Source organism: Onychomys torridus, chromosome 7 (genome assembly GCF_903995425.1).
Source record: "Onychomys torridus chromosome 7, mOncTor1.1, whole genome shotgun sequence".
Taxonomy (NCBI): domain Eukaryota; kingdom Metazoa; phylum Chordata; class Mammalia; order Rodentia; family Cricetidae; genus Onychomys; species Onychomys torridus.
The window spans coordinates 71,153,639-71,225,727 of record NC_050449.1 but is presented as its reverse complement, the minus strand read 5'-3'; the positions used below and the strand labels follow the sequence as shown (position 1 = coordinate 71,225,727).

At 43.6% G+C, this 72,089-nt stretch overlaps 1 protein-coding gene across 1 annotated transcript; it reads right to left on the bottom strand.

The window, feature by feature from the left end:
- Positions 1-13,883: 13,883 nt before the first annotated feature.
- On the bottom strand, positions 13,884-53,597 carry Gclc (glutamate-cysteine ligase catalytic subunit). The gene is made up of 16 exons (XM_036192881.1): positions 53,159-53,597; positions 33,774-33,886; positions 33,072-33,254; positions 29,545-29,658; positions 27,907-27,965; positions 27,675-27,808; positions 23,934-24,008; positions 23,472-23,588; positions 22,477-22,615; positions 21,939-22,051; positions 21,418-21,510; positions 21,034-21,138; positions 16,460-16,541; positions 16,275-16,378; positions 16,083-16,203; positions 13,884-15,220 (listed from the first exon to the last, which is right to left on the bottom strand). Exons 1-16 carry the CDS (start codon positions 53,306-53,308, stop codon positions 15,009-15,011), a joined length of 1,914 nt encoding a protein of 637 aa, XP_036048774.1. The 5' UTR covers positions 53,309-53,597; the 3' UTR covers positions 13,884-15,008.
- Between the last annotated feature and the right edge of the window lie 18,492 nt (positions 53,598-72,089).

Genomic DNA, 72,089 nt, shown 5'->3' with positions numbered 1-72,089 from the left:
CTATTCCATGTACTAACATTACACCAACAATTTTCTCATGCCATTAAAAGTTGTTTGGAAGTATAGTTCCTAACAGCTGCAGAATGGCCCACATGAAGTACATTCTATCAGGTAACACCTGCAACCATTTATTTATTACTAAGCTTTGGGTTTTCCAGTTTTCTTTATTATAAATAACAGTGGGAGCTGGGCAGTGGAGGCACATGCCTTTACTTCTAGCACTAGGGAGGCAGAGGCAGGTGGATCTCTGTGAGTATGAGGCCAGCCTGGTCTACAGAGTGAGTTCCAAGACAGCCAAAGCTGTAACACGGAAAAACCCTATCTTGAAAAAAAAAAAACAAAAAAACAAAACAAAACAAAAAAACCCAAAAAACAAAACCAAAAACCAAACAAACAAAAACCAAAACCAGTGGGAAGATCTTTGGACAGATATAAATACACAGGTAGAAGACCCTGCATTTCTAATCACCTTTTCCAGACAGATTCCACAGCAGATGGTAAGAGCAAAGATATGGGTATTATAAATTGATTTTATTTATTTATTAAGGGTTTTTTTTTTGTTTTTAATATGCATTGATGTCTCCCTTGCCTGTGTGAGGGTGTCAGATCCCTTGGAACTAGAGCTACACACAGTTGTAAGCTGCCATGTGGTTTCTGGGAATTGAACCTGGGTCCTGCCTGGAACAGCAGCCAGTGCTCTTAACCACCAACTATCTCTCTGGATACTTTTTTTAAAAGATGTATTTATTACATATACAGTGTCCTGTCTGCATGTGTCCCTGCAGGCCAGTAGGGGGCACCAGATCTCAATACAGATGGTTGTGAGCCACCATGTGGTTGCTGGGAATTGAACTCAGGATCTCTGGAAGAACAGCCAGTGCTCCTAACCTCTGAGCCATCTCTCCAGCTCCTGACATGGGTATTTTAAAGCAATTGGTGTAGTGCTTTAAAGTGGGGACTTTGCCTTCTGCTTTATTCATTCCAGCATTGGCTGTTGTACTGGCAAACAGATTTGCTGTGAAAATTAATCCTGTTTGAGCCTTTGCTTTGCATTGTGTGTGTTCATATTGTTCCATATGTCCGTTAGTGCTCCTTTCTTTAAAAAAAAAATTTTTTTTTTTTTTATTTTTCAAGACAGGGTTTCTCTGTGTAGCTTTGCACCATTCCTGGATCTTGCTCTGTAGACCAGGCTGGCCTTGAACTCACAAAGATCTGCCTGCCTCTGCCTCCTGAGTGCTGGGATTAAAGGCGTGCACCACCGCCGCCACTGCCATCACCACCACCACCACCACCACCTGGCTCTTTAAAATATTTTAATTACAGATTTTTATCTTTAACTGGCTAAGTACTTACATAACATAAGTTTACCACTCCAACCATTTTACATCTTCACTGACAATGCCTAAGTGCACAGTTTTGTAGTGGAGTGCATTCATAATTTTGTTCAACCAATTTCCATACCCTAGATTCATTAAACAACAACTCCCCATTCTTTCTTCCTACAGTTCCTGGCAACTACCATTCACTTTGTCTCTATGAATTTGACTGCTCTTGTTACTTTATATAAGTAGGACAATACAGTATTTGTTCTTTTGCATCTGCTTTTGTAACAGTATAACGTCTTCAAGATTCATTCAGGTTGTAGAACCTATGGGAATTTCCGTCTTTTTAAAAGTTACCGAATCTCCACTGTATGTAATATTGCATCTTTTCTTTGCCCATTGGTCTGTTGCTGGACATTTGTAGTACCCCTGCCTCTGGCTGGTGTGAATGATGTTGCTCTGTATAAATACATCTTGAGATCACACTTCCAGTTCTTTAGGATGTGTATGTGCAGAATTACAATTGTTGGACCATATGATAATCTTTCTTTTAATTTTTTTTAACAAATTCAGTGCCACACTGTTCTGAAGATCTTTGAGCAGACAGCTCTTCTACATTCTCCATAGATCTTGGACACAACTTCGGGACAGCTAGACCATGGGAAAGTCTGTTATGGGTTCTATATGACAGCTCCAGGGAAGTAACATTTCCCCTCCCTTCCCAAACGACCCATCTAATAAATCCTGGAGTGCTGGCCAGAGCAGAGCTTCTACATAGCCTCGTGGCATTTCAGCTACCCCTCCAGCCAGCCTGCAAACATGGTTCCCGGGACCCCTACATGAGCACAAGGCCCAGGGCTGCTGCAGCCACTGCCGAAACTACCCTCCTCAGGTAGACTTGCTCTTCTGCACTGAGGTGCTGGCGCAGCAGGAACTTCCCGGGATAGTCTCCCAGTCTGTGCTGTTAGCAGGGCAGCTGCCCTCAAGTCAGCATCCTGCCCAGGATTGATAGAACACGATCTTCCTTCCTTCCTTCCTTCCTTCCTTCCTTCCTTCCTTCCTTCCTCCCTCCCTCCCTCCCTCCCTCCCTTTCTTCCTTCCCAGTCTATATCTGTTCCTGGAGGCGCCGATGCGCTTCATCTCTAGGCACACTGGCAGCATGGCAGCACCCACCCCTCTGAATGATGAAACAGGGAGCTAGCAATGTCACGTGACCAGGAGATGATGATTCTCCTTGTAGACTCCACAGAAACCCACATAGGCCATGAGGAGGAAGCACAAGCTCCCCACAGGTAAGAGGGAGCCAGGAATGCCTCCTGGGATCCACCTGGAGTTTCCCCAGGGGGTCTGAAACTATGTGACCAGAGGTTTTCTGTTGGCCGTCCTCACTGACTTCATAGAAAATGCCTAGTGAGGGGTACACACATCAGTCTCCCGTGTCTTCGAGATAACGAGTGGATGAGGAGAGCATTTTCTTGGACAGCAGTAGCAGAGGGGCTGTGGCTTAGTTAGGAAGGTTATACTTGCTTTGTACATCTGCTCTCCAACAGTGGTCCCAAGCCCCCTGGGATTGTCTCTGTAGCTGTAACCGTCTTCTTAAATAAGAAACACAGAGCCAAAGGCAGAGTCAAAAGCTCAAGAGGTCAGAACAGTAGCTAAGAGCTGATACTAAAAACCCTTTCTTACCCTTCACTCCCGCTGCCATAATTCCTCTGAGAAAAAGGCCTACTTCCTGTGTGTCTGTCTTTTTATTGACTATTCTATTCTGCCTTCTTATTGATTGTAAGCCCAACCACATGACCTCCTAGTCACTGCCTATCTATACAGATCCCTAGGTCTCTATGGTTGGTATTGAGATTAAAGGCGTGTGTCTCCATGCTGGTGGTGTCCTTGAACACAGAGATCTGCCTGTCATGTGATCGGGATTAAGGGCATGTGCTACCACTGCCAGACTTCTGCTATGGCTTGCTATCAGCTCTGACCTCCAGGTAATTTTATTTAACATACAAATAAAATCACATTTCAGTACAAATAAAATATCACCGTATGTCTCATCTGTACCACTGGCTTCAAACATGTGAGGAACATTTCTTCTCTGCAGAGAGAGACCTTGGCCTCACAGTTCTTGTACCTCTCGCTCAGAAGTAGACCCCATTGCTTGCTGCCACCCCCAAAGGGAGACCCTTTGCCTGGCTGTTTTTATGTATGGGATGACGAAGGCAGAGCTCGGCCTCATTTTAATTGGGCATCTTGTGCTGGGCACCTGGCCAGATGAGTACTTCCTGCTTGAATGACTTCATCAGGCAGATGTTATCATTTGTGTGTGTGTGTGTGTGTGTGTGTGTGTGTGTGTGTGTGTGTGTGTTTATGGAGAACAAGGAAAAAAAATAAAATTTGGCATCACAAAGCAGGATTGAATTCCAGAGAATCTGTTCATTTCAATAGCAAAGAAGATTCTGTGGGACCAAATCATAATTTGTTTTATACCCCATTGAACTTTGAGCAGAAAGATGGTATCTTTGGCAGGAGATGCATGTAGCAGAAACTCACTTGAAATAAGTTTACATTAAGTTACAAATTTATGGGGTAGGGTATTTGTGGGCCCTTCAGAATAGCAGGAAAGTTGGACAAGCAAGGCCTCAGCACCATGGGTCTTTGGACTTTGTCTCTAGAGTCTATCCACTGCTGAAAGCATTAGCTTGTGCCTGTGTTTTAATTGACATCCTCAAAGGGCAGACCTCCGTGACTCTCAGGTACCTTCTCCTGTATCAGGCATTTGCCTCTAGTCCAATCAACATGACCAAGAGTCATGGAGTGAAAAGCAAGACCTGTGGGGGCTAATTCTGTTATCCACAGATGGTTCAGGTCGCTAAAGGACCAAACCGAACAATGACACCTGCAGAGACCCAATCTCATTCTAGCTGTCTATCAAACTTGGCCATAAGTCAGTGAATGCTTCTGGCCTGGTGTGTTTGGGAGGGTGCGTATATTTATTACTCTCCACAAAGCACTTTGAGAACCTTGACTGAATCACTTTTTTCCAATGTTAGTGTAATTCCCAGGCAGGGGTTCATACAGGCTTCATGAAGCCAAGAAAAATATATGACATTTCTATAGGCCAGTTGTCCCCTTGTTTACAACAGAGGAGCCAACCAGGAAAGAAGAACTGAACTATTTATTCTCAAATACTCGCTTTCAGGGGGACAGAGGAAATAGGAAAAACATTTGTAGACAGGCCATTGTTTGCTGTTGGCTGCTGTCCAAGACTTATGCAAAGGCTGCTCTCACAGAGTAGAGCTTTGTTTTCCCCCTAAGAAATTGTTTTCTCTGTCTGGGAAATGTGTCACATTTCTTTTGTTTCTAAGGTTAACAACCTGGATGTTTGAGGAGGAATGTTATCTCCCTTCAGAGCAACCTGATTTTGCATTTCACACAATTCCGGAGTTTAGACGTCGCCTGCTGGTGGGTGAGTTCACGGTCCCAGAGGCGGCGGGCATCCTAACTAGTCTTATACTGCCATCATGGGGGCACTGCTGGAATTTCAAGGTACTTTAGTCTCGAAACTTTAGTCTCAAAAGTCAATTTTCAGAAGTGAAAGTGAGCAAGTTAATTTTACATTATATTATTTAAGTAATATGATTAGATTTAAACTTAGAATTTATCAAAAACCATAAGGAAGGCTTTGCCATCTGGAAGGCTTTGAAGGGGGTAGAGAGCTTTGGCATGTGTACCTGAATTACTTTAAATATGGAAAGATTCTCCAAAGATCCCTATGGTGAAAGCTTGACTCTCAAGTATTGTAATGTTCAAAAGTGGGGCTTAGAAAGGTAATCGGGTCAGGAAGTGTACTAAACCCATCTACTGACTAGTGGATCAGTCTATTGGTGAGTTCATAGTTGAATGGGTTACTAGCATATGGGGCCCAGCTAGAGGATGTAGGTTACAGGAAGAGAGCCTTTGAAGCCTATGTCTCCCCCTCCCTGCTCATGTCCTCTGCCCTCTGCCTGACACAAGGTGAGGTCAGGGAATCATAAAAATGCATACTGCATCCCCCATCCCCCATGGAGCAACCAACTAAGTATTTAAGTCACTTTCAAGTTAAAATGTGAATCACTGGAAATGTGACTGGGGCCTAAGATTTTTCATAAATCATCTATCGTTCTTTATGTGGCATCAAAATATCACTAAAGATTACCAAATCAAGATCTTCTCAGATTGGACAAGTTACTAAGTTACTTCATCTGACCATGTGTTATTCCCTTTACCAGCAATGGCGAGAGTGATGTCCTGTTGCAGAAGGCTGTAGTGGAGATCAATGAGATGCTGCGTGTCAAGCGTGTAGAACCACACCATCACTTGTTACCAGTGTGAATGCCAGCAGAGATAATTATGGACTAATACACAATTATAGGAAGTAATACTAAAACAAAACAAAACAAACAAAAACCCCCATGCACCCTTGGTGGTCATACATGTCTCCAATGTATGTGGCTGTCCAGGATGTCCAGTGTCATCAGTTGTAGACTTGCCTACTTTTACCTCTACTGTTCTTCGTGTGTTATCATCGTACACAGTTCTGTCACTTTTGTAGGCTTGTGTATTCACAATCCTAATGAAGACGCTGAGGAGTTCCACCACCCACAGCATCTCTTGCTCTGGTCTACCTATTCTACCCATGCCAGTTCATCTCCTGTATCCTCATTGCCTGTCCTGAAGCTCTCTCTAGCGGCCTAAGTGACTTAGGGCTTTGTTTACTTAGCGTGATTCACCGGAGATCCATGCAGACCACTGCTTCGTCAATAGTTCATCCCGTTTGTTACCGCCTGATCTTAGATGGTAGAGATGTACCACTGTTTGCTGAACAGCCCTTGAAGGATAGCTGGGTTGCTTCTTGTGTCATAAAGAATAAAGCTACTATCAACAGGCCTTTGTGCACACAGGACTTTCCATTTCTCTGGGATAAATGCCCTGGAGTACAACATCTGGGCCAAATGATAATTACATGCTTAGTATCAGAAGCTCTCACACTGTTTCCCAGAGTGGCTGTTACCATTGTCCCAACCAGCAATGTAGTTACACTATTTTGTGTCTCAGTGTTTCTAGTAAGTGTGTGCTAACATTCACTGGGCCACATCCTTTGCCTTCCCTGAGCAGCTAGTAATGTTGAGCAGCTTTTCCAGTGTTCATGTACCAGTTGTTTCAACCCTTTCCTAACTAGTCCTTCAGATCTTTCTCCTGTTTTATAACAGCATTGCAGGTCACTAATGAGTTGTGAGCTATCACTATTGATTTTTTTTTTACGTATATTAAAGACAAAGACTTTGGATGGTTAATTTTTAGTATAAAGTATATTGGATTGTGAGCAACACGACCACTTCAGTAAAATATACAGCAACCACCATCCAAAGAATGGTGACCAAAGAGTATCCCTATGTATGTATGATCCTTAGATTACACTTGAACTGTGACAGTGTGGATCCATGCTTAGCTGTGTTAAGAACATGCATTATGTTCACTGAGACAATGTTAGAAATATGCATCATGTCTATTGAGAAATATGCGGAGATGAACCTTTAAAAGAAGCCACTGTGTCTGACATAACTGAGTTAATAGAGATGAGACGATTACAGACCTAAAACTAGGAAGAAATGTCGGTTAAAAGACTAGGAAACAGCACAAATGGAAATAAATAAGGAATATTTTCCATGAAAGGGCAAATGTTGAGCTATTAAAAAGTTTTTAAAAATGTAAATTACTAGAGCAATTCAAAATATTTTGTGAACAAAGAAATTATGCTAGATATAAAGATAATAAAAAGATATCTAGACAAATGTGTATGCAGGCTAGTGCACACAAAATGAAAAAAAAATACAGCATAACAAAACAACAGACCCCTGCAGCAGTAGTGAAAGCCCATGACTTACCAGCTTATGTTAGGTTGAAAGGTCATTTATATTTAACTGTAAGAGCAGATTTAAAGTACATCTCAATATGGAGTTTCCCAGTCCCAGGGGATCAAAGTTCCCTCTTCTGGCTTCTGGGGTCAGTCACCAGGCATGAATGTGATGTACAGACATACATGCAAAACAACACTCCCATACACATAAAAATAAAAACTCAGTGTGGAGTTTCACTTTACAACAAGCTGTTCAGAACAGGGCAATGAATTGGGGAGTATTTGTAAACTAAAACAGACCAGACCAAAACTCGGAAGGAGACTGCATAAAAAGTACCAGCTGAATAGATGGCACTAACCCCTGGCTTTTCATGGAGAACGTATGTTGGCCCTGGAGTAAACCCCAGAGAGTAGTGAGATCTTAGACATTTTGAAAAGAAGAGAATCGAGGTTTAGAGGGAGCGAATGACAAGCCTGGGAAGACTCAGACCAAGGGCTGGCTTTGGGAATCTTCGCTAGTCACTCAGAGCGGCTTGTGCCGTGGACTCGGAGCCCATGAGAACACCCGGAGTCGCTGGAGCTGCTGTGGTAAGGTGGAACTGTAGTCTGAGAAAGCACAGGCCAGCTGTGGCCGTCTAGGACTTGAGGACACAGTGTCACATCTTGGATATTTTACTATTCAAGCAGACAGGTTGTTTTGTTTTGAATTCCAAGCTATTAGGTACCAGGCTTTTCTGCCACCTACACCCAACTGCTCTAACCACGCCCAGCACCTCCACCTCCTCAGAAGTCTGAGAGCATTGGAAACACATAATTCTATTTTGTCACAAAGCAAATCCAATCCCAAACCCAAAAGGACTCTAGGAAACCCACTAGGCCCCTGTTGGAGAGCTGACTAAAAAGAGAAAGCTCTTGCATCGACCTCTCATTCCCCAGGAATCTCAGCCTTAGCTTTCAGCATGGCCAGGTTTTTTGTTTTGTTTTTTCTCTTGTTCTAATTTCTCATTGCATCGCTGGAAATGTTTCCCATTTCAAAGAAGCTCTTAAGAAGATGCATTAGGCTGTTTAGAGTCCCCCCCCCCCCCCCCCCCCCCCCGTGTGTGTGTGTGTGTGTGTGTGTGTGTGTGTGTGTGTGTGTGCCATCTATAACAGAGGCACATTCTCTGAGAGGGTAACAGTGGGGTAAGGCTCCACAGAAGAAAGCTATGTTTCATTTTTATTTCCCACCCGTGAGACTCTTAAAAACAAAGATGTTAGATTTCTTATTTATTTTCTCATCAAGCTAGTATATGAAAATATTAGGGTCTTGTTAGTAACATAGTCGAAACCATTTTTTGTGTAAATTAAAAACACCATTTTGTGTGACTTGGCACAATGTGATGTCTGAGCATGTCACCAGGCAGCCCCGATAAGTCCTAGGCAGGCCAGGCACAGCTCAGATACAGTCTAGCCCAGGACTTGCCTTGATATGCTAATGAGCTAACTCCAGGGTGGTGTAGATGTGCTAGTGAACAAGGAGCCCCAAGCTGAAAGACTGGAGAGTGCAAAATACCCATGATGAAATAATACAAAACCTGAACTTGGGAAATGGTCTCCAGGATTGCACTGTCATGCTTCTGGGACCCAGCTTCCCCAGCCTCCGCCTTGATACCCATCCGCAAGAGAGCTTGAGACACTGTGTGTGGCCCTGGTTTTCGTGACCCTTGACTTCCAGCAGTGTCAATGGGTCCTGTCAGTGCTCTTGAGGACCTCCTGGGACATCCACCAGGCCATTCTCCCAGCCTGTCACAGCTGGACTTTAAGATGAACGTGGGTGGAGCCTGTGCGTCCCCAAGGGTGGGCCAGAATGCCAACACCCTGTACTTTTCAGCACACCGACTCATCACCCAGATTAGGGTAGAAACCCTGCCTACCATGGCAGTTGATGGCTGGGTTCCAGTCAGTGTTCACTGTGGAGTCACTCCTAGGAATCCTTTATGTATTGAGTTACAAGCGGAGCCCACACAGGGCACGTCGTATCTGGCTTCTCTCCCTTGGGACAGCCTGTGCTACGACAGTGTAGTCCTCTTCCCCACTGCACTGTTCTTTCTCAGTGCCTCTTCCATACTTCCCCACAATTCGTTCCAGTGATGTTAAGGGTGAAAAGGGATTCAGACTGTTTTGGCTTCTCCTTATCAGGCAGTTCAAGGATGCCCCTTTCCCAGCAGAGGCTGGATCAAGGTCTCACTCCCAGTCCTGGCTTCCCAACTTCCTTTCTGTTGCAGACCCAGTGTCTCAAATACCTACTTCCCAATGGGATTTACAGGTGGGACCTTAGGGAAGTAGGTTCAGATGGTGGTGGCAGCTCATGTCAACGGGATCAATGCCCTTAGCAGAGGAGACCCATGCATCAGAACGGTACTAAGTTCATCTGCAAGCCAGGAGGAGCCCTCACCAGGAGCCCTGCCTGCTAATGCTTGAGCCTGGACTTGCAGTCTCCAAAACTGAGAATGATGTCTAGCCACTAAGTCTGTGGTGTTGGTCTGGCGTCTGCACCAAGATGCCTTTCACCCTCTCTATCATTTGGTGTGAACTCCAAAAGTGTTCATGGACAAGGTGGAATGCTTACCCAATGGGCTTAGTGGAAGGGGAGAGCAAATGGTAGATCTCAGGCACTTGTCTTCGGGGAAAGATGATGACCTTGAGGGGAGCTCATGATGAGGACCTCTGAGAGCCCTGTGACCAGGCGGCTTCCTGGAAGCTGAGAAGGCCCCTAAGCTAAACTTTGAAAGACTCAGTCATCAGAGGCTCACCACCATCTTCCTTGCCCATTAACCCTGAGGGAATACTTCACCTGTCCTCTGCAAGTTCCTAATACACTTCCTAGCACCCCAAGACTTGGGCCTGACCTTGCCAAACCGCAGATGCCTGTGACAGCTAATTTTTCAATTAGGCATTGGTTTAAGAGGGTAAGATATGCTCCATCCCTTGAGACAAAAGAGGCATCTTAGAAATAAGGAGAATCTGCTCACCACAAGGGATAGGCCCCTGTGACCAGCAGGTAAAAAAGGCTGTGTCTAAATAAGAGAACAGAGTCCAGGCTTGACCATGGTTTAGGGTTTTTTAATGTTAATTTTTATTTGAAAATTATGTATAGAATATATCTTGATCATAACCACCCTTCCCTCCAGCTCTCCCCAGAGCCCTTCATCACATCTCCCTCCCAACTTCATAATTTACAATTATGTGTTTATTTTTAACTCAAGTAATGCTGTCCGTATGTGCATGGCCGTGGGGTCATCCACCAGGGCATGGGGAACCTACCAGTGGCCACACTCCCCCAAAACAGTAACTCGCCCTCCCCCAGCAACCATCAACTACTACAAATAGTCCCTCTGCCAGCGGTGGGGTCCAAAAGACGCTCCCTTCCTCTTCCTGGAATTTTTTTTTTTTTAAGATTTATTTATTTATTTATTATGTGCTGTGTTCTGTCCGCACATATCCCTGCAGGCCAGAAGAGGGCACCAGATCTCACTACGGATGGTTGTGAGCCACCATGTGGTTGCTGGGAATTGAACTCAGGACTTCTGGAAGAACAACAGTAGTGTTCTTTAACCGCTGAGCCATCTCTCCAGCCCTCTTCCTGGAATTTTTAAGTGTCTTGACTTGTGCAGGTAATGGACAGCCGCTGTGAGTCTATGGGTGCAACAGCCATGTTATGTCCAGGACAGACTTCTACCCATCCTCCAGCTTTTCTATTGCTTCTGGCCGTCTTCCGTGGACTCCTGAGCCTTAGGCAGGCATGTGGATGTAACTGTCCCATCTGCAGCCGAGCACTCAGTGGCTTATTCCCAGCACTCTGAACAGCGAAGCATCTCTGCACTAACCACTGCGGGCACAAAGCTACAGGTAGAGCTATAATCTAGAAGGCATTCTGATGTGGTAATTTAGAATAACAGCAACAGGTTCTCCCCCAGGCTCATTAACTTCTCTAGCCATGGGTTTTGAGCATGTTTACAGCACAGGCATTGATTTCCTCCTGTGGAGCAGAACTCCAATCCAAGCAAGTCTCCCCATTATTGCTTCAGTGGGCCCATCTTGCCTGGCAGGGGTTCGTAGAAGATGGAGTCTAGTCTACCATTGGGTAAGATAATATCTCTTCTCCCCTAGCAGCCTACATAGGGAGAGAACTTCCTGGTCAGTTCTCTGTGTTCTGCAATTAAGGCATGTGGATCTTCAACAACAGGGTCTTACCACATTGCTGGGTAACCAAGAGTGATGGCAATTATCTGCACTGTTTTGGGTACCACTGGGCCTCTCTAACCATACAGAGAATCCCATGCCTGGCACTGAGATTTTCACTTAATAACTTGTCTTCTCAGCATTGTTCACTAGTGTGGGGTACTTCCATCCAAACTCCTTCCTTATTTTTAATTAGCTTACAAACCAGTGGGGGTTCAGAAGTCTTCATGTATTTTTACCAAAGACAACACATCATTCATTCTTGTGTTTATAATTTGGTTCACAACCCTGAATTGTTTGAATGGTACAGCTCATAAGCTGTGGGTCATACTTGCTCTGTCAGGAGTGGAGAGGAAGAGCATATATGACAGGCTGAAGTTTGCCTGGTTTAAAATTTAGCAAGAGAACAGTCTAGGCATATCCTGAAGTCCTGTTGATGCTTTAAGTCGATGTATCTGTAACTTGTGTGTTAAGTGGTAATAACTAGTTATTCATATGATCAGCATAGATCAGCATTACATAGGAGCTTGTTAGCAATGTAGAAATGTGGACACCACTCCAGGTGATGTAGAACACAGCACTAAATGCTGGCAAGGAAGTCACAGCCTTAAGTGTATTTATTGCCCAGAGGAAGGGGAGCAAGGGAAAGCCCTTCAGGGCACACACTCCTTCACTAACACATGTACCTTTTATATGTGTTGACCTTTATTTGCAGCTGAAATTCTGATGGAAACCTAGCACATCACATCAATAGGTATTCTCTCCCATTTCTGCCTTTTAAACCTGTGAAGCATGATCTCGAACTAAGCATTCCCATTTTCCTTCTTATCACCTTAAATTGAGCATGCTTGGGAATGTCCCCAAAGTACTTTTCAGAATGAAGTCCCTGAACAAAATAAAATCCCTTTTTGTGCATAATTGCCTGATGATTTGGAAAAAACCCTCCTGCTATACATAACGTCTCTCCTTTATGTCTGCGCTGCATCATCTTAGTTTTGTGGGCCAATAAAAACCTATTACCTGAGCTTAGTCTATGTGGGGGATGTGATGTGGACTCAGGCTAAAAATAGCTCTGCAGGGCTTGTTAATTCCTCAGTCTAAGTGTCTCCAACATAGACTACACTTTCCAGGTCATCACTGGTCCAGCAGCATGAGGGTGGCTGAGAGCAAAAGAAAATTCTCTTCCTGAGGCAAAGCAGCATATAAGCCACAGTTCAAGGTCTCTGTCACCCTGCAGGGGGTAGGTGTAAGGTAGGTGTGGGTGAAAGCTAGCTACTGAGGGAGATCCACCTGTGCTGTGGGATGTTCTGTGTGCTGTGAATGTGTTGCTCTGATTGGTTGATAAATAAAAAGCTGATTGACCAGTAGCCAGGCAGGAAGTATATGTGGGATAAACAGATAAGGAGAATGCTGGGGGAGAAGAAGGCTGAGTCAGGACGCCAGCCCGCCGTCCAGGGAGCAGCATGTAATGGCACACAGGTAAAGCCATGGAACAGGTGGTGACATACAGATTAACAGAAATGGGCTGAGTTTAAGTGTAAGAGCTGGTCAGTAGTTAGCCTGAGCTAATGGCCAAGCAGTTATAATTAATATGAGCCTCTGTGTGTTTATTTGGGTCTGAGCAGCTGCAGGCCTGGTTGGGACTGGAGAAAACTCCAGCTACACACCTATCTTTATTATTGGTTCTCTTAAAGGATTGGAGAGCTGCAATGATGAAATGAGACCACACAATCAGGCCTAATTAAAAATCTCCCCACACCAGGCGGTGGTGGTGCACACCTTTAATCCCAGCACTCAGGAGGCAGAGGCAGGCAGATCTCTGTGAGTTTGAGCCAGCCTGGTCTACAGAGTGAGTTCTAGGACAGCCAAGGCTACACAGAAAAACCCTGTCTCAAAAAACAAAAAACAACAACAAAAATCTTCCCAACCAAGACTAGGCATATTGGCACATGCTTTGAACAGAACTAAGGAGGAAGAGGCAGATAGGTATCTGTGAGTTCAAGGCTAGCTTGATCAACAAAGTGAGTACAAACCAGTAGCCAGGCAACAGAGTTAAAAACAAAACCCAAAATAACAAAAAATGGTCCCAAACCCCAAAATAAAAACCCTTAAAACCACTCATACATGCACAGCTTTTGAATATGAATTGGGTTTTTTGTTTTTGTTTTGTATGAGTGCTGTTTGCATATATACCTGCACACCAGAAGAGGGCATCAGATCCCATTACAGATGGCTGTTGTTGGAAATTGAACTCAGGACCTTTGGAAGAGCAGCCAGTGCTCTTAACTGCTGAGACATCTCTCCAGACCATAAATTCCATCCTTATATTTTCTTATACCACAAACATTTTATCCTTTTTACAACCTGATTTACATAACAAAACTGTAGAGGAAAAAAAGGGCTTTAACTTATCAAAATAGATGAAATATAGTCAAGCCTAGTCCTTAAAGTTTTAAGCTGAAGCAGCTTTATTGTAATCTTTCAAAATTAGCATTACAGTAAATATTTATATTCATAAAGCTTGGCTTAATCTACAGTACAGTTATTTCAGAAGTAGGTAAGTTTAGTTAACAATGAAGAAGATAACATAAAGCTAAAGCAACCTATGAAACAAATTATTTACAATTAAACATTTAGGGTCCTGATTCACAAAAATTAGTGCATTTCATGATTGATCTGTGAGTTTTATAGAGAAAGCAAGCAGAATGCAGAATACTTCCCAGGGAAAATCTGGAATGAATGGCTATTAGAAGACAGCCTGCCAATGTGCTTACTACACACTAGAGAAAGGAACAAAGCCTTGGCAGCTGCATTGATTGACCGCTCACTAGCACAGCGGTCACACAACTGGAGGAAATGGAGGAGCAGACATTTTTTGACAGAGCTCTTGGTGCGTGTAGAAGGGAATGATTTCCCTTTTCAGATGAAACAAAATCACCCCAACATTCTCTATGCATGAACCATGTATCTGTATATTTAGACAAATCCCGAAGGAGTTTCTTTTCTAAGAGCCAGCGGAGTTCAGTTCAGTGGTGAGAGCGTGAGATTGCTCTGGAAAAGAAACATCACGGGTAAGGTGTCTCACCACCACCCCACTCCCGGGCGTCAGTGCAGTCCAGTGATTTCATGTACACAGCAAAGGAGGCAACTCAAAAAACAGTTACAAGAAAGCATTTTTTCAGTAAATTTCAGTGAATCAGGTCCCAGGTAGTATTAAAGGAAGATTTACAGTAAACATTGAAAACTCTGGAATGCAGGTATTATTGTACAATTACATTTACAAAACTGCCTAGACACTAGTTGCTCCAGAGTAAGAATTCAAAAATGTACAAGCCAGTTCACTATGACTTTAGATACAATGTTATTAAAATACATTGTTAATCATAAAAATACTTTAGTATATACATGTACAAACTCAGGTTTGCCTACTGAAGGAAGCTTCTAGTCACTTGCTGGCCACTGGCACAGGAACACTGCAGGCCACGTAGGTGTCACAGCATCCATGTGGGCCAGGAGTCAGTGCTGTGTCTGTCACTAACTGAATAGTGACACACCTTTCTGCTGGATGTCTAGTTTGAAGAGTCACTTTTATCTCCACTATACTTTGCTTTTCTAAATCCTGATCCAAGTAACTCCGGACATTCACATAATTCATTTGCAATTTGGTTACATTTCAAAATGAGGCTATAATTTATCTCATCAGTTATTATACTGTCTTGCTTGTAGTCAGGGTGGTTTGCAATAAACTCTCTCATCCATCTGGCAACTGTCATTAGTTCTCCTGAAAAAAAATTAGGTGCTTTAAGAAGTGGGTATTTAATGACTAGCAAACACATGAGCTGGGAGTGCCATATGGTAAGAGCTGAGGGGACAGCTTTCACCACATTCAAAAGGGTTACTAATAGGGACAAATGGAAGGTTGCTGGACAGCAACCAGCATATACATTCCTAGTTAGATGCCACCCCTAGGCTGACATTATCAGTTTTTAAGGGACGGAGGGTCAGTACTGTTTATAAGAGCTATGTTGTCCTCCTTCATGGCCAGAGGGCTACGTCTATAGATGATGCTATTATGTGACTATTTCAGTGGACTACAGGGTCCACAGCGATGAGTACACAGAATAAAAAGGGAAGCTGTAGATACAACATTCTGGAGGTGATGTGCTCTTACAGATGCCCTTTGCCAAGATGCTGTTAGCATTCACACTGAGGTTTGCATGAGCTGCTCCCCCTGTAAGGACTGGCAAGGCCAATGAGGCATTATAAATGAGCTGCTAGCTCTCAAAACTGCCGAAGAAAGGTCCTTAGGAGGGCCGCTGTACAGGAGCTAAGGGCTGCACACGTGCTGGCGTGCAGGCTTTTGGAGCTGTGGGGATTTAGCCAAAGTTCACCATGACTACAGTCACCATATCTCATCGAAATGCCACATTTAAAAATGCATCACTATTTCATAAGCCAGTAAGGAAGAAAAGGCTTTCTCAATTTAAAACTGATCCCAAGATTTTACAGTGTATGCAACTGTACAATTAGCAAAATGTGGAAAACAATGAGCATGGTTAGAGTGTGCTATACTGTCAAGCAAGTCACAGAACCAAATACTGTAAGGAGTCAGACAAAGGAAAGGAAACAAAAGTCTACTATACCAGATGCTCTCTTCTTAATTAGCTTCAGGTAGTTCAGAATACTGCATCTGGTGTCCACATCTACTTCCATGTTTTCAAGATAGGAGTTCAGAATGGGGATGAGTCCAGGAAACACCCCTTCCTACGAGAAGAACACATTATAAATTCTGCAAGCTGGTGCTCCTAGTGCAAGCCCCGCAGCTCAGGCCGTACCGTCCCGTTGATGATGGTGTCTATGCTCATGAGCGCGTACTCCTCTGCTGCTGGCTCGGAGCTGTTCTGGGCCTTGCTACATCCATCCACCACAGCATTGCCACCTGCCAACCAAGGGGAGCACAGAGGAGCTTCAGCAGCGTGTTCAGCATAAACTGACCCTACTAAACCTGAACACGTGATACCTTTGCAAATGTCTTTCCTGAAATAAAACATCCCCTGCAAGACAGCATCTCGCTTCTGTGCCATTTTCATGTTTTCATCAACCTAACAGAGAAAAGGAATCAGGACGAAGTCAGAACATCTTGGATCAAACAACCAATGCCTTCATCACTCCCCTTAGAAATCTGTTTCCTTCAATTCTTCACACTGGAGAAACAGACTATGTACTCATCACACACTAGTTTGTACAAAATAATGGGAGATTAAGAGAAGTTCACTTTACAAGACAAAATCAAGTAGAAAATGTTCCCTCCTAAGGCTTACCAAGGTCTTGAGACATGGAAGGGCTTAAGATCCTGATCTCAAGTCAGTGTTCTCCTCAGCCTTGCCTCACTCAAGTGAGCAAAGGGGCAGCAGGCCTCGGGCTTGCAGTACCAGACGGCTCACCAAGGGCCTTCCTGGTAACTCAAGCATGCATTCTCAATCTCTCTCAGACTTTTCTTAAAGACTTATGGGAAACCTTTTAAAGTATTTTAGTAGCTGCATTTTCTGCAATATTTTTTTTTCCTCACTTTTTGTGTACGGGGATTTTGTCTGCACGTATGTCTGACCACCATGTACATGCAGTGCTCTTGGACAGTAGAAGAGGGAGGGCATCAGCTCTCATGGGTGCTGGGAATTGAACCTGGGTCCTCTACAATTGAATGATCTCTCCAGTTCTCTGTCATGTTACCTATGTGCAGCCTCAATATATAACACAGACTGGGGGTCAGGGTGGAGGCCAGAGCTGATGCTGGGGTGTCTTCCTCAATCACAGCCTCTCTCTGCACTTGGAACTCTCAGGTTCTCCTAGACTGGCTGACCACTGGGCCTGGGATCCGCTTGTCTCCACACTCAGAGCTGGGGTTACGGTAGTACGTTGCTACACCCTGCTTGTAAGTGGATGGCCAAGATCTGCGCTTTGCCCAGCGAGTCATCTCCCCAGCCTGGCTACAAGGTCTTTTGTGATATTTAGCCTCCTTCCACATTCATTATGGAAAGAGTGCTATGGTTACTCCTTTGATGCTTAAATAGGGCCTTCTGGATATCTGGACACATCTAAGAACACACTCAAGTAATAGGCTAGTAAGATTGTGGGCATCTCTAAGGCTTCAGGTCTTATAATATTTGGTTTTTATTAGTTTTGCTCCATCAACATTCACACCATCAATTTTCCTGCCTGTCATTCATTCAAGTTTTAGCTTACTTCAAGATCTACTAGGAAAGACACTTCCAATAGTCAATTTTTTCTTGAGTATTATTTTTGTTGAATTTTAGTGAGAATGCCTTTCTGATAATGTCTATTTTTGAGAAGTGAAGATTTTTCTTTTTTTGACTTTTATAAATCAAGGCATGTGAACAAAAGATGCTCTTTGACATGACATGTGTGATCTAGCCTATACATCTAAACTTGTTAATACATCATTTAATTGCTTATGGTTCCTCAGCCTGTGATTACACATAAGAGGCTAAGTGGTTTGCCGGTTAGGAAGCTAGACAACCCTATTCTCTATGTGGAAGGAAGCACAGAGGCCATAAGCAGCCTGTCCGGGTTGAAAACCTGGTAAACAGGATAAACAGCTTACAAATTGAGTTTCAGATCTTATGCATCTCCTGCCCACCACACTGAATGCCTCTATGAACATCCTGCCCACCACACTGAATGCCTCTATGAACGTCCTCACTTTGCTGTACGGACAGCCGGGGCTCGAGCACATCCTGGACAAGCGGTCAGCTCTGCTGTCACCAGCCCATGCGACCCTGTCTACCTCACCCTTTATTTTGTATGACACTTGGTCATTCCTGTTAACTTTTCAAAAGGTCAGTGTGTTTCTCTTATTTCCAGCATCTGTCCTTGTTTTGGGAATGTCTTACAAAAGCAAATCACACTGGAATGTTGCAATTTAATGTCACCTGTTTCTTCTCAAAAACACTTTCACACTTATTTATCTTTGTGTGTGTCAGAAGACGGCTTATGTGGAAGTCGAACACCTTCACATGTCCTGCCATCTCTCTCCAGTCCTTTCTTTGCTGTCACTTATCCCTTCTGTGAGCTATGTCTTCTCACTCCCTTCCTAATGCTAAGAACTTTTCTTCCTTCTTTTTCTTGCTCCAGCCAGTCATTTGGAATTAACTTTAGTTTTAAACAAATGCTCTTTTTCATATTGTTTGTTTATTTTTTATGTTTGACACAGGTTCTTGCCTATGGAGGCAAGGTGGCCTTGAACTTGTGATCCTCCTGCCTCAGCTTCCCAAGTGCTTGAGATCTTAGGTGCATTATCATATCCTGCCACTGCGGGCTAATAAATAGCTTTGTATTTTTTTCTTATTCTTTGTGGTGATAAGAATCACTCACATGTTAGTCAAGGGCTCTGTTGGTGAGCTATACTCCCAGATGCTTTATTTTTAATTAAAATTGTTTAGTTATTTAGTGTATGTGAGGGGTGGGGGCAAAACATGTGCCCCATGATGTACATGTGGTAGTCGAGGAGAACTTGCAGGGTCAGTTTTAGTTTTCCACCCTGTGGGTTCTGGGATTTGAACTCAGGCCTCTGGGCCGTGGCATGCACCTTTACTCATGGACCCATCCTGGAGTCCTGTTTCCTATTTTTAAGAGTCATTATTTTTGGGTTTATGTGTACCATGTGTATACAGTGCCCAGAGGCCAGAAGAGGGTGCTGGATCCCCCTACCCCAAATTAGAGTTATAGCTGGTTGTGACCATGTGGGTGCCGGGAACCAAACCTCGGCCCTCTACAAGAGCAGCCAGTGCTAGTAACTGCTTAGTCATCTTCCCAGGCCATTTCTTTGTTTTTAAACAGCAGTGTTGAAAGTCTCCTTCTCTCCATGTCCAGCATCAGAACGCACTGAGTGTCTGTATCACTTCAAAGTCCACTGATCCCCAGTGCGACAGCATTAGGATCTTGGGAGCCTTTGCCCTTCTGAGTGGGAATAACGCCTTTATTCAAGACCTCAGACTACAATGGAGTGCAACTGAGTTGTAGAGTACCTGCTTCCCATGCCTGAAGTCTTAGGTTCCTCTCTACCACTAAAGAAAATCAACAGTGAATGGGGAAACACCATAAACAAAGGGGAGATCTCCCCAAAGCTGGCAAGGCCCCTCTGTCATCTGTGGACACAGGAAAAACTTACCATCTAAGAATGAGAAAGTGGCCCTTGCCACACAGCATCTACTAATTGTTTTTTAGGTCAAGTTGATACAAGGTAGGGTCATCTTGAAGAGGCAGCCTCAGCTGATCAACTGCCTCTGTTAGACTGGCCTGCAGGCAAGACTGGGGTATTTTCTTGATGCTGATTGATATAGGAAAAGGGACAATCCCACCGTAGTGGTGCCACCCCTGGACAGTGATCCTGGGTTATATAAGAAAGCAGGCTGCTAAGCAAGAAACCCTTGAGCACCCACCCTGACTTCCCTGTGATCAGTTAGGACCTAGAATCCTAAGACAAAACAAACCTGTTCTAAGTTGCTCTGGTCATGGTGTTTATCACAGTCATATAAACAAACACACATACACACACTAAGTTATACAAAAGAGAGAAGAAATCACTTGGATGGGAAGGGACCTCGGACATTGCTCTTTCCAGCTCTCTGGCATTAAATTCAGTAGAGAAGTACTACCACTTCCTTTTCTCCCTACAGGCGGCCTCCTTACCATCCCTCCTGTCCAGGACGTTTCTGCTGAGATATCAATTCCTAGATTTGGGTGCTGGAGCTCACTGCTTCACTGAGGGCTGTCCAAGTGAGGCAGCTGGAACCCTCTCTTCGGGATATGTTTTTTAGCCTTCTGTCAGCTTTGGAACATTTACTCATGTTCACAGAGTCCTGGATGAGTAGCCCACATGGCCTCTTCTTTGGGGGATTTGACTTAACCAGCACACACACCCATGGGCAATAAGCCTCTTAATTCCTCCCAGGTTTGCTATGACAAGGCGGCTGTGACTCTTCGGTGGCCTGACTCCTTAGCAACAGAGTCCCTACTCCACCTAACAGTCTTTTCCATCCATTATTATGTCGAGAAGATACTGGCCCAAGAACCCACGGCCTTGACCACCTTAAGGACTGTTCCAGATAATTAGCTTTGTGACCTCTGAGCAAGGACATGCTCAAAAGTTCTGCTGGCCAACTTCTTCCAGGAAATCTCTTCTCTGGTCTTACTGTGGTGGGATTTGTAACTCTTAATTTGGTAATCTAATGCCATCAAATCCTCCACAAACATCCCAAGTTTCGTTACATGAACACCTCTTCCTGAATTCTACAGGTAAGCCTCCAGTCATCCTAATTTTGACATTGTAGACCAAATGGACTGTTAGGGGAATTGCACTAGCTTGTGGGAACACCTCCAGCCATCATCTTTAAACAAAGCCTCTAGAGATAAATTTAGGCTTATGGGGAAAACCAGAGTCAACGTAGAGACGGTTTATCCTAATGGTAAGAAAACGCTATGTAAAGATAGGTTGGAACTGGCCAGTGAATACGGTAAGTAATTAAACACATCTGCACTGTCTGTGTTCATGGCTGTAATCATACCCGTCATTACCTTGGATAGTGGAATGAGGAAATCCAGTTTGTAGGAGAGGATCACCCTGGTGAGCAGAACCACAAACACCACATAGGCAGAGTTCTCAAAGTCTGTCAGCTGCACCTAATGACGATGACCAGAGGGTTAGGGACGGACAGCCTGCTGCAGCTCCCCTCCCCAGCCCTGAGGCTGCAGTATCCCTAGCGCCGCCATCTCCCATTTGAGGCTGACACCCTCTATCCAGGTCCACACTCCGGTATTAGCTCCCAGTGGCTTTGGAGTTGTTAGTCAGAGGCCCATTTGGATTCCTACTGCTTTTGAATAAACTCAGAGCCCTCTGAGAAGAACATCAGGAGGGTGGGGTGGTCAAAGGGAGCTTCTGAGCCGAATCATGTGTCTCACCTCCATGGGTCTGAACTCTACTCTCCATCCAATATCTGAGTTTGGAGGAGGAGGCTTAAATCTCATTGTCTGCCAGTTTGTGGATTGAATGTTCTGTAACAACAAAAAGAAAAAGGATAAAACCAACTTTCTCTATATTTGGAACAGTTAGATGACATGTATTTAGTGAGGGACAAAGACTATTTACTGTCCATCCATACCTAATACTTCCCAACTTACAAATACATGAACATTACAACATCAAAACTCTATTGAGTGTGACCTGTTAGAACACAGTGTAAGTGTTCCCTGAAGTAAGGACACACCTTCAACACTTATTTTGTGCAGCTTATGTTTTAGTATCATAGAACTGAGAAATAACAAGAAAGAATTATACAGAGTACTTTAAATTAGTTTTTAGTTTTCCTTGGCTCTCTATTGCACTAGGTAATGAAGACACATTTCTCATGTCACTGACCCTCACAGGACAGAAACAATGCTGCCTCAGTTTGGGAAGTGAAATGCACTTGAATGGGAGATACCTCAAAATGGTCAGACTCGTTGGCATCATCCAGGTGTATTTTCTCTTCGAATAGGGTGAGTGGGTCTCTAATAAAGAGATGAGCAACGTGCTGTGCCAAAAGATGATCAATGCCTGCAAAGACAGACCGCAGGGGACTAATTGAAAAGGGCAAGGCACCACGTACAATTTCTAAGTCCACAGACTGAAGAAAGGGTGTCTAGACGTAGGAAATGACTGGGTGGTTCAGTGTTCTCACCTTGCCCAGGATTTTATCCTATGGACACTGGGGAAGAGTCGGAGTTTACTCACTCCTCACACAATGCCTGCTGGGCACTGGTGTGGCCCTAGATACAGAGCTCCAAAAAGTTCCTTTTGCTAAAAGTCAAGAAGATCTCACAAGTATTTGGAACTTGAAACTTTAGGAACAAGCAGCCTCATAAGAAAAGTTAGAGACTTCACACTAAAACAGAAACCAGACCAGGAGTCAGCAGAGTTGAAAGCGCTTTGAAGAACAAAAGGTGCACATATGATCGGCTTGGGAGTTGGGGGCTGCTCACCTTCCCGCAAGAGCTGCTCATAGATTTCTTTATCAATGGTCAGGTCGATGTCATTGTATTTCTCACCACACTTAGATAGGTAGCTATCTATTGAGTCATACCGAGATTTACTAATCCTAAATCGGTTGTTCTTCAGAGGCTAAAACAAAAGAAATGATCTGAAATTAACACCCAGGTAATTATATAGAAGCACATTTGCCTGGTGACCTGTGTTCAATCCTTAGAACCCATGGTGGAGAAAACTGACTTATAATGTTGTTCTTTTACTTCTATACAAATGCTGAAGAACATCTGCCCTTCCAACCTTTTTCTTTCACACACAATAATAAAATTGCATGTTTATTTCTATTTATAGAATACATTCAACAATTTGTGGATAATTATGAAAAGACCAGAACAGAAATGCCCTGAGTGGAGACATCCTTCATTGAGGCCTTTAAAAACACTGATGTCCAGCCAGGTCCTTTTCCTGGCGAGTCTCATCTAGGATGAACCTGGGTGGTGCCTGGCTCTCAGTGGCTGATGGTGATGCACACTCTGGAGTGCAGTTAAAAGCACACACTGCTACACAGTTCAGCACCGACAAATGCTAACAGTGCTAACTGGCCCTTGCGGGGCTGAGCCTAAGCCTTCTAATGAGACAACCATCTGACAACAAATTACACTTCCTAACAGAACCACTGGACACACAGCAGCACTCACATAGCGCCCAGTCCTGGTAAATCAGCCGTCAGTGTGACTTCTACAACAGAAAATGGGAACTTTCTCAAAAGAAGCTACAACTAATGGAAATTTCAAGCAAGGATAAAAGGCTGACTCTTCACTTAAACTAACCATCCTTCTCCTCACATAACCACTTAAAACAAAGTAAGTCTTACCACCTGTATTCTCTTCTCTATGTGAACACCCAGAGGGTAAACATCAAAACGCAAGTAGGTACAATATGCGTACATCACTGCCTGACGTAAGTGATTGTTAAGGAGAAAACATCCTACCTCCAGTCCTCTCTCCTCCCGTGTTCTATCATCCACAGACGCAGAAATCACTCCCCAGCGACAATCAATGTCTGACACGTAGCCTCGGTAAAACGGAGATGCAGCACTCAAAGCCATCTAAAAATAAGTGAGCAAATGCAGTCAAAGCCTGCAGACACAGGGAAGCCCCTCCGCCCTTCCCCCCTCTCATCGGTCCAGCGGGCGGCCGCGGTTCTACTCATGTACTGCCTGCTGTGCTTCAGACAGAACGTACAGTCTTTATTCTCACTGAATCACCCTTCCACAACATGAGGACATACTTAGCAGAGGAGAAAGGATGATCATATTCAAACTTAGTAATAGCAAAAAGGAACTATAGCTTGGCTTCTCAGTTCTCCACCTATGTGTTATTAGTTCAATAAATAGCCAGGTGGTCTATTTTCTTCACGGATATATTTAAAGGAAGACATACTTCCTACTTACAACAATTGGGCAGATAGTGGCCAGCTGATCATAAAGGTATCTGGCCTCAGATATGCTGCAGGCTTGGAATGTCACCTGTTTAAGAATAAAAATTATTAAAATAATTATAAGAAGTTCTTATCAGGCCCCATAAGAAGTAAGTCTGAGAAGAAAGATGGTGGGAATAGAAGGGATCACCTCATAGATGAGAAGGCTTTAGGTGTTGAGCTTTGTTTACAAGTTGTCTTGGGACAAGTAGTAGTGGCACACGCCTTTAATCAAAGCACTCAGGAGGCAGAGGCAGCCAGATCTCTATGAGTTTGAGACCAGCCTGGTCTACAGAGGGAGTTTCAGGACAGCTATGGCTGTTACATAGAGAAAGCCTATCTCGAAAAACAAAAATAAACAAAAAAAAAGTTGTCTCTGGTGACCTAACCAGAAAAAAAATGGAACTTAATCACGTCCCACTGCATAGGAAAAAGTTCTAAACATCAACTTAAATGGAAAACACTATCAAGTCTGGAAAATTACAAGAAAAAAAGAAATCACCCAAATCCTCTAAAGTAATTGCCCCAAAGTCTTGTGCTCCTTCATGGGGAAGAGTGTTGGTGATGGTAAAATGATCAAGGAAAACACTTTGTGTAAGAGCACAAGTGTTATAACCACAAATTGGGAGTAATTCTAACTTCCTCCATTTACGGCCATTCAATAATGACAGTTTTGAGTCTGGCCTGATGCAGGAAATCATTTATGTGTTTAATCCTTGAAAAACAGTGGCCGACAAGTGCACTGTTATGAATCTCAGTTTCAATGGTTTTAACTGTCTATCTCAACTATCCCTTATGACATCAAACAAGTTCCATGGGGGGAGGGGGGTTAACACCGACTAAATTACATGGGTAACTGGCTACTGAAACAATTATTTCAGCAGCTCAGTGTCCTGATACTCCTGTAGTTTCCATGCTAATGCTGAGTAACACATTTCAATTATAAATACTGACAACTCACCAGCCACCAGATTAGGACAATGTGGAGCAATGCTGAAGCCATTAAGGACAAGGAGTCTCAAAGACCACAGTAAAAACTGAGGTCACTGATGAGCAAGGCAAGGTAGCTTCTCCAGTGACATGGGACTTAGAAACCAACTTGTAAGGCCAGGGACATCAGTCAGTAGGTAAAGTGTTTGCCTTGTTAGCATTGGGACCTGAGTTTGATCCCTAGAACTCCCAAAAGTTGGTGTGGTAGCATGTGTCTAGTCTTGGAGCTGGGGAGACAAAGGCTGGCAGATTCCTAGGGCTTGCTGGCTCCAGGCCAATGAGTGACCCTTGTGGACAGCACTCGAGGAATGACACCTGAGGCTGGTCTCTGGTCAATGCAAACAGGACTCAAGCAAACAAGCTTGCACATACTTTATGTGTTGTAAGGATTCAGTGTAGAATGGGAAAACTGGCTAAGGAAAGCACTCATGTTGGCTGTGGTCCTTCCTATCACTCAGGGTGAGCTATAGCACTCAGCCTTGCCATTCTGAATCCCAAGTGTGTGGGGCAGTTATCTGCCACCCACTTACCACATTTACAGAGAGTCATGAAGGAAAGACAGGAACATGGGGAAAAAAGTATATTGAGTTACTTTAAAAAACACTGAGATTTGAAAGATCCAGGTATTTCTGGGCCTTGTGATAGACAGTCTGTTGGGCTTGTGTTTCTTAGTTGGTCTAGCTCCTTCCCTATGACTTCTGGGTTTGTTCCTGTGTTACTATCTTTGGTTTTGCAGATGCTGTGATGCACATTTTTCCTTTTGACTGATTTCTCAGGTTGCCTGGGACACAGCAGAGAATTTGTAGGTACTTCCTGGAAAACCAGTTTTAGAAAAATCTAAGAAAAGTAGCAACTAAAATTTGAAAGTTCATTTCTAACAACTTAGTTATTTTAAGTAAATTTCCCGACTCCCTCCTGGCTCTAGAGCCAAACCAGTAAGTCCATCAAGTCAAACAGAACATCACTGTAGAACGGTGCCTCCTTTAGTGGCGGAAGCAAAACCAAGGAGTCTGGTACCTTAACAGAGGTGTAACAGGAAGCCCTAGCTTTGGCTGTCCTCTTACAGGATCATGAGGAGGAAGTGACACCAACAAGAGGCAAAGGAGGAACTATGAACATGATGTCAGAAACTGACTCAAGCTTACCTAGAATCCAGTGTGGAAGCCACATAATTTTCTTAAGTGGAAAAACAAACAAACAAACAAACCTATAGCAGGCCATGGCCTTTTGTTTATTAAATGATTCTCAAAGTCTAAAGATGAAGACGATTTCTTTTCTCTGAGTTGGTCTTGATATGGAGCCCAGGACGCCCTGAACTCACAACCCCTCTGCAGCCCTGAGGTCACAGCACCACTAGCACCTGGCAAGCGCACCAATTTGAAGGTGTTCTGTTCAGTTAAATCTCCCATTAACTAAAACATTACTTTCCATCCTTTTCTGGGTCCTTTTCTATAATAAACAGTTCCTTCTGTTCCAGTTAGGAACTTTTGTGGCTATTTGTGAATTCATCTCATTTATCACACATTTTAAATATCTGTGACTATGACTTTTTAAACTGGAATATTGTAACTGGGTATGTTAGTGAGGAGGAAGTACTAAACTCGTGCCTTAGAGAACTGTTTATCCTTATTTGCATAAATCAAGAGTCACTAGGGAGAGACTGACCCCCTGGTGTTACAGTGACTGTGCTTCCCTGGTTAAGCACCCACAGAATACCAAAGCCAGGTATTTTAAATGCTAGAGCTTAATGGTCCCTTCTAGAAATGTTTGTGTTTAAGACAGGAAAGCAGATAATGCAGTTCAGTCAGCCTCTTTTTAAATGACTGTGACCATTTGTAAGGGAACGGACTGGCCTGTGTTGGAGGCCACATATCTGATCCTACCCAAATATGTGGAGGAAACAAAATACCTTGCCCTTTATCATGTTACAGAAACAGTGTGGGAAAGTCTGACTTGGGTATTCAATTTGGATTATATCTGTAGTTTTAACAATAACAGTTTGGAGACACCTCCAGCCTTGAGAGAAGAATGCTGAGTTTTGTGGCCTCTGTGCAGTGGCTACAGCCCGGTTTAATAAAATGAGCCCCCAAAAAGCATGGAGGGAGCTGAATGACTGAGCAGGGGGAGAATGTGGAGTAGGAGCTCTGCATCCCCATCCTGGCCCTGGGCACAGTCACCGCCAGGGGCCATCAGTTATTAGAGTAGATCCAACAAAAATGTCAATTAAGTCAACAGAGAAGTGCTGTTGAATTTGCTGTGTAACTTAGCTAGGGGCGAGGCACAAAGCTATTAAATATTTATTCCTTTTAAACAATGAGGTAACTTTCCACAGACATAAAAAAGTAAATGCCCAAAAAGTGTAAACACCTTTCCCCTTGGATCACAAAATCATTGGATTCTCCCATCAGAGGTCATTTTCAGAAATAAAGCGATCTGAGCCTTGTCTAACATCCTCAAAGGCCATCACTAGATGGCAGTAAAAATCAGGCTTCTAGATAGAATTTACAAGGACTTTGCATTTAAGCTTAGTAACAACCATATCTTTGTGGTAAACTCTAAAATCTTAGTCAAAAGATTACAAATGATGTTACTAAAACAATCTGGTTTCAGAAAAGCATTCTCTTTAAATCTGATTAAAAGGTGGTTTTTAAACAAGAAACATGCATGGAGTTAAGAAGAAGAAAGTAAGAGGACACTTAGCCACTTCATGTAACGGAAGCAATACCTGAAGACAGCAATTTCCCATCCCAAATCCCATGGCATCCATGTAAATATGGTCTGGCTTAGAAGCCTTTGCTGCCTCCTCATCTTCAGGAAATGTTTCTACAAATGGAGACGGTGTGTTCTTGTCTTTAAATACTGTATTATTAATTAAAAGAAGAAGAAGAAGAAGAAACAGTTGAGAGTCAAGGACAACAGTTCAACAGGCTGCATCACCCCATGCCCCACTGACTTACTTGGAACATTGATAACGACCTTTTCTCCTCTCCTATGCCGAATATTTCTTGTTAGAGTTCTAAAACAACAAACAAAAGAAAAGGTCACCCAAGAACTGCCACGTTACAGAGTTGGAGCACATCAAAAGGAATGGAACTGAATCCTACCTCAAACTCAAACACCAACACAGCCTTGTGGCACGTGTAACATGCTACTCTAAGGGTTTTCTAAAAGAAGCTTGGCATCCAGCAGTTCCTCAGCTCTGGGTGGCGCCATCTCCCCTAGTGCTGACCTGAGGTCCAGCTCGGTGGTCAAGGCCAGCCACAGTCTGGCTAATTCTAACATTTCCCATAGAAATTCCAATCATTTTAGTTAAATTTAAGAACTTAGGTTTTGCCAGCACTAACCTGACTAACCTCACTATGGCCACTCACTATGGCACGTGCAGTGACCAGTCCTAATTCAAACACACAATTTTAACAGCACAAAGAAAGGAAAACATTTCCTCAGATTTTTGAAACTGATTACAAATTGCAGTAACACTTTACAGGAATGAGGTTCAATAAGTTCTGAAACTAGGTTTATTTCATTTCTGTTACCATGACTACTAGAAGAGTGGCACAGCGCTGTCACTGATGCAGCTTGAATGCTCCATCTGCCCTGAGGCTGCTTTCCTTCAGTCAGTCAGGACACAGCTGCTATCCCTCTCCAGGGCGACCTCCTGTGCTTTCCTCTTCCACGAGGAAATCTGGTGCTAGCATTTGATAACTGTCATGGTCTGTCTTTTCTTGAAGCTCAATATTTTTCTCTTTAAACACATGAAAATGCTTCAAAGAAACTGTATTTATAAATTTCTGTCTAGCTGGGCATGGTGGTGCATGCCTTTTATCCCAGCACTAGAGAGGCAGAGGCAGGAGGATCTCCATGAATTTGAAGCCAGCCTAGTTTATATAATGAGTTCCAGGATAGCCAAGGCTATGTAGACAGACCCTGTCTCAAAACAAAACAAAACCCAGCAGAACAAATAAATAAATCTTTGTCTACCCTTACAAAGATTTTAAATGTGCAATACGTGGGGGCCTGTGAAAGCCAAGACTTTGAATGTGACAGGTGTGAGAGCCTGTGAAGGGAATAAACTCAGAGTCCCTAGTGTCCCCGCCACTGGGTCAGGAAGATAGGGGAGCCCATAGGTAGAAAGCCAAGATCCAGCCGGTGCAGGACCTGAAGCCACTTCAAAGCTAAGAATTAAACTACAGGCTACAGACCTAGAAGACACAAGGAGAATGCCTACGCTCTAACAGGTGATGTACACATCTGACCTTGTCACTGCATACAGAGTAAGACAGGGCATCACAGATCCCGGTGGTAACTTAGACGGGAAAGGACCAGGTAAAGGAAACCTCCCAATACACGTGCTTGCAGAATTAGAACTGAACACTACCTGTAAATTAGAGCGGAGAAAAGGAGCCAAGGACTTGAAGGATGACTTGGAAATGGACAAAGCAAACCTGGATGCAGGAAGTAACAAGGAAATAGCTTTGGGCTCCTGTGGACATGAGCAGATGTGTGTCTGCTGTCTCCTCTGAACCCAGTACATGCATGAGAGGAATTCCCAGACCAAATACTGTATCCCAGCAGGCAGTCTGAGCTACACTCACCCAAAGCGGGGGTGTTTGTTTATGGCTTCATCTGGAAAGAAGAGGGACTTGGATGCGCCTCCTTCCTCTGGGTTGGGTTTGTGCTCCGGCAGTGTGAATCCAGGGCAGCCTAGTCTACAACCAATTGAGAAAGAAATAGGTGAGAAGTGGTTTTAGAACCAATTGACTATAGTATCACCAGAATTCATGATGGTTAAAAACATCTTATTTCCAGGGCTGGAGAGATGGCTCAGTGGTTAAGAGCACTGGTTGATATTCCAGAAGTCCCAAGTTCAATTCCCAGCACCCACATGGCAGCTCACAACTATCTGTAACTCTAGTTCCAGGGAACTTGACACCCTCTCCCAGACACAGGCGCAGGCAAAACACCTATACACATAAAAATAAATTAGAGAAAAAAACAAGACAAAACAAACCCCAAACATCTACCTTTCATTACTCCTTACTCTGGAGGGTCTAGCAGTGTTTCCAAACCAATGTAAACGCTGTGAACACCAGCCCCTTTGTGACCCTTTTCTGTATGTACTCCAATTGCCTTGCACTGGGGTCTCATTTGTTTACTCCAGCTGACTTTGACTTTATCAGGCTCTACCAGCATCTAGAAACCTTTACTCAGCCTCCTGAAGAAGAGAATGAATCCCTTGGTCACATGCTATCATGAGGTATGTGTACTGGAAGTGCCCTACATTGCTTTGGAAGTGCTCTTCACTAGCTACAAAGGCTCAAATTACCTTTCAACCTTGTTTACTCCATTGCTCAACCTCATGATGAATCTCGACCAGGTGTCCTGATTTTTGCCTCTGCACATCTCCTCAGGAATCCCTCAAGGTTAAACAATGTCTCTCATGTCCCCAATTTATACCAGAGTGCCCTCTGATATCCAAGATCCAACTTTATTATCTAATTTAGCCTCAAGAAGACCTCACTTGCATGAAGGCAATCCTTCCAAGTTAGTGGAAGCAAAACAAAGCAGGCTCTTGACAAGGTTTAGATCAGCATCGGGAACCACTACCCAGACCTTCTATTCGTCAGTCCAGTCTGTGCAGCTGCCCACCACCCTACACACAACTGAAGCTGTCGCTCATCTGGAAAAGAGTTCCTAGCCCCAAGGCCTCCTGGGCATTCATGTAGCAACTGTGCATCTTTCCTGAGCCTGTGACTTTAAAAAGTCCTTTAGGAGATGACAGACATTAACCTGTGGAAATCCTAGCTTCCTAGAACCAGGCGGGATGAACAGACACTAAACTCAGAATGCATATTCTGACATCACAGCACCACTTTTACCATTCACCTGTACTGTCCACCAGAACATTCACAATGACGGAAAATTTATCAACTATGAGCACCTGAAGTGAGGCAAGTCTGACTGAGAAGCGGGATTTTCACTGCATACAGAGTTACCTGAAATTCAGTTTTGTACTGTTCCAGACTACAGAGCGGTGTCTCTTCTTAGAGAAAATCACTGTCTATACTTCAGCACAGCATTTCCTGCTCAATCCCAAGGCGCAGCAAAACTTTATCAATTAGAACAGCTGCACCGGGATTGGTTTTAAATTTTGTTTTTATTACTTTTAATTATGTGTGTGTGTGTGGGTATGTGCATGTCTGTGCAGCTGCCCTTGGAGGCAGGAGGCATAGGATCTCTGGGAGCTGGAGTTACGGGCAGGTATGAGCACCCAATATGGGTGCTGGGAATTGAACTCAGGTCCTCTGCAAGAGCAGTCTGCACTTTCAACAACTGAGTCATTTTTCCAGCCCCTACAGGGAGGTTTTGAAGAACGAAATCAGTAATAATTATTACTGTGTCATTTACAAGTCCCCAAATATCTCCCATTCTAGTTAACTAGGCTTTTTGTTGTTGTTGTTGTTGATTTTACAGAATTTTAAAGAATTACAGACTTTTTGATGGAACCTATTCTGTTTCAATTCTCTTCTTTACAGTGGAAGAAGCCACTATAAACCTTTTCTCCAGAGAACAACTATTCTAAACAGAACCACTAACTGAGGCGAGAGACACAGTAGAGTTTAACAAACACTTTTACTCTGTGGCCCAGAGAGACCCTCACTGCCTTGCAATGCCGCACATTTCTCAACTGTCTAAAATGGTTCTGGTTTGTGCTGTGTCCCACCTCCCCCACACCGCCCCGGCTTTAATTTGCTAAAGCTAGATGTATATATACTTCTCTCAATGTTAAGGAGGGAAAAAATGTGGTATTTGCTAAAAGTTGTCAAGTAACACCGACAGCCTGATTCTTAGGCTGCTCCTTCATTATCCTCAGGTTTCCCACGAGTTACCTATATATAGCACTATCCTTGGCATCTCTATTCTCCTCCAGCAGGTTGGCTGATTCTGTCCTTTTATGGTCCATCCACTTCCCACTGCCACCCAGACAGTGCCCTAGGGAGTTCCCTTTCCCCTCTCCTGGCATGCCCTGGCACTTGCTATACATTTGCTCTCATGCCAACAGCTCAGATGAGGCTACAAAGCAAACTGTGATCATATCTACCCAGCCTAGATTCCCAAGGTCTCTACTGCTTTTAGAATAACAAAGTTCCCAACCCACCCAGCCTGGCCAATCACCTGCACCTCAGCTTCCTGGTCACAACAGCTAACTTGCTTTCTTCTACTCCCCTCCAGGCATGTCTGTGGGATTCCTCTTCCCCAGAATATCCCTCTGCTCCCTCTCCTATGGAACTCCTCCTACTTGATGCTCGATCATCTTCCCTGGAGAAGCCTTCCTCCACCCCAGAATCCATCACATAGCCATACTTACTGGTATTAATTGTCCTAACTAGATTTGATGGCAAACCCTAAGTCTCCAGTACATCGCAAATGCGACTCAGCGTGTTCAGATGACATCTGGCAAGAGTACATCAGGAACAAGAGCGCCCAAGGTGCTCTGGTGCTGCCCACACCCTGATCTCACCTTATCTGTGCTAGATGGCTGCCAGATTGTGAAAGTATGTTCCCTCCTCAGTGTTCAAAAGCACTCTGGGGGTTGGGAACCATGGCTCAGAACACCGCAGCGAGCGCTAGAGGGCAGATGCAGATGTGGGCAACTGCTACAGCCCAGTGAGAGGAGCCCGGGGGTGGGCCAGAGCCACACTCTCTGCACACTGCCAACCGATAACCGGTCACAGGGTCTTTCAAACCCAGTCCACATGTGTGCTCTCTCTCACCTGGGTACAGGCACCAGCCACCAACTAACTGAGGATGCTTTGCAACTTCTGTAGCAGCCTTAATGTATGAGTCTAGCAAATGTCGGTAAGCAAGTCCAACCTCCAGCCCATGGGCCACACATGCCCTGGTTAGCTGTGAAGGTGGCCAATATAAGACTGTAAATTTATTTAAAACCTGAGACTTGTGTGTGTACATGTCTCACTTTATGTCTTATGGTGAGCTTTAAAGATGACAGTGCTGCACAGTCCAACAGTACAAACCTCTGTAAGTGGGAGGATTATGAAGGGAAAGGCCAGGTCTTCATAACCTCTAGTCTGACACTCCTGATCTAAGACGCTGAACATACCTGGGAAAAGAAGTTATCGTGCAAAGAGCCTGGTTTTCCCCTAACACAGAAGTAGCCTCCTTCCGGCGTTTCCTCATGTTGTCCTCCACTGTGTTGAACTCAGACATCGTTCCTCCGTAGGGCTGCCCAGGTGTCCCTTCAATCATGTAACTTCCGTACTCCGGTCTCCAGAGGGTTGGGTGGCTACGGAGAAGCCATTTTCGTTTCAGTATATCCTTTTACTGTAGTCCACTCACTTTTCAGAATATTTTCAAGTTGCATTAAAAAATTTAAAGCTATTAGGTACAAATGAATAAAAGCCTTATTAAGAGATATAAATTTTCATATGGTGGTAATGGCACATGTCTTTAATCCCAGCACTCGGGAGGCAGATCTTTAAACATCGTGCTGCCAAAACAAAACTGCCTCCAGCTGTCTGGACTTTGCTGTGGATCTCAATTCTATTTCAGAACTGGGTCTTTAAGAACAACCACGCCCTTCCATATTGCTGCAGCTGACTGTGCTGTGTTTCAGGTGACCATCGTTGTCCATACTCTATAGAGATGAGGAGACTGAGGCACTGTGAGCAGAGGAACCAGAGCTGGAAACTACCTTGGGACCCAAGCCTACACTCTTAACCTCTGTCATCCTGCCTTCTAGAAGTCTGAGGAAAAGATCTAGCTACACCTTAGTCACTCTAAAGAGTCGGGTGTACCAGCTTACTTGGGGTTTGCCCTCTCCCCTTTCTCCTGCAGAGTTTCAAGGACGTCTTCTCCAGACAGCACCAACTGGACTTTCTTATTTTCATGATCAAAGGACACCAACATGTACTCCACCTGTGGAAAGTAGTAAAGGCAAGAGATTAATGTTTTCCAGACTTGAACTCAACATGACCTTCAGAAATAGATCAGGGGAAGCTGGGTGTCGGTGGCACACGCCTTTAATCCCAGCACTCAGGAGGCAGAGGCAGGAGGATCTCTGAGTTTGAGGCCATCCTGGTCTTCAAAGTGAGTTCTAGGATAGCCATGGCGGTTACACAGAGAAACCCTGTCTCAGAAAACAAAAACAAACAAACAAACAAACCCCAAGAAACAGCAGGGAACAGGGAAACGTGAGGGCTGGAAAGGGGTCACAGAGACGGGGATGGTCATATCTCTTGCACTGCAACTCCTGCGCATAACATAAAAACCTGCAGAGCATGGTCCGTAGTTCATTGTGGGAGCACAAGAACTCATTCTTCAATCTATTTCCTCTGTTCTACTCCTTATGCCATAGAAAGGTCAAGATGTCCATTTTGACAAGTGCTACTTAAAGGAGATGTCTTCAGAGCTGAGATGCTGAGTTGCATTTGGAAAAAAGAAGCATTCTAATGCCCAGTGCCTGAACTGCTGTAACAAAAAGGCTCTCCAGAGTCAGAGTCAAGATACATTCCAGTTCCAGGGAGATTCCTCTACAATCCTGTAATTTCCCATTCTCCTTCAAGGACTAAAATCATAAACACACCAATGTAAAGACATTATTTTAGAGGCTCCAACAATTTTGGTATGGTACAAGTGACTGAAGACGACTTTCTGATCTGAAATGCAATACCATTTATAATGAGGACACACTGGTGCATTTATTACACCTGATAGAATTCTAACCAAACCAAACCAAACCAAACCAAACCAAACAAACAAAAAACCCACAGGTCAAACAGCAGAGACAGACTTTTGTGGACAGAGTAAAACTTGAGCTTGCTTTTGTTTTCTCTGAGATGGTATGCTTTAAAACAGTGAGAGTTGGTGTGGAAATTTAGATTACGAATCACTACCAGTGAATGAGACAAAATACCCACATGTAAGCAGGAAGTTGTGGAGTTTAGTCAAGCAAATGCTTAGCTGACTCTTCAGATAGTAACTATAGAGAACATGTGGCAAGCTGAAGGCCCACAAGACAAACATCCCCAGATATATGTGGCTTGGCTTATTTTTATTAAACAAAAGGAAGGTGAGTAGAAAAGGTAGGTAAGACTGTATCTACTTCCCTTTCCCTATGTTTCACATATAAATGCAGAATTTCAACCTTCAATACACCCAGAAGCCAGCCTGCAGCCTGTCTGCTTCCTTCTGAGTGCAGTTGATATCAGGACCTCATCTTTTAGTTGTATGAATTTAGCTCAGTATTGGTGGGCATTTAAGCCAGTCACTCCACAGCTGGTTTGCTGTTAACTGCTTTGTTTTTAGACAAGGTCTCACTTAGTTGCCCAGGCTGGCCTTGAAGTCACTGTGTAGCCAAAGCTGACATCAAACTCACAATCTTCTTGCCACAGCTTCCCTAGTGCAGTAGAGTATAGGTATGTGCCACAGTACCAGGCAGAAGCAATAAATTTTAAGAGGCTCTTTTGTTTTTCAGTTAAAATATACACAGAGATGAACATTTATAACCACAGGAAATGGCATAGCAGTTTAAAATACAAAAGAAAACTAACTAACCAACCAACCAAGTAAAACACATGCGATTAATATTACTAGTCATCTCATTGATGAATTTAGGTTCCTATCACGAGTTTTTAGTTTAAGAAATGGGTGATATATTTGGTTTAGATATGTGAAACACAAATATAAGATGTTATAACCAGCCAGTCAATGTAGTGAAAACAAAAGGCTGAAGAATGGGGAAAGATTGCCCACCTTCCAGACTGCCAGACAGCATCCACAGACCCAGGACTCCTGACTAGCTCAACACCATGGCGATTTGTGAGACTCAGGAGGGGTACATGAAACTCACTACCTGAATCAGCACTGTGTCTGCACAGGTACATTAAGTTTGCAAAGGAGCACAAGAGAAAGGGTGCCCATGACATTTTCATACTTAGATCTTAACCTTAAAGCCTATTCTTGGGCTGGAGTGGTAGCTCAGAGGTTAAGAGCACTGGCTGTTCTTCCAGGTCCTGAGTGTAATTCCCAGCAACCACATGGTGGCTCACAACCATCTGTAATGAGATCTGGTGCCCTCTTCAAGCGTGCAGGCAGAACACTGTACACATAATAAATAAATCTTTAAAAAAAAAAAAAGCCTATTCTTATGGTTGAAATATGAACCGCTCCCCACAGCCTCCTCATGTGCTTGAACACTGGGTTCCTGGCTGTTAGCACTGTTCTGAGAGACTGTGGAGACTTTGAGATTAGCATTCCAGCTGGCAGAGGTGGTCACTGGAAGGGGGCACATCCTGAGAGTTGTGTCTGCTTCTGGTTCTGTCTTGAGATCTCTGCCCCCACCACCATGCTCCCTCTACCAAAAGTTCACACTCCCATGGACAGTCCAGGACCGCTCTCCTCCCAATTGCTTCTGAGAGCTGGAGGGAATCTTCCTCCTTTGCTCATTGGCCTGGCGTCATCAGCTACACATGGGTCTTAAGCAGATTATAAGCTTTCTAAGAGATAAACTAAGAGGTAACTCTTAGTTTACTAGGTATGCATCATTTATTTGTGTCCAAAATAATCAAGAATATCTGTGGTCATTATACAGCTAAACTGAAATGACTTTGGTTAGTTTCCTAGTTTAAAATTGAAATCCTAAATTTCAGGAACTATAGCCTCAAATTTAAAGCACCAAGAAGGGCAAAAGGGCAAAAACCTCAAACTCATTCTGTTTTAAATCAGTGACAGACACTGAAGATGCTAAAAACCTGACTCTTCACGGGAAATAATCATCCCAGGACCTCAGGACGCAACAGAATAGAAGGTATCAGAATAATTATTACACGAGAAGAAACAAACCTGACTTTTTTTATAAGGCCTAAGTTTGAATGAACTCTTACAAAACTTCCTGAGCACTTTTCAATTGTAACTAAATAAATATCAAACACCACGAGCTTTTTCTCCTCTTTCCACAGCAGTCTTCAGAATCGCTCATTTCGTGAGGCAGCACCGCACCTGTCGCCTCAAAATGCTAGTGGATCTCTAAGGACCAAAGCAGGGCCAGCAGGGCTTGGCTCAGTCACCTAACTAATGAATGGTAACAATGACACAGTAAGCCAAAGCTTTTTTTCCTACCTGCTTCCTTGGTAAAAGAGAGAGAAGCAAGCTAAAGAGACGACAAGGCAACAGTGTGGAAGCCTTCTATGACACGCTGACTTCAAGGAATAACACACAGTGTTTCCAGACACCGGCCCCAAACTAGGTCCTTCTTACCCCTCAGAATGTGGGACCTACAAGACTGAGTGCCACTGGAGAAGGGAAGATGTCCAGGAAGTGAAGTGGTCAATTATCCGGGAGATAAAGTTTGAAAAGCTTAAGCCAGAAGTGCCAGCTGAACCCACAAATCAATTTCTCAACACCCGGGGGTCAGGCGGTTACAGAGACTAGGAGGAGGGACGGGCTAAGAGGGAAGAGTCCATGCCTTTCCTAGGAACAGGCAGGGATTATCTGGGAATTCACACTTCACTTCTTTCATGGTCTTTCCAGGTGCTATTTCTCTTGTGGACAGTAATTTCTATCCCATAAGATAAGTCACTACTATCTTTCAACATCTGAATCAAGAACAGAGACATACAAATCTAGTCTCAAATGTCTCTGAGCTGTTGAATCAGGACAAAGGCACACATTGTGAACTCTGCTTTATGGTTGCCAGAAACAACCAGACAGTAATTCTAAGTTATAATGCAGGTTTGAGCAAAGGTGAGCATCTTTATGTTCATGTAAAATTATACTAATAAAAATAAAGAATCTTAATTGAGAGTGATCTAAGTACTCTGTAATATACTGAATACAGAACAGACATACAGCAAATATTTGTAGTATTAAAGGTTAAAATAACAGTAATACTACTCAAAATCTTAGGACTTACATAAAGCCTGTAAGTTGTACAAATTAAAATTTCTACTTCCTTTTAGTTTTATAAGTTTGTTTGTTTGTTTTTTTTGGGGGGGGGGGAGCTAAGGCTCGAACCCAGGGCCTTGTGCTTGCTAGGCAAGCACTCTACCACTGAGCTAAATCCCCAACCCAGTTTTACAAGTTTTGAAGCCCTTAGGAAGGGAGCTAGACACTGAGGCATGCTGGGCATTTTACAAAGCACTGTCTTCTAGGTTTCTACTTAAACAAAGAGGAAATGACTCACTTGCCTAGGACTAATGGGAAGTTTCCCAGAGAAAGAGTATACCTGAGAAAACTCTTTTGTCAGCTTCCATATGAATGACAACTAAGCCATTTCCACACTCAAAGGTGTTTAAACCACCCAGCATGCACCTGGAGAGAAGGAACCCAGTACCTGATGTGTAAGGAGCCACAAAGTACTCTATTTCCTCCACAGTGTGTATTGTGGGTACTGTTTATACCCTAGAAGGGTCAGTGCAGGGCAGAAGCCAGGTTCAGGGACAACCCTCCCCACCCCACTGTTAGCTCTCTTCCAGCCCATGCAGTAGCTAGAAGCACCAGCACTCCTGCAGAGACCCACATTTCTCCTTACATCAACTCCTGGACAATCCACTGCCATTCTGTGAGAAAAGATGACTACTCAGTGGTGGCCGGAGTTCTTCCCCAAAATGCGTATTAATGTTTTGTTATGTGGGGAAACTGCTTTCTAGATCTAAGGCATGGTCCAGCTACCCATTCTGCCTAACATTATTTCTTTTGTTCTTTCATTTTTCAACAAAATCCTGAGATGAGCAGGTATTGGGGACACTGAAGAGTCTGGGAGATGCAGCTTTTGCTCTTAACATCACACTATAACTAGAAAGACAGTCAAAACCACTAGAAAACTAAATTAACTGAATGGGTGTAGAGTATGTATGTATGTAGAGTAACAGGACCTAATTAAATCTAGGGATTCAGAGGGCTTTCCAGAGGATGCATCGATTAAACTTAAGCTAATACCTCGAAGAGACACTGGCCACACAAAGGTAAGTGTCTACAGAACATTCCTGCTATGTAATACAACTTCCTTCAGGATGCTCTACGTCCCTACCCACTCCTGGGGAGCTGCTGTCTTCCCAGTAGATGTGGCATGAGCTCACACACTGGGCATCATCTCACAATAGTTCTCCTCTAAATCACACTCTTGACCCTGGGCCCATGCTGGGGTCTTGGGAAAGATTCTTTACACAAAGTATTAGTAACTTATTTTGGGGGCACACTCTCAGCCACCAAGTTGGACAGCACCATTTCCACATCCAGCCTGACACCCAAACTTGAAGACCCTGTAGGTGACAGCCACAGTGATATTACTTAATGTGTAATCACCCCATAGTAGGGAGAATCTGAATGTCAAAACCAAGAACATTTATGCTGAGCATAGTGTAAAACTGAATGAGAAATTTGTGCTGGTTAAAATAAGAATGGCCCCCATAGACTCATGTATTTGAATGCTTAGTCAGGAATAGAAGGATTAAGAAAGAGGTGGCCTTGTTGGAGTAGGTGTGGCTTTGTTGGAGGAAGTCTGTCACTGGGGGTGGGCTCTGAGATTTTAAAAGTCTAAGACTCTCTCTTCTTGTGACTGATGGATAAGGATGTAGCTCTCAGCTACTGCTCCAGGGCCATGTGTGCCTTCATGCTGCCCACCATGATGACAATGGACTTACCCACAAACCCACAATTAATTGCTGTCCTTTTAAAGAGCTGCCATGGTCAAGGTGTCTCTTCACAAAGCAACAGAACAGTGACCAGGACAAAATCCTAACAGAAATTTTCACACCAAACTTTGAGATGGGTCAGATTTTGATTTAAGGTGGACTCTAGTGTTATCATAAATATCAAAACTACTGCATTTCTGGTCATGTTTAGCAGTTTTGGAGTACAAAGTGTAAACTTCTGTGGTTTTCTGCCTGTGATAATGTGGTAGTACTGTAAACTGGTGAAGTGAAACAATAAATTGTTCATGCCTCAAAAAGGTTTTAGTAGAATCCAAAAACACCTCATGTATCATAAGACAATAGCTCCCCTTTCCCCTCACATAGACTTCAATGTCAATTTATGCCACAGAATTATATAATACACTCTAGGGCAAGTTTAGATATTTAGAAATCAAAATAAATTTGGCCTCACCCTGCTCTGATCTTTGGTCAGCATCTGGAATGCTTGATCAAGACAGTAGCTTCCAGAGTTGTCTTTTTATTAATTATTAATCTCATATTAATTATTAACCTCAATTTTAACACTGCATAAGTGAACTTCTCTTGTAGGCAGACTTACCTCTCTGAGTCACTTTGGCCCATAGATGAAATTTGTCCCATGCCTAGTTTAGTGAGAAGAGGCCCATGTGAAAAATCAAGACTTTAAGAAGAAAATGGTGGTGACTCTCACAAACAGATCACATTCTCCATATGGTGATTTAGACTTTCCTTAACATAAAGTAACATTTCAGTTATCCGGTGTCAACTAAATAGTACAGACTAGAACATCTCTGTTACTGTACAAAGGACAGAAACTCAAGAGATACCAGAATTTTGACCTGGACACACTCACAGTGGCACAAAAGAGCCATGAATGTAGATCTCCCTCATGTTCACAATCTCCCATATTTACTTATCTATGATTTGGGGCATGTCATGATGCTTATGTATATACAGATTAAATGATAACTCTAGGAGTTGACTTCCTCTTCCGATTATTGGGTTCCAGGAGTCACACTTAGGCTGTCAGGGTTGTGGGGCAAGCCACCTTTATCCACCAAGCCCTATCTTGCCACCCCTGCTCTTTCATGCTTTAAGGATGACATAAAACATCCATTTTCTGGGCCTCTTAATTTATGTTAGCTATTTTTTTTAAGTCATGCAATAATTCTTAGCATGCCATTTTAAATTTTCTGACATGTATGAAGCCCTACCTTGTTTATGAACCTAACTACTCTTCTCGCTCAAACCAAAGAAGGAAATATATCAGGTTACCAATGTGAAGAATGCTTTGGCCACCAATAACTTGCAGTATTGTAAATATAGGCAGGTACTTACCTCAAAACAACTCTGTTTCTAGACTTTAGCTTCTAGATTTCAAGGACAAATGAAGTCCTATATTCCCCTGTCAGAGTTCTAGTCACATGTATGTGGAGGATAAGACACAGAGAACTCTGGTTCCCAATCAGAGGCCATTTTCAATCAACTGCCTGGAAGTAGGCAGAGCTGGAGGGGGTTGAGGTCGCCATCTCCAGAGTATGAGACCTGTGCACTCTGCAGTGACTCTCCTAGGTACAAGGCTTTAAGGCTTTAGCACGGAAGCATGCCTATTACTGGAGAGAGCTCATAGGTGTTCTCACTTACTCAGAGAGGTGAGTAAACATATCCCCTTGTACCATGTATTTACCTTGTCCTAAATGCTGTGAGAAACAGGAGAAACTTGGGGTTTTAGTTCCTAGGAACCAAATCATGCATAAGCAACAGGGACTCAAAACAGGTAACTCCAAAGCACCTGCTGTACTCAGAGACGGGATGACAGGAACACCAGCCCCCACTCTCCCAAACACTGAATTGCCATTCCAAAATGTAAAGAATCTGAACATAGGTACTCTTTGTTAATCACAGCTCACAAAGCAGTGTCAGGGTCCCATTCCAAAGCTGTACCTGATGTTAGCAGACTGACCATCACAGTCATCCCAGCCTGCTTTAGTCATGACTTGGGGACATTTAGACAAGCTGAATCATGCCTACAGATCAAAGTCTCTGGTTCAGCACAGGCTGCCTACCTATAAAGCAAGCTCAGCCTCAGTATCTTAGGAAGGGCTGGTCCTGTCTTTGCCTTTTCATAGGGCCAGCTTGCCAGCAGATTGGCTGGGAAGGTTGCAGTCCCGCACTGAACCTGCAGCCTTTGTGCTCTGACTGAGGAATTTACTATGTACACAATGAACAGAGTCATTCTCTGCATACAGGCATCTCACTGAGAATTACTGGCCATCTGATAATCAAATATGCCTATGCTTAAGTTTGCCTCTGTTATGGTTCATGATGATTCCCATCCTCAGAAGGAGTGGCACTATTTGTCACTTGTCCCTTGCCCTACCTCTCTTCTTCTGATCTGTAGTGAAGTCTGTACACACCATCACTGTTCCCGCCTACTTGGGCAGCAACCTAGAGGGAGCAGTAACAAGTATAGACCGTCCTGCAAAACCTGGGAACCACATGCCTCACTTTTCCGGTGTTTTTTTTTTAAGTAATATGAAGATAATACCAATTCCACAGGCCCCAGAGAGAACGGCACCAAACACACTGCCACTGCAGGCCAGTGCTCATTGTTTCCTAGCTCTACAGCAGGGACATAAAGCTTTTCAAATGTTGATTATAACATCTTGGTGGTCATGGTTGCTGTGGGATATCATTCTATATGCTGTGAATATGGTGTTGCTTTGATTGGTTGATAAATAAAATACTGATTGGCCAGTAGCCAGGCAGGAAGTAGACAAAGAGAATTCTGGGAAGAGGAAGGCTGTGTCAGGAGTCACCAGCCAGAAACAGAGGAAGCAAGATGACAAGGCAGAACTGAGAAAAGGTACCAAGCCACGTGGCTAAACATAGGTAAAAAATTATAGATTAATTTAAGTGTAAGAGCTAGTCAGTAATAAGCCTGAGCTAATGGCCATACTACCGTTTGTAATTAATATTAAGCCTTTGTGTGATTATTTTATAAAAGGCTGCAGGACTGCGGGCCAGGCAGGACACAGGAGACCTTCCAACTACATTTGGTGTACTAACATGGGGCTCTCGAATTTCCATAAGACCTAAAAGAGTTTAAAAAGGACTTCCTTTTTTTTTTTTTTTTTAAGGCAATCTGACTTTCTTTTTTTTTAAATTAATTTATTTATTTATTATGTATACAGCATGTATGAGTGCAGGTCAGAAGAGGGCACCAGATCTCATTACAGATGGTTGTGAGCCACCATGTGGTTGCTGGGAATTGAACTCAGGACTTCTGGAAGAGCAGTCAGTGCTCTTAACCTCTGAGCCATCTCTTCAGCCCTAAAAAGGATTTCTAAACACACAATAATGGAGACAAAAACAGCTTTCTACTTCATGTTTCATGTGAGTCAAGATATAGAGACGCCAAGGTACATAGATGCTGTGGAGTGTGGACTTGAACTATAGTATAGAGGGTTCGTGGCATATAGGCTTGAGTGCAGCATGGTGGATTCCTGCCACTGTATACAGTGGCATCTGCAAGCTACCTAGCATAGTGCATGTTGGATATAGGTTGTTTTTTTTTTTTTTTTTTTTTTTTTTTCTGTCTGTACTAGCAAAAAGAAAGAAAAAAAGGAAAGAAAGAAAAGGCTTTTGGGCTACACACTGCTGGATGGAAGCATAGACCCACTGCTTTACAGAGCCAGCAATGAGCAAGGTTCCCACAGAGCTGGCGGTAAATGTAGTGCCGCCATGTTGGAAAGCTGAGGTGGGTGGAGCCAGCAGCCGTACTAGCTGCTGTAATTTAAAGCAATAGATTCACAATAAGACAGATTCAGATGAGATAAACCCTAAACAGTTTACAGTGTGTGTAAGAATGTACATAGGCTTGAAAGAGAGAGGAAAAGGAATATAGACAGTTACATAAAGAAATAAAAAGTTTTAAAAAGTAAAGTCTTTAAAGAGGCAATAAAAGTAATATAAAAAATAAACCACATGAAGATGGATATTACACAGAGAATCTGGATTATGTTGTCTTTGGGATTTTTAACTGCAGAGAGACATTTGATTATAAAGGCTACTGAGTTAAATAAATATATATATATATATATATTTTTTTTTTTTTCCAAGGTATCTTGACCTCAAAACTTGGATCTAAGGATGTGCTGCTTTGGAAAGGAGGCCCTGCTTTTGTTTCCACAGGAAGCAAGAGGCTGTGCATTTGTTCCAGGGTAAGATGGATCAGATTTGATCAAGCCAGACCTCCTGAACCCTAACAAATGGTTCCTATCAACAAAGGTTATAGCCGGTCTTCCCAGGACTTGAACATTATCTGGAATTTTCTCAGGATCCCCTAAGATTGCCAGTGCCCTCAAACAGGAGGAAGTAGACTAGAAAACTTTGTCTACATTCCCAAAAAATGGATTATGGATATTTGTCTTTGTTAGAGATTGGTTACAAATTATTATTGGTCATAGTCAATATCTTTTTAAAAGAAAAAGGAAGATAGGATATAGATATGATAGGATGAAAGGGTAGATTACTGAATCTACTTTTAAAGAGCAACTTGTTTAAAATGTTTTACATTGCTATAGATTTTAGTTTATTACAAATTCAAAGTTAATTTTGTTATACTGTGTGTTTTGTTCTGTTTTTTCTCTGTGTCATTTTGGTGCCTGTCCTGGATCTCGCTCTGTAGACCAGACTGGCCTCAAATTCACAGAGATCTGCCTCCTGAGGTACCACTGCTCAGCCTCGGGGTATTTTTTATAATCTTATTGTGGAAATTAGTTAAATTATAAAACCCTGACCACAACAGACACGCAATCTGAACACAGAGCACTACAAGATAGTCCAACAGACCAGGACCACGGCCAGGTCTTCTGGTTACTTACTATGATGTATTTAAAAAAAAAAACAACTTAGGGAAGAAGAGCTCTTGCTTACATGTGTGAGGACTCTGGGTTTGATACCCAGGTGCTACAACACAAATGTTCAACTAACAAACAAAACCTAAAAGCATACAAACAAAAACCTCTGCTAGCATAGCAAACTCTACATGCTTGAGTGTGAGCCTGTCTTCTCATGAACCCTTACTAACTCATCTTTCAGGTTATTATCAGATGGCCTAGAAGAATTAATATTTGTTGTGTGCATTCCATGATTTTCAAAATTTATATGGCATTTAGAACATTCTCAAACAGTTAAAAAAGTATTAAAAGCACTTGCCCAGAATGCACAAAGCCCTGACTAGAATCTCTGGTACCACAAAACAAAAGAATACCAAAACAAACAAGAAAAACTCAGATGAATCTTGGTTATTGAGTTCTTAGAACCAGGAAGACACCTAGCTTGGACAGAGTATAGACAAAGGAGAACAGAGTTGTAAGGATAACAAAGTGGGGAGGCTTCCATTTCCTACTCTTACTCAAACAAAAAGTAATATAAAACCCTAACAAACAAGAACAGCCCTCCAAGGTCTGTAGAGCCTCCTTAAGAATTCACTAAGTCATATTATGCAGAAGTACCCAAAGCGACACAAGTATTTGGACTCTAACCAAATCCTAATTCAGGGGTACTGGGTTGAGGATGCATAAGTATGCAGATTTTTCTGGAGCTACTCATTAGCTATAAAAACAACTCCTTTAAAAGATCCTCAGTCTAAATAATTATATTCATATAGGGATATGTGAACACTAAGCACCTAACTAGGTAAAATTCACAAGCATGGAAGGCATTCAAAACATGGAAGCATACTCAAAATGAGGATTGGGGCCAACCTATGGCAGGTGACCTGAAACATCAAAAGCAATTGTCAGAATCAGTAAGTGTATCTGGTCTTGTATGTGCAAAACCACTACATCAAAAAACTATAAAACACCGCTGAGAGAAACAGAAGATGTAGAGAAGAGGAGAGAAGTATGTCTTTGTGAGAAGATTCAATATTGTTTAGGTACCAACTCTCAAACTGGTATGTGTACTCAATAGAGTCCTAATGAGATCGACTAACACTGGAGCAACGTTCAGCATAAACAAATACATATGTATGCACACACAATACACAAGCTGCCTTCCTTTTCTATGGAATCCCTCATTCCATATATATATATGGAGTGAGAGAGAAAACCAGAATCTTTATAATGCCTATTAAGGAATGACCTGTTCTCACTTCAGACAAGAAGTTAATATTCAGAGTTTACAAAAATTGCAAAAAATTAAATACCAAGGAAATAAAATTGTCATTCAGTGAATGGACAAATGAACTAAATAGACGGTGTTCAAAAATAAAACACAAGTAGTCAATAACTATTTAAAACTGTTCAATACCCCTAGCAATCAGGAAAATGCAAATTAAACCTACTCTGAGATACTACCTCATTCCATTCAGAATGGCTATCATTAATAAATCACAATAAATGTTGGAGAGGATGTGGAGAGAAAGGAAACCTTAATAGCTGTTGGCAGGGGATGAAAATTAATACAGACATTATGGAAATCAGTTTGAAGATTTCTCAAAAAATTAAAAACAGAAATACCATATGACCCAGGTATTTCACTGCTGGACATTTACCCATAGAACTCTATACTCTACCATAGAGACATTTGCATTTACACACACACACACCCATTTATCATTGCTTTATCCATTATAGAAAGGAATTGGAATCCACGTAGTTGTCCATCAGCAGGTGAATGGATAATGAAAATTTGGTATCCATATAGTGTATGTGTACACACATGTACACACACACACAGACACACACACACACACACACACACACACACACACGTACACACACACACACAATTTAGCTCTAAAGAAAAATGTGATCACATAACTTGCAGGAAAACGGATGGACTCAGAATGTATAATATTAAGCAAGATCACAAAATCCCGGAAAGAAAAAAACCTCTCATAGTCTCCCTTATATTTGGAATCTAGACAATATATGTAAACAAATGTGCATGTGTGTATAGTATAATATATAGGAAAGAGAACAAAAGCTAAATAAACACTAAGAAATAAGGAAGGACAGAATGAAGGTAATGCACACAAATTATGAAAGGATATACAACTAATCTCTTCTGTTTCTATTCACTTTTAGTAGTGGATGCACACACACACACACACACACACACACACACACACACACTCATTCATTCATTCAAATGGCAAAGTACAAACTCCAACATGAAATTTCCGTTTGTTCTGGAAAGCTATTCTGTCAGAACATAGCCCAAGAATGGAGTTACGTGAGACAATTCTGAGTGCTGTGAGAAAACTCTAAGGAAACAAGAGTCTTGTAACCTCAGTTTCTTCAAAACATGGAACTGTTCTCAGAATGTGTTTTCATGCTGGGCGGTGGTGGCGCACGCCTGTAATCCCAGCACTCGGGAGCCAGAGCCAGGCGGATCTCTGTGAGTTCAAGGCCAGCCTGGTCTACCAAGTGAGTTCCAGGAAAGGCTCAAAGCTACACAGAGAAACCCTGTCTCGGAAAAACAAAAACAAACAAACAAAAGAATGTGTTTTCATGCTCCTCCTACATATATTGGATAGGAGTGAGTTGACTTCAGATCACTCATTATTGCTTGCTGATGTTATTCAATTAACTGTTTAAACTATCTTTTCTACACCTCTATGGAAAAACATGTTTTGTTTTGTTTGGTTTTGCCATGTGTGGCTTATCCTTGTGATTGGACACTTTACTCTTGTGATTTTTCTTAACCCTCAGAGTAGAAACTGTCTGAGGCTCTGAATAAAGTTGGCCATTGCATGAGACTTTTGTCCACCTCATTTATCAGCTCCACTCTTCCAGGTCCCACCTTCTCTAGAGTGGTGACACTATTCTAACAGAAGTTTGTTGGGTCTTTGGGTCTGGTCTAATTTTGGTCTGTGATTTTTCTTTTATATGCAACATTTTTTTAATGATAAAGTTTAAAATAAATAAAATTCAAGAAAGAAAAAATGAGCTGTGTTCAACAGTATATTTTAGTAAATTAATGAATGTAGTTCTAAAATACTATTGAGTTATGCAATAAATTGAGATTCTGAAATGCTATTTTATTATTATCATCCTATTGTTTTGTGTATGTGTATGTATGTGTACCACATGAGTGTAGTACCCTTAGAGGCCAGAAGAGGGTGCTGTATCCTCTGAGATGGCTGTGAGAGGCCATGTGGGTTCTGGTAATAGAATCTGGGTTCTCTGGGAAAGTAACAAGTGCTCTTAACTGTTGAGCCATTTTAAAATTCCACCATAATCTACTAAGCTAATGCAACAGATCTGGTTGCAAAAACAAAACAAAAAACAACTAATATGGAATGTCTCACCCATAGTAACTATGGTTACTTAAATGAGATATAAATTGAGGCCTGGTGGCACGAGTCTATAGCCCTAGCTACCTGGAAGACTGAAGCAAGATCACAAGTTCAAGGCCTGCCTGTTTCAAATTTTTAAAAAGGGCTGGGGATATAGAGTTCAGTGGTAGTGTGCTTGCTGAGCACGTCCTTGAGATAAAGAAAACTTGGGACAACCAGGTTTGGGGAAGACATACAGAACTACTGTATTTGGTTAAAATTTTGAAAATGGGGCTGGAGAGATGGCTCAGTGGTTAAGAGCACCGACTGCTCTTCCAGAGGTCCTGAGTTCAATTCCCAGCAACCACATGGTGGCTCACAACCATCTGTAATGAGATCTGGTGCCCTCTTCTGGCCTGCAGGCATACAGGCTGTACACATAATAAATAAATCTTTAAGAAATATATATATGTATGTATATATATATACATATATATATATAAATAATTGAAAATGATTGCTTTCTTCTTGTGCATTAAAACTTTTTACTGTTCAACATTTTTATTAATGTATATTATTTAAGAAAGATGTCATCTTTACATTTGAGGCAGAGATGAAGAAAGGACAGACACACAGATACAAGGACAGAAAAGTTGGGGTCAGGTAGGCTGTGCTTGCTCTGATGGTGACAACTACAGCAACAACCAGGCAGCTCCACGTGTTTATTATGTACAGCACGTGGGGAGGGGGGTAGGAGGTCTCTGTAGGTGAGCATGGGGGTGGGGGTGTGTGTAGATTAGCTAGTCTTGTAGGAGGTCTCTGTAGGTAAGTGGTCTCAGGATGTAAAAACACTCTACTTGCACACACCATCAGTGTTCACACAAGGTTTTGCCAATTTCCCATTCAGTCTGAGGTGTTGGTCCTTGACATGACTCAAGTCAAACAATACATGTTCACACAGAACTTCACTTGCTCCCTGAACATCATGACATCTTTTATACATCCTGACAGCTCCATGACCTGCCTAGTTTGAGTGCTGTAAAAGGAGATTTGGTAACATGCCAAACTGTAGAATCAGGTTTCAATTCTGCTACTAAGAAAAGGCTGTACATACAGCTGACAGTAACATTAAAAAGAAGTTATTGCTATATGCATTTTAGATTTCCCAGATCAATAAATTCCCATTATTTTCTGAGAATGGTGGAAATTAAACAAGGGCTCTGTGCATGCTAGGAAAGAACTCCCTAACTGAATTGTGTCCCTAGCCCTGCATTGGTATTTGTTACTTTCTATGAGACAGGGTTTCTCTATGTAGCCCCAGCTGTCTTGGAACTCACTACATAGACCAGGCTGACCTCACAGAGACCTGACTGCCTAGGCCTCCTGAATGCTGGGGGTTGAAGGCGTGTGCCACCATGCCCAGCTTCCTCCATCAACATACACGCACTGAGCTATAAACAAAACCTGTACCTGTTCTTCAAGTTCAAATTTCCATTTCCCAAAGAAGCAGCACAATAAATGCTGGCGAGAACTAAGACCTGTCATATTAAAGGTAAAATAGGCATGTGTAGGAAGAAAAAAATAGCAAAGCCAGCCATGGTTCCAAGGGCAACAGACTACAAACAAACAACAAGCCACCAAATATAAATATAAGTAAATATATATATATATATATATATATATATATATATATATATACACACACACACACACACACATATATATATACACACACACACACACATATATATATATACACACACACACATATATATATATATACACACACACATATATATATACACACACACACACACACACACACACATATATATATATATATATATACACACACACACACACACACATATATATATATATATACACACACACACACACACATATATATACACACACACACACACACACACACACACACACAAACTGTACATACTTGAAGTGTAAAAGCTTGAAGAAATGAGAGAAAGTAAACCAAGCAGGTTCAAGATCCAACTCAGTTTGGCAAACACTAAACACAAGGTTCTTTCTCATGTGGAGATACAAACACCGTCCTCATACATGGAGCCACATATTTCTGAAGTGGCAGGCTCTCTTCCCAACACAACCATGACCAGTTCTAAGGTTTGGCTGCTGTTCTTTCTGTTTTTTTCCAACCAAGTTCAAGGCTGGACAGATACAACATCAAACCTTGTAAAGCAGTGGTTCCCAACCTTCCTAATGCTGCAACCCTTCAATACAGCTCCTCATTTTGTGGTGTCCCCCAATCATAAAATTATTTCACTGCTACTTCATAACTGTAATTTTGCTCCTGTTATGAAGCGTAAGTCTGATACGCATGATATCTGACATGTGACCCCCAAAGGGGTCATGACCCACAGGTTGAAAACTGCTGTTGTAAAGCAGTATTTGGTATCACACCTATCCTGTGCAATATATCACATCCAAAACACTTCTATCCAGCAGGACTATCTCATCTCCAGGGCCCACAGCATCACCGCACCTTTCTCCACTTTTATCTGTAAGAACTGACCAGCCTTCAGACGATTCTTCAGGGAACGCAACAGTAAGTCCCCATGTGCACAAGGACTGGCACTGACCTCCAGCTCCTGTACACAAGGCTGAAGTCAACAAAACCTTCGGCACAGGACTGCTAGAAGAAATGTGGAAGGGAGGCTCAGTATCTGTACTCCAAAGGTCCAAGGCAGGAGAGCGAGCCTCCTGGAGAAGGAGGCCAGTGCTCCACTCAAGTGCCATTTCAGGAGTAACAGCAGGGTGGGGACTTTCCCTGTTTGTCATCTAGGACCTTTTTGAAGTTCTAATTCTTCCAGTGCCAGGCTATTTCCAAGTAAACTCTCAACACTGGAAGGCTGGAGAAAATTTGGCTTATCTGCTTATGTCACTTATGACAGAATATTTGCAAAAAGAAATCTGGGAATGTAGTTTCAGCAGCCACTAAGTTTTCACAGAACATCCTTGACATCATTTAACGTAGGAGCCATTTTAGCCAGGCAACTCATTAGAGGATTACACCTCTGAAATCTAACGTCGCAGAAGACCTGCCTAATACCCTCTTTTTAAGATGTGTTAGGGGTTGGGGATTTAGCTCAGTGGTAGAGCGCTTGCCTAGCAAGTGCAAGGCCCTGGGTTCGATCCTCAGCTCTGGGGGGAAAAAATAGCCGGGCAGTAGTGGCGCACACCTTTAATCCCAGCACTCGGGAGGCAGAGCCAGACGGATCTCTGTGAGTTGGAGGCCAGCCTGGTCTACAGAGTGAGTTCCAGGAAAGGCGCAAAGCTACACAGAAAAACCCTGTCTCGAAAAACAGAAAGAAAGAAAGAAAGAAAGAAAGAAAGAAAGAAAGAAAGAAAGAAAGAAAGAAATGTTAACTGGCTGGGTGGTGGCAGAGCATGCCTTTAATCTCAGTACTCGGGAGGCAGAGGCAGACAGATCTCTGAGTTCAAGGCTAACTTGGTCTACAGAGTGAGTTCCAGGACAGCCAGAGCTACACAGAAGAAATCTCTTTCAAAAGCCAAGTGTTAACTGGCTGGAAGGCTGGGCCTCAACAGACAGAAGACAAGTGTACAGGATTGCCAGGCTCCTCTACTCCCCTCTACCTTTTGTGGGGAGAAAGCCTAATGCCAACACTCAGCCACCAAAGCCTGTCACTTGAGGTCCTACTTACAGCTTTACTCAGCAAGGGCAAATCACTTGAAACAGGTAGTTGTACATGTGCTTCTTGCCAACAGGGGGAGCATTTTTTTTTTTTTTTTTTTTTTTTTTTTTAAGAGAAAAGGATCCAGGTGGTTCCTGGTTAGAGAAAAGGCGAGGAGGAAGGAGACTGGAGTGAACAGCTGTACTGAACATCTCCTGTGGATGCAGTTCTCCCTGCAACAATTACAAAGACATTAATGGCCTTCCTCTTCTTTTTATGGAGTAGAGAGTCCCAGTTAAATGTCAAAAGATGCAAAAATAAATTTTTGATTGCTCAAACATGGCTAAGTTCCAAGAGAACTTTAAAGGATGCCACAATGACCTGCTGCCAACAATACCAGGCACATGGTTAGGCCCTAGGAGAAACAAGTGATCAAGAAGCATCTCCCTGCCCTGTAAATGACCTACAAAACACAAATCAATAACTGTCAGACATTGTAAAGAGACAACAAACTTTATAGACTAAAACTGGAGAACTGCCCAACATGTTGTGTGTGTCCCTTTCCTGGAAAGAATGATACACAATTTTTGTAGAAATGTGAATTAGTAGTCCTTATATTTTCCTAGGCCCAGGACAATTCTTCCAGCTGCAGACAGCAGTCATCTACCAACATTAGACACAGAAAAACTAACTTTTTGCAGGAAGATGTCCAATGCTGGTGTAGCAACACATTGAAACTTAGCCCAAGGGTGATAATACTATTATTATGGGATGGCACCCTATCTATGGTAAATGCCAAACCCACACAACAAAGGGACAGACTCCTCAAGAGGTCATTTAACTTTATTATCTTATGTCAAGGTGTTTTTTAAAAAACAGGGAGAACATAAAACTAAGTAAACAACAGTTTTGGCGTTGCCAATTTCAGATGATTTCAACAAACAGGTCCCACAGAGCCATGCGGATTTCATTCAGCACTGACTGGTAATTAATGCTTAGCCGCAGGACCTAACCAGTCTTACCTAACCTTTGAGTTGTAAGCCTTTACAGTTAAACGGGATAGTTGGGTCTTCCGTGTAGGGAGACAGCCCCAAGCTCTTAGATGTAGTAATGGATTTGTTTAAATTTCTAACTAAAGTTTGCGGTGTGAGATGTGACAGTCGCTTAAAAGAACCTGGATGATGGAGGGCCAAAGCAAACACCCTGGAGAAATGAAACGTGATAGCAAGCCAACCGGGGCGAGTCAGTCCCGGTCACACTTATCTCCAAGGCGAATTGTGTGATGGGACGGCGGGAGGCAGACACACACACACACACACACACACACACACACACACACACACCACACATATCACACACACACACATCACACATAAAACACACACACACACACACACACACACACACACACACACACACACACACATCCCGCTCAGGCCCTCCCAGTACCCGAGCGGCTTTCGTCCGGACGTGAATGAATGAGCCCGAGGCGCAGCGCCGAGCCCGGCCAGCGACGGGGCCGCGGGCGGCCTGGCCGAACAAAGGCGCGCGGGCTCACCTCGTCACCCCATTTGAGCACGTCCTTGTGCCGGTCCTTGACGGCGTGGTAGATGTGCAGGAACTGGAGGATGCCGTGCCGCCGCACGTGGTCGGCGTGGCGCTGGGTCTCTTCCCAGGTCAGCGGCGAGCCTTGGGACAGCAGCCCCATGGCCGAGTCCTCCTCCCGGCCGGCCGCAGCTCCGCCCTGGGGGCGCCCTCGGGCCGCGCGGCGGGCGTCCCGTCCGTTCCCGCTCCGGCTCGGACCCCGCCGCGCGGGTGACAGCCCGGGACGCGGTCTCTCGCCGCCGCCCGGCCTCGCGCTCCCACGCCGGCCCTGCGGCCCAGGCCGCCGCGGCAGCGCTCCACTCGGCGCCGCCGGTGTCGTGCACGGGCTTCCTACTTGCGACCCGAAGCTGCGCCAGCACCGAGCATGCCCAGTGACTCGCCTGCCGCTCCGCGCGCCGGGCTCCGGATTTTATAGGCTGCGACGAGGGGGCGGGGACCGAAGCGGCGGGGAAGGGGCGGGGCTTAGTGCGGGGGCGGGGCCGAGGCCGTGGGCGTCCGCGGGTGGCCTGGCTAGCAGCGAATAAGGACAGGGAAGTCTTAGTCCCAAGAGATAAAATCCGGGTCAAGAAAAAAAAACAAAACAAAACAAAAAAACCTGATTGTTTGAATTAATGAAAAGCCGACCAGATTAGTTTTTAGGTGGGAAGGGCCTCATGCTTACAAAATGGTGAGAGACAGAAAAAAAATATTAACTCGGGAGTGAGCTGAAATGCCTGCTCAACTCTATGTATAAAGTTAGAGTAATACTTTTTAATGGGTGTTGTACGACTCCACATGGCGTGGATGTACATAGAGTTGATTGCTGGTTATTTACATGAATTCAAGTGTATGTATGCAATCATTGTAAATCCTCTAAGTTAACGGGATCTGGTTGACACAAGCATCATTTATTAAGATATCTTGTGACTATCTCCAAGTGGGCAGTGTGGGGAGTTGTCTTCAGAAGTTCCCTCCCACCCCCCATCAGAACCTAAGATTCATCCAGCACTGGTCAGAACACTGCTCGGGAGTGTTTTACCATGCCTGCTGCAGGCACTAGAAATTGGATTTGGTGGGAATGAAGGCAAGCTGGCACCTTGCCCTGGAATAATTGTTCGATTAATGTTTTGCAACTGGATAAATATATGCAGTAACTAGATGATCCATTCATGGACAGAGGGCAGAAAACATTTTTACACCCTTTCTCCTAAACTGTAGTTACATTTTTATTATGTACTTATTTAGAGGCAAGATCTCACTATGTAACCTGACCTGGCCTTGACTGCCTGGAATTCATCTTGGCTCAGCCTCCTGAGTTCTGGAATTATAGGTATGAATTTCTACACTTATCTTAGAGATACTATTTAATAAACACTAATCACATTTAGTAAACACTAATCAATGAAGGCATGATAAGAATATTTCTCACTGCTTTTATATTGAATGTGCCCATCGAAGAGCTTGGGAGCATGGATATTGGAGGTGTGGCTGTGACTTCCACAGTGGGATGTATGTGAGAGGGCATGTGCATAGGCTAGATGATATCTAAAACCGAGGAGACAGACAATGGTGTCTATCTCTACCACATAGCTGGAATTAAAAAAACAAAAACAAAAAGCAAAAAAAAAACTTCAAACTTTCCTCCACTCACTGAACCTCCGCTACTCACTAACCCCAACCATATTGTGCCTGCCCCACACCCCTCATGTGTATGGATGATCCTTAACTACTATGCTCTGGTCCTCTCCATTCATTCTTCCTTTTGGTCTGCATGACTGAGATTCTCCAACTGACACACTCCTTTGTGTCTTGGTTACTCTGTATTGTGCCTGAATTTGAAGACACTTCTGCTTTATACACTATATATGTTAGGTAGTGGCTTTCTTTGGAGTAGATGACGTGTGTGTGTGTGTGTGTGTGTGTGTGTGTGTGTGTGTTGTACTTCTAGAAAAGTACTCGATATAGACTGGTGCTTAGTAACTGTTAGTTTCTCTGTGGAAAGAGCGGGTATGGGGGTGGGGGAGCTGTTTCACCTGCATGGAAACTATCCCCATGATCATTTGGTTATTCTCAAAATCTTACCCCACATTTTCATACACCTGCATGATTCAGCACACTAGCCACCAGCCTCGAGTGGCTATTAAACATTGGGAATGCCACTGGCAGAGCTTAAAAAGTGACTTTTTAGTTGTATTAAACTTAATTGTTCTCAGTATGTTTCAAATTGATTTCGGCTGGCAGTTGTGTCTCATGTGATAGAACTACCACAGACTTGAGGCCAACCTGGGATAGAGGAAGACAAGCCCGCTAAAATGTCATCTTTCACTTGGTAACAGGGACACTTGTACATAAATCAGGAACAAGCTGGGAATGTGAACTTACTGAATTTTCGACTGTAAATTTTTATGGAATCGAAGTGCAAACTAAATCCTCCGATGAAAATTTAGTGACACCCCCACCCCCTCCAGGAGACTAGATTCTAAGACTTACTACAAAAATAAAAATATCTCGCTAAATATTAGTTACATGTTGACCTAATAGATTTCAGATGCTTGGTTAAAACAAATAGCACATTATTTACGTTGCTCGCCCAGTTTCTTTTCAGTTCTTTAAGGTGGTTACTGAAAAGTTTGACATGTGACTCGCACTCCACTTGGTTGAAAGAGCTGGTGTAGACTTGTTTACACGTTGCAAAGTACTTTCTCCACACACCTGCTGTTTTCTCACAGAGAGACCACGAAGAGGTCTCCTGGGAGAATGTCAACTCAGTGTCAGAAGGAAACAGATCTGCGCGGTTCAGAAACTGACAAGTTCTAGCATAGTCAAATTCCGACGCGATCCTGAACGTACTGGGGATTTACTCGGTGATCTGAGTTGGCCTGCACTGGACTGGGGTTCACCATCGCGTAGGGAAGCTCTCTTGCCCTGTGTCTGAATTTTGAACGTTCACCCACCTACCCGCCCATGCGAGGGTCTCAGAGCTCCGGGCAATAACTTAGGCAACAGACACTGTGGCGCCACTGGAGAGACGTGCCAAATTTTCAGCCATTCTCCTCCCCGCAGTGCCTTTAGCTATGTTCAAAAAGAAAAAGAGGCACCGCCGCGAAACCAACGTTCGGCCGGCCAGCGGCTCCCTTCGGCCAGTGCATTATTTCTTTGCACCTGCACGTCTGCAGGCTTGCACAGTACGGACTGCCGGCCGGTAGGGTTTCAGCTGGGGAGCGTCGGTTTCAGCCCGCAGCGAGTCCGGGGAGAGAGAGGAGGGATGCGAAAGGGAGAGAAAGCTCCCAGCTCGCAGAACCAGCTCTCCCCTCGCTCCGCCACGATCCCAGGCGCACCAGGCTCAGCTCTTCCGAGGAACCTCTCTGGGTCTTGGGGACGCCCAGCAGTGCGCGCAAATTCCGTGCGCCCACCGCGCCAGTGCGCGCCCAGGCCCCGCCCACCGGCCGCGGAGCTGGCGCGGTCCCCCCCCACCCCTACCGCCGCCGGGGCGTCGTCGTCGTCGCACGCCCGCCGTTGTTATGGTAGCGCTGGCCACGTGACCGCCGGACCGCCCCCTCCGGCGCGCCGTGCCGCCTCACCGTGACTCAGCACTCCGCGCGGGCTGCTCGCCCGCGGGGGGCTCTGGTCCCCCGGCTGCGGCTGCACGGTTCCCGCAGGAAGGTCGTTGTCGTGGCAGCCGTTTCAGACGACGCAAGTGCCGACTGTGCGTCGTTCCTCGGGCGTCACGCGATTACGTCTCCCCGTTGGCGGCTTGGCTGAGAGCCCGGGAGGGAAGCGGAGGCAGGCGCAGTGCCTGGGGACGCCACCTCCCCAGGCCTGAGATAGCGCCTGATGGCCCCCAGTGGGTTTTAATAAGTTACCCTGGGCTGCCTCGGCCACGCACTTCAGGTTCATGGGGAAGCGGAGAATGGACCTAGTGACCGGGTTTTTTGGGTTTTTTTTCCAAGGAGGTCACTGAGACCCAATAAGCTGCCAGCTACCCCTGTGGGGATCGGAACTGTGACTTCAGTCCGCTTGCTTTCTGCTACAGCTCATAGCACAGCCCTCTGTGGGATTCCAGGTGTGATACCACTTGCTGTGCACACCTCCCTTGACACACCCTTTCCCCAAAGCCTTCGCGTTCACGCGGGAAGAGCTTCAAGCTATGTCTTCAATTTCGTAACTGGTGCGAAACAGCCATTCGGTGTATATGGTAGCAAAGTACAAATGATGTGGAAGGGATTTAGTTTTTTACCCTCCATTTGAATTGTACTTGGCATTTGTTCAGACACAAGGACGTGTCCTGGTTCCTGTGTTGGAAGAGGCCCAAGGGACAGGATTTCATAGGTTTGCAGGATGTGTTTTCGGTCAAGGGACATCTCCCTTCTCACTTGTTATAAGTGAGTCTGGAGGTTAGTTTTTTCCCTTTCATCCTAAGCATTGTCTGCTGCCAGTACTACTAAAAGAACTGAGGACGTGTAAATATGTTTGCACTGTGTATTATTTGAACTCATGCTGTTGCGGTGTGCTATTATTTTAATGAAAATACAAAGCTCCTCTGTTTTGTTGTTCGACACAGTGTTTCAAGTGGCTCAGGCTGGCCACAGATTTACTGATTAGCCAAAGAGAGCCTTGAACTCCTGAGCCTCCTGCCTCTACCTCTCATCATACACTTGCCTCCTTTTTAAATTTATTTAGATTTTCGAAAAATAGAAATCTGCTTGTTTTCATGTAGTTAGAAAGATCAGTAAGCGATGAAGACCGGTGGGAAATTGTAGAAGATGTGGGAGCAAGACATGATGCCTTTAGAAGCAAGTTCTCCCAGGACATGAAGATTGGGATGCTGAACACATAGGTGAACTCTCTATACCCGGTAGTTATACCTGGTAGTATTTTCTACTTAATGAGATGCTGGGGAAGAAGATATGGGTGCCAAGGTGATGGGCTGGGACAGGAAGGGCCAAATCTGCACCTAGCAGACTTAACTCTTACAAACATGGTTAAAAAGTAGCCTTGTACTGTGAAAATTAACAACACTGTGAAAGCAGATACAATGGAGCCCACATCCATTCTCTAATCTTGGTGTCACTTTGTGGCTAATCTTGTAGCTCTTAGTGTTGATATCTATTTGCTAGAGGAATGTGAAGGATGGTTTTCATGTGAAGGATAGATATGCGGCCCAGGGAGTAGCAAAGAGTAAGTAAGAGTGGGTCAATTTCCAGACAGAAATGGTTTCCTTTGTTCTGAAAGTGGGGCTTCTACACATTTGTAATCCATGTGCTTTTCATTCCAAGTTAGTAGACATTTTAAATCATGGAACTTTCCATTTAAAACCTAAAACTAGGGGTTGGAGAGATGGCTCAGGGGTTAGGAGCACTGGCTGTTCTGCCAGAGGACCTGAGTTCAATTCCTAGCACCCACATGGCAGCTCACAACTGTCGCCAACTCCAGTTCCAGGGCATCTGGCACCCTCACACAGACATACATGTAAGCAAAGCACCAATGCGTATGAAATAAATTTTTAAAACTAAAACTTAAAAGAAACTGTGCTTATTACATGTTATGCAAACAGTTTCACAATGACTGGCATGGATAATGACAGTGTTAAGTAGGCCAGGTACCAGATTTTAGATTCTACACTTTACCTCCCATTTCATGCACTTGAATTCATATAAATATATGTACATTTCATTCTAGATTAGATATCTTCAGATAACTGGGCCTGGAATACAACAACCTACTTTATGTAGATGATGATTTCAAAAGGTCAAATCATAATTACGTGTATGTGTAAAGGCAAATGTAATAAACATTGAACAACTGTGTTTAGATAAGACCAATTCTTAAAAGCCAGAAATAATAACATAACTGTACATAAGTTATTTTCCCACACACTGTGCCTTCCGCTACTTATTTCATTACAGCACTTAGACTTAAATGTCATAGATTCTTACGGAAAAAACTGAAGTCATCTAAAAGTTTGTTCTACAAGACAGCCCCACAATAGTCCTGTTTATGAGATGTTCCGAGTGTCAGACTGAGAAATGTAGGGCAATATCGATAATGACAGTGTTAAGTAGGCCAGGTACCAGATTTTAGATTCTACACTTTACCTCCCATTTCATGCACTTGAATTCATATAAATATATGTACATTTCATTCTAGATTAGATATCTTCAGATAACTGGGCCTGGAATACAACAACCTACTTTATGTAGATGATGATTTCAAAAGGTCAAATCATAATTACGTGTATGTGTAAAGGCAAATGTAATAAACATTGAACAACTGTGTTTAGATAAGACCAATTCTTAAAAGCCAGAAATAATAACATAACTGTACATAAGTTATTTTCCCACACACTGTGCCTTCCGCTACTTATTTCATTACAGCACTTAGACTTAAATGTCATAGATTCTTACGGAAAAAACTGAAGTCATCTAAAAGTTTGTTCTACAAGACAGCCCCACAATAGTCCTGTTTATGAGATGTTCCGAGTGTCAGACTGAGAAATGTAGGGCAATATCGAGCGCGCGCGCGCGCGCGCACACACACACACACACACACACACACACACACACACACACACACACTTAAATGTCAATGGTACTTTTCCTTAAATATTGCAAGACTTTCTAAGGGCCTCAAAATGATTAGTTGAGAATATAAAATGATTATAGTTCTCTTTCTCTCTCTCTTTCACATACACACACACACACACCACTTTTCTAAGAAGTATTTGGACATGAAGATGGGCACCAAGTGAGCGACTTGTCTGTTTACTTTTGATCTAGACAAGGATGGGGAACTAAGACATTATTCGATAATTATGATTTGGACAGTTTTGTATCCACCCCGCCCCAAACCAAATAAGTAAAATGCCCAAAGAGTGTGGCCTGGGTATCTCAGGGTACTCCTGTGCTGACCTCCTCCATCCCAGGGATGGCAAAGCAGCTGATTGGATGACACTGTCTTCCTGATCTGCCCACAGCTTGCTGTGGGCAGTAACAGCCTTTGCAGTGAATATACTCTGTGGCTGTACTGGAGCACTACCTGTACCTGGAGCACTACCTGAAGGCTGAGTAAGGAGGATTTCAAGTTTAAGGTTAGGCTGGACTACACAGCAAGAACCTGCCTCAAACAAAAGGATCAGGTGGGGTGTGGGGAAGGAAGGGAGAGGAGAGAGTTTCCAGTTAGAAAGAAGGTTAAGAAAGACTGTTTACTATAAGGTATTACTCCATTCTGCAGAGCAGGGGGATGCTCGGTTGGGGAGCCTAACAAGGCACACTAGTAAACAGAATCAGGATTTGATCCAGTCTGTTTGCCTTCAAAGTCCAAGTTAAATCCACTGGCCTCACACTGCTAAAAACAAAACACCACTTACAAAAGTAGAGTTGACATTTGAATAGGACCTATAGCTTACAGAGTACTTATCTGGAAGGGGTAAATAAGAGGTAAAGGGATGATATTTCTTATATACTTACAATATTTAAATTCCTTATCCATAAACTTTACAGAAAGCATTGGTTTTTATTATGGATTTAGGGTTTGTTTTTTGTTTGTTTGCTTGATTTTCTGTATTACATTCCACTACTTCTAAGAACAGAATTAATTCATAGAATTTAGTTCTTATAGAAATATGGAATCATAGAAATTGCATAATTTCTATGCAAATTAATCCCATGTATCTTGACTGAGTGATGGTATAAATCTGTGGAATAATCCTCCTGTATACTGTGAAAATGTGTTTCTCTCATTGTTAATAAAAGCTGATTGGCCAATAGCTAGGCAGGATTTTCAGGACAGAGAGAATGCTGGGGAGGAGGATGGAGTCTGAGGAGTCTTGAGCCAGATGCAGAGGAAGCAGGACATGTAGAAAATGAGGTAATGAGCCCTGAGCCACATGGTAGAACTTAGATAAGAAATATGGGTTAATTTAAGTTGTAAGAGATGGCTGTAGACAAGCTTGAGCTATCAACCGAGCCTTTATAATTATATTAAGTCTCTTTGTGATTATTTGGGAGCAGCTGTCAAGACACAGAGAAACTCCACTTACATAGATCATTCAGTACAGATTTTCCAAATAATACAGCTAGGTTTACTGGGTCAAAACTGTACAAAACCCTCTTGATCTTGGTTTTTGGTAGTTTTGCATGTTTTTATCTCTACACCCTTACATTTCTTTGTCTATAATTTTTTATTTTAGAATAATGTCTACATTGGGCCAGGGATGTGGCTTAATTGACATAGTACATGCATGATAAGTCCTGAGTTCAATCTCCAGGAAACCCTGTATGTATACTAGTTGCTGCAGTAGAACATTGTGAACTTCGTTGTGTGCTGATGAAGGAGATACAGGGGAGGCCTAAAGGTGTGCCAGAAGTTGTGGTCATAAATGCAGACTTCAGAGAGAAGAGTAACACGGAAGTTAGACTGGCCAGAAAATCTGCAAGCAATGGTTTGTTTTAAAAAGGAAAATCCTTTTTCAAAAAATGACCCTTAATAAGCCGGGAGGTGGTGGCACAAACCTTTAATCCCAGCACTTGGGAGGCAGAGGCAGGAGGATCTTTGTGAATTCGAGGCCAGCCTGATCTACAGAGCAAGATCCAGGAAAGGTACAAAGCTACACAGAGAAACCCTGTCTCAAAAAAAAAAAAAAAAAGACCCTTAATAAAGCACAGGCCTTTTCTTATTAGCATCATGTCATATATGAAAATTCATATCCAAAGTGAAACTCTTCTGTCTAGAGATGTCTTTCAAGGTCACAGTAAAGTGATACTCTTCCCCCTCTACAAGTAAACAGAGAGCATGAACTTGAGAGAGCATGAACTGTTTCCGCGTACTGGGAACTAACCAGAGTTTACATTGACCCCAGTCGTGTCAGGAACAGGCCGGAGTGACGAGGGGTCCTCATCCTGAGGGGTCCTCATCCTGAGGGGTCCTCATCCTGAGTCGTAATTTGGTTCAGAGATGATAGGAGTGGTTCCAGCCCAGTGAGGATGCATCTCAGAAAGCTGCAGGTTACAGCTCCAGCTGGGGTTACAGCTGGTGGCCTTTGTCTTTATTATGTAAACGGTGGTTAGCAGATCTTTTACAGAGCTGGGAAGGGCGTTCAGTGGAGGAGTGCTTGCCAACACACGCTAAGGGTCTCAGTTCAGTCCAGGTGGGGCCATGGAGATCTGTCTACAAATGGCCATTCTTCTTTTCTAATTTGGACTGAAAGTCTTCACAGACTAGCTGTGAAATTAGTAGTAGTGTTGATCTGGGCCACAAAGAACTTCCTCTGAAAGCCTGGCATGCAAAGTAACATGATTATATAACTCCACAAGTGTTGCTCTCATGGAGATTTCTTTCTAGAAGAAGAAGGCTAGATAAATTAACTGAGATCCCCTTTAACTATCTTTTTGAAGAATATTGTAGAGTGCCTATTATTTAATTATCAGACCATGTTTTGTTTAGTTTGCCAAAAATTTAGCCACAAGGGTTGTGATTTTGCCTGCTGGGAAGCTTATTAGGCCCTGAAGAGAATTTCCCTGTTTTTTTTCTGGGCCTGACATAGGTGAGTGAGGTAGAGAAACTTTAACCACTCTCCTTCAGGTAGGGTATCTAACTTCCTTCTTAAATGCAAAGTAAGAAAACAAAACACCCAAATGTCTAGTTCCCTTGAATAGTCCCCACTTTCTGTTATGAATCTATAGGTCCTTATTGTAAGGTCCAAAGTGGGGGGGGGGGGGGTTGACAGTGTCCTAAACAGTAGGACTCTGGCCCCGGGGAAACAGAAGGATTGTTGTTGGGTAAACAGAGGCCTAAAAGCAGGGAAGGGGGTTCTGTTTACCAGAAGCCCCCCTTATACCACCAAAAACTTCCATCACTCTGCCCCAAAAGTCAACTTCTTAGGGCAAGGGCATCTAGTTCCCTGGTTGGAGACCTGCGAACTGTCATATAAAATTACTAATTTTCCCACCAATTGGCTCTTCTCTCTGTCCCCTGAGAGACTGCCTTGGTAGTTTGATGTCCAGTAAACATTTCTTTTTACCCATGGAGTGTCCAGTTTGGTAGTTTCATTGAACCATTGCTTATATGCTTAAAAATATTGTATTTACCTAATAGTTAAAGTATGGCAGGTTTAAAAGAGATTTATAATAGAGTATATTCAGTATTCCAAAATAGTGTCAAAATGTCAAAGAATATTTTATATTATAAATTGACCTGACATACTAGATTTTTCTCAGAATTTACTTGGGATGAAGACATTAATTAACGGCATGGCTTTGATATATTACACAATAATATCCTGTAGGAAGACAGTGCTAACACAAGGTTCCTGGCACAGGATGGTGGAAGACAGAGAGAATGTAAATCAAGAACGGAAAAGTACAAATAGTCCTGGGTTAGTGCATTTGATGATGTCAAATTTATAAGAAATAAATAACAACCAATATTAATTGTATCATGCTCAAAGTTGTTTGTAAATCTTGGGTTGTTCTCACAAGAAGTAAAAAGTTCTGTTGAAAATGGAGTCATTAAAACTGGTTTCTTCTCTATCTTTTCTTCTATTTTCTACATGGAAAGGGAGAGTCATGGCCATTGTATTTTAATTAATATTTAATTATAGTACTGTGCTTTGATGTTTCCAAGTTTTAGTTTTTAAGTTGTGGCCAGTTTATAGTCTAAGGTTACTTTGTATTCAGATGATTATTCAGTAATTTACTTACAAGGCAAAAGAAACATCCACATAGGGCTGCAAATCTCCTAATGTCTGTTAACAGCTCAGCTCAGGTAGCATGCTGCTGCATGATTAAGGGATGCTGGGTTTCTTTTACCTGCTTGTTATGTATACTGTTCAAATAAAGTAGTAATGATAACCAATGTGCTTTTGTTCTTTGGTTATAGTGATCCATAATTCCTGTGTTCCAGAGGAATGATGTTAGAAACTGCCGAGGAGATAATAAAAAATTTGCCAGACAAGGAAAAGGAGAGAAGGGGGCAGGGGAAGGGATAAGGGATGCAAAGGAAGATGGGAAAAAGAGAGAAGGGGCAGGGGGAGGGATAAGGGATGCAAAGGAAGACAGTGTGGGTCAGTGGTCTAGATTCCTTTTTTGTAAGTCCATTCTCTTTCAAATATTAGTGTAAATGTGGTAAGAATTTGGGCAAATATGTTTGTTTGCCTCTCAGCCTTAGTTCTGGGGAAAAAAATTAGTGAAACAATGATCTGCCAGGCTTGATGTAATTACAACTTTAATCCTGACACCCAGGAGGCCAAGGCAGAAGGACCCTGAAGCCTGAGGCCAGCCTGAGGTACATAATGAGATGTTGCTTTAAACAAAGAAGAAATGAAACAGGAACCCCCAGTCTTCTCACAATTACTGTGCATACACAACATAACACACATAAACATACTTAGAGAAAATTCTGTACAAAAGAACGCTCTTTGCAGATCTTACTGATAGAAAGGCCAGGCCCATTTCCTCCATTTCTAGTGCCATAGTTAGTTAAAGCAGCCTTCAAGAAAACCCCACATCCAGTCATACAGGAAGGGTGTAGTAGAATACTATTTTAAGGTGTTACCTTTGTTTTGTTGCATTTGTGTAACTCTGTGAAGCTGTGTTACTGTGCCTGTCTAAAACACCTGATGATGGTCTAATAAAGATCTGAATGACCAATAGTGAGGGAGGAGAAAGGTCAGGCAGAGCTGGCAGGCAGAAAGAATATATAGAAGAAGAAATCTGGAAAGAAAGGGGCAAGAGCAAGAGAACAGGAGAGGAGGATGCTCGGGGCCAGCCACCCAGCCACAGAGTAAGGGTGAAAGTAAGATACAAGAAGAGAAAAGAAAAAGCCCAGAGGCAAAAGGTAGATGGGATAATTTAAGTTAAGAAAAGCTGGCAAGAAACAAGCCAAGGTAAAGGCTGGGTATTTATAATGAAAAAAAAAGAAGCCTCCGTGTGTGATTTATGTGGGAGCTGGGTGCCCCCTCAATAAGAGAGCAAAAAGACTCAACACAATGATCACTCCATGGGATACAGCTGCTGAGTAATGGACTGGTTCAATAGAGGAACAGGTAAAGGACAGAGTGGGGTAAGGAGACAGAGTCCCATGAACAGCCGGAATGAAAGTGAAGTTGCCAGGCCTGGAGCTGAGCCAGAGCAAACAGAAGGCACTTGTCCTCTTACCTGTTGGGTGACAAGGGACTGGTGTCAAAGACCTTCATGAGTTAATTTAGAATGCTCTCTGAGGACAAGGGGGGAATTCTATAACAGAACAAAGAGAGGAAGACGCGGTTAATTGTGGGAGCCTCCTCGTGGCTTTACCCAGCAGGTCCGCATAGAGGATGATTAGGGCCTGAGTGCAGGTGTCTGAGATGGTCTGCACTGGGCTGTGCTGGGGGAGGGAGAGGTTTTTTTTGCTCCACCCCTTGGCGTCTCTATAAATACCCTGGGGCAGAGACAGTTGGGGCCCGTTGGAATAGGTTTCAGGTCCTCTCTAGGCCATCCTTTATTTTCTATCTGTTTATCTTTGCACTATAAATCCTTCTAATATTTCCTGCTGCTGACACTTAAGAAAACTCTGGGGAGCTGTGGGGTTGGTGGGTAAATGCCCCACAGAATGGCACCATGAACAGGGACTAAAGACAAATGAACAGGAACTAAAGACAAATGAACAGGAACTAAAGACAAAGTAATAGGGACTAAAAAAAAGGAAAATAAGTTTTATCAGAGTTTTTGGCGAAAGTGTGAGTCAGCCCTGCCAGTGGAAAGTGGCATGCCAGTGTTACGGAAATATATATATTTTATATATATGAGGGACAGGGGTTTTATCCTCAAGAGAAAAGGAAAACAGACTGGAAGGATGTCCGATGCTGCAGCGCAAAATTCTCTTCTGTCAAAATTTTCTATCTTCTATCCCTTTCTCAATTTCTGTCTGAAAAATAAGTATAAGGTATAGCATAGTAATATAGTGTAGGAAAAACTTAGAAGTGTAAGACTGTAGAAAAAATAAGTAAGGCAACTAGACAGAAAAGCTCTTCAATTTTCTAACTTTGGGGGCTATGAACGCAAACTGGGCGTGGGGGGATCTTTCTTTGGGCTTTACGGGTAGTAAAAAAGCTCTTCTTTGAGCTTATGGGGAAGAAAGTTTCCTATGGAAGCTTTTGACCTGGGGACAGCTGAAATGCTAAGTCCAAGTGGCAGGAGAAAGTGATTTCTCCCTGAGGCAAAAATGCGGGTGTAAAAAGTCAGAATTTAAAGTTGGGAAGTTTTGGGAAAAGTTGGTCTTTCTCTCCTGGGGAAAAAAAATTTCTCTTAAACTAAAAAGCTTTTCTTAAATTTTTGGGGAAAATATCTCTAGAAAGCCTTTCTCTTTTAAAAGACTTAAACTAAAGCCTTTAACTTTTTCTCAGAAGGGAAAACTAAAGCCGTTCAGAACTCGGAAGGATGAATTAGAATCACCTGAAGATATTAGTATGGGGTGATAGACAATTACACGGTTGGGCTTGCCTGGCGGACCGCCTAACTATTTCCGGTGTAGAATAGCCATCTCCGGGTCAGACATCTCTCGGGACCGGGACTCTGTGGCCTTACGTGGTTGCGTAAAGCGCGCGCACAGCCATGTAATCTACACACATGCGTGGAGTACCCACAGGAGTCCCTGTACGCATGCGCGGCCCAACCTTTAAAAAGCCGGCGCCATCTTGCTCGAGGCTCTCAGTCTCTCTCTGTCTCTCTCTCTCCCCACGTGTGTTTCACCCAGGCCTGTCACCTCTATCCTCTTTAATAAAACTCTCCCGTGGTTCTGTCGTGTTCGGGACGTGTTCCTAGCGCCGCACATAACTACTAACATTGGTGCCGTGTGAAAACGGGCGCTTCCGGGTGCTCTGCGCCTGGAAACCCGGGAACCGGGAAGGAAACTGCGCTACACACACCGGGAACTCTGCTCCGTTCGCGACAGACCACTCTCCATTAGCCTGGTCGCACAAATCCGCATGCAACACCGCTACTGATTGGTGAGTTTTCCCCTTTTCTTTACTGGCTACCGCTGGCCCCCATTGCGGGCCCGGATTTCCAGCCACCTCCCACGTCTGCAGCTTGAGATATTTCTGAAAGGGACCACCACCGTCAGGTGCGTCCTGGGGGCTGTGTGAAGCCGGCACGTTCTTCGCACCCGACGGGGTGGCTGGGCGTTAAGGGCTCCCGGGGAGACCTTGCTTCACACAGCGGGGGGGCCCCCCGCTTATCGGCTGACGAGTTGATAAGGCGGCTTGTGCCCGAGATCTGTCCAGACCTCCGGGAGGTCTTGGCTCCGGATCATGTTTATTTTTCGTTTTTGTCTCTCCGCTGCAGACATGGGAAATAAGTTTTCCAACTCGATCAGCCCTACTTACAGATTCCTAAGCTTATCCGTCTCTGTACTGAGAGATGGCCCAAGTATGCTTTAAAAAATAACAAAAAATCCCAATCTTTTACAGGAGTTATCTAATTCTGACCAGCGAACAGGCAAATGGAAAGAGTTGCTCTTTATCTTAGCTTTCTTTCTCTCTAAAAGCACTAAAAAGGTAACCATGGCTTATGATTCTTCCGCCAACCAGCACGCACCTCCTGCTGGCCGCCACGGATGGTGGCCAGCCACGAGAAGCGCGGCTTTCCATTATTGATACCGCCACGATTTTTCACAGTGAGTCTGCTGTTCTAATGGCTGAAATCTGAGCTATATGTTTGCGACGGACAATCCCGGGGGTTGTCCAGGCTGTGCTGGCATTGGCAGGCACATTTTTGCTCGGAGCAAAAATGGCGTCTGGGTCTACCGGGTGGACCCACGGCAGCACAGTCGCAGCTCCTCCCATCCCTTGACGAAAGTGGGGGACTTTAGCTGAGCTTAGATCTTACTTCATTCTCAGGACGCCTGAGTTGAAGTCTGATCCCGGTTGGTTATTTTAATTTTTTATTTTCCACTCAGTTACAGCCATGGGACAGAGGGCATATACCACCCACTTACTTTGGCGGATGGGGCGGTACTGGTAAATATGGCCGCTTAACAGCTTTGCGGTACCGGTGAACCTGACCACATAACAGTATGGCAGGTACTTCAGCCAGTAAATGTTAAAATAAGAGTTGCTTCATCTCCAAACTTTCTGCTAAAGCTCTAAATCCTTTCTTCCCTTTCCCACTAAGGCGTCTGCCACGTGTAACCTCTGTCTGACTTTCGCGCCATTGGTGGGCGGGCTCAAATGTGCAGGCTTGGGCGGTTCCTAAGAATTGCCCTAACTCACCCTAACTCCACCCACTCATTCTCAAACTGCTTTGAGAATCACAGATGGGTCTAAAAATAGCTGAGATCTAAACAATTAAGTTTACAATAATCGGGATGGCTCCTAAGCCAAAAGAAATCAGCTTATAGCCTCAAGCAAGTCTTCCAAAGGATTGGTTTACAGTCTGCCTAGTGGCAGATCCTTCCAAAAGCTGTCCTTAAGCCACCAATCGTCAGGAAAAATTCAGGACATAGAGTAAAATCCATCTCTTGTTCCCGGCTAAAAGTTAAGTATCTAGAGAACAAGGCTCCTGACCCCACGGGCAAAAGAGTCATCTGTGGCATTTAAGGTGTGTCAGGAAAAAAGCCCGAAAACGAAATTGCCAAATGCTGGCACTCGCTGACCCCTGAAAGCTGTTGGGTCCCTGTTTTAAATGAAAAAGGCCATGGGCTAGCAGATGCCCTGCCCATCAACAGCCTTGTCCTTGTGCTGCCTAGAAAGACAACCAGTCAGCTGACTGCCCCCAGGCGCCAAGACACATGGGTACAGCAAGCTAAGACTTCCAGCAAACCTAGGCTTGGCTACAGACACAGCAGGGAACCCAGAACTCAGCAGGGAAGCGATCAATTTCATTCCTTCTGGACACCAGAGCCATTGACTCAGTCCTGGGAGTTTAGGATGTCACTCCTCCTATTGTTGGGAACAGAGGACAGCCTTACTTCCCTCACCAGATTTAATTGTACTTTCAGAGTTACTTAATGAAAAAGATTTCCAACTAAGATAAGAGCTCATTGTCTCATTTCAAAGTTACCACCTGTGTTTCTCATATGCATACAGACAGGGCCACGATCTTTGCCTTGTATCTAAAAAAAAAAAAAAAAAAAGTTCTCTTCCACTTTCAAGCTCCAGAGGACACCAGGATCCACTGCCTTGTCACCAATTCCAGAGGAATAAGGTATCCCCCTTTCCCAACTAGGGCCACATAGAGCCGGAGGCAAAAGGGACCATCAAAAATCCAGGCGGTAAGGATATAACAGTTTGTCACTGTTCAATACTCAGTAACTGATCACCTGTGTTTCCCAAACGCTAAACTAGCAAAACAAACAGGTGCCTTAAATAAACCACCTCAAATGAGGCTTGTCTCAGGTAAAAAATTAAACAGAGTACTTAAACATCACAGCCACCTTTAACATGTCTTCATCCAGACAGGCCAGATCTACCTCAGATAAATGTCAACTCCAAAAACAAAATAATAATGAATCTTTTGTCTAAGCTTTTATGTCACCAGTGTTTTGTCAGATAGAAGGTTCCCAGCCACACCATGGAGGACGGACAGCTGCAGGATCTCATCCTAGGATCAGCCACACCTTGGAAGATGGACACAGCTACAGGATTTCATCCCAGAACTTCAGGAGACGGCTTCCCCATCTCCCCCCAAAACCAATCAACGTCCACCATTCAGCCTGAAGCAGTCTTTGAGAGAAACGGCGTCCCATACCCATCTATCCACATTGTTTTTCTTTTTAAAAAACATGAGAGTCGGGAATGATAGACAATTACACGGTTGGGCTTGCCTGGCGGACCGCCTAACTATTTCCGGTGTAGAATAGCCATCTCCGGGTCAGACATCTCGCGGGACCGGGACTCTGTGGCCTTACGTGGTTGCGTAAAGCACGCGCGCAGCCATGTAATCTACACGCATGCGTGGAGTACCCACAGGAGTCCCTGTACGCATGCGCGGCCCAACCTTTAAAAAGCCGGCGCCATCTTGCGCGAGGCTCTCAGTCTCTCTCTGTCTCTCTCTCTCCCCACGTGTGTTTCACCCAGGCCTGTCACCTCTATCCTCTTTAATAAAACTCTCCAGTGGTTCTGTCGTGTTCGGGACGTGTTCCTAGCACCGCACATAACTACTAACAAAAGTCCCCCAAGGAAAACGCTTGGGAGAGCGTGAAAAGCTACAGAGCCGAAAGGGCAGAAAACCTTACCTAAAAAGAGCAAAAAAAGCCAAGCTTTTCAGTTACAGCCAAGCTGAGGCATCAAGGGTTTTGTTTCTGAGTGAGCATTTCAGAATGAAAAGGTGTTTCTAATTGCCCTAACGCAAAGATCCCCTAAAGTGATACAAACTGTTAGCATTGTATCCTTGCTTCTGAGCAAAAACCCAGAGGCGACTGGCCAGCAGCTCTTGTGAGTTGGAGTGCATGTCGGGGATACTAGGGTTCCTGCAATTGTAAACTTCCTGGAGCACAGAGCTGAGGCAGGAAGGTGCAGGACCCAGGGGAAGATGCTAGTGAACAAACAGCTAAAGTCGGTGGGAAGGCACAATTGTCCGCTTTCCTACAAGTACCGGGTTGATAGGTCCACAGCTGCAGAAAGAAATCTGAGAAAAGCTTTCCTACCAGAGAAAAGACCTTTCTGGGAAAGCAGTAAAGTTGAACTATGTCTGAAGCAGTTGTGCTGCCGAGTCAGAACGCTGTCTGGGGAAAGAGCCCAGCCTATGCAAAACGGAACTATCAGGAGTAAAGCTTTCTTTTCTGTCAGAGAAAGCATCTCTTTGAGAAAAGCTTTGTTTCAACTGACTCCCGGTGAGATGAGGGAGTGTAGCCCTGAGGGGTGATTGCCTCCAGCCTCAGCTCTGTCCTTGAGCAAGGACAAACACAACCCACTATGGGACTGGACCAGGTGAAGGCCTGATGAGGCAAAACACGTGTCCTAATGGGAGTTTAGAAATGGCAAAAACATCTCTTGTTAGATTTTCATTCTGTATGCAAAGCACACAGTCCCCGAAAACAGAAACTGACAAAAAGCCCCTACCTTCAGTAGCAGGGAAAGCTGCCACTGTAGTGTCGGAAACTGTTTCTGGGGTAGAGGGGAGAAACTGAGACCAAACTGGGAACTGTCTGCGTGAAAGACTCTGAAGAAACAGAAGTGACATAATCCTCCCCAGAAAATGCATGACCTGAAAAAGTTGCTAGAATTTGAGGCAGATTCGGGGGAGAAAAAGCCCCTACTTCCAAAGACAGCTAGCAGAGGTACAGAGCACGGACAGATAGATACCTGAAGCTCTGCGGGCGCAGGGAACAAGCAAAATGAGAATAAAATCAGTGGGAGAAAATCTCTCTGAAGGAGCTATAGAAAAAAAAGCTCTGTTGTAGAAGTTTTTCCACTGACTGGCTAAGGCAAACACAAGCCCAGAGGAAAGTTACTATCAGGAATTGCCCACCTCAATACACAGGAACAAGGCAGGAGCAGTTCTGACTTGAGGCCAGTGTCAAATGAAGGAGAGACACCTGTTGAAGCCAGCTCAGAACAGAAATCTTCTGATGTCCTGTAATTGAAAACTTAAAACGCTTGGTTCAAACCTCTTGTTGCAAAAGCAAAATCTTCTAAAGCAAATCCAGTAAAAGAACTGGAGGTTGACTCCCAGACCCAAAAAGAACTATGGGAAATGAAGTCCAAAAGCTATAAGGGACTGATATAAGGGAAATGCATTCTGAGAAATGTAATTCAGCTAAAGACGATACTGTCCAAAAACTTTTCAGCTCAAAATGAAGTTTCTTCTCAGAGCAACACTAGAAAGCTTAATCTTACCACTTGAGAACTCGGATCGGAATAAAGCTACCTATAAGAACAAACAAGCCACTTTAAAATCCTTAAAACAAGGGAAAGCAGTTTATACACTGAA

Coding starts and splice junctions, on each gene's coding strand:
- Gclc (XM_036192881.1), bottom strand. CDS start 53,308: ATGGGGCTGCTGTCCCAAGGCTCGCCGCTGACCTGGGAAGAGACCCAG. Junction 22,052..22,476: donor TGAGCAGCTCTTGCGGGAAG/GTGAGCAGCCCC, acceptor CTGTCTTTGCAG/GCATTGATCATCTTTTGGCA. Junction 21,511..21,938: donor ACGAGTCTGACCATTTTGAG/GTATCTCCCATT, acceptor TTGTTGTTACAG/AACATTCAATCCACAAACTG.